Source organism: Callithrix jacchus, chromosome 5 (genome assembly GCF_049354715.1).
Source record: "Callithrix jacchus isolate 240 chromosome 5, calJac240_pri, whole genome shotgun sequence".
NCBI classification, from domain to species: Eukaryota; Metazoa; Chordata; class Mammalia; order Primates; family Cebidae; genus Callithrix; species Callithrix jacchus.
The window spans coordinates 134,042,503-134,113,471 of record NC_133506.1 but is presented as its reverse complement, the minus strand read 5'-3'; the positions used below and the strand labels follow the sequence as shown (position 1 = coordinate 134,113,471).

The 70,969-nt window shown below is 53.4% G+C and overlaps 1 long non-coding RNA gene across 1 annotated transcript; it reads right to left on the bottom strand.

Annotated features, from left to right (window-relative positions):
• Positions 1-30,260: 30,260 nt before the first annotated feature.
• Positions 30,261-57,614, bottom strand: LOC103793402 (uncharacterized). The gene is made up of 6 exons (XR_013536048.1): positions 53,879-57,614; positions 46,596-46,717; positions 43,367-43,508; positions 40,097-41,479; positions 32,281-32,440; positions 30,261-32,133 (listed from the first exon to the last, which is right to left on the bottom strand). It is a non-coding gene; the product is annotated as an uncharacterized LOC103793402 (long non-coding RNA).
• Positions 57,615-70,969: the final 13,355 nt, after the last annotated feature.

The following is a 70,969-nucleotide window of genomic DNA, read 5'->3' as shown; positions in this document are numbered from 1 at the left end:
CCCCTCCCCATGGCCCTCAGAGGGTGGCAGGAGCATCACTAGGAGCCAAAGAGTGGGGATGAGCAGCATGGGGCAGTGCTGACTGCCCCAACTTTCCCGAAGTGACTCACTCTTATTCAATAGACACACCATTCCCCTAGAATGTTGCAACAGGGGGATTAGGGTTTTTCCAGAACTTTCCACTCTCAATTACCCAACCCTGAGCCCCTCGCGTGGAACTCGAGGTGATCCCCACTGGCGAGGGCTGGACGTTTGCCTCTGGCCTTGGTGTCCCCTTCACCTTGAACCTTCTCAAGGGGCACAGCCAGCCTCCCAAGATGGGCTCTGTGAGCCCCAGCTGTCCCTGCAGTAGGTTCTTGTCCGGTTTTTCTTTCTTAATACATATTCGTTTAATAAATGGGACGACTGAAAATTACTTCGCCCTGACGAAGAAACAGGAAGGCAAACAGTTTTGCATTTATTTTTACAAAAACTATCCAGAGTTTTACCCTGTTTGTCTTTCTTCACTTTAGGTTGTGAAGTCTCCAGCTTCTAACCCTAATAGTCTTAGTCAAGAGATTCTAAACTATTGGATTATTTTAAAAGTCGGCCCCTTACAGAGTCAAGCGGATTAGGTATCATCAATGAAGCCTGGCCTGAGTTCAGGAATCCCATACCTGTTTGGGTGAATTTGAGCTCACTACCTCGCCAAAAAGCTCAGTAATGGCTCCGGCAAACTATGGCTTTGCCAGAGCTGGTGGAGGGGATTATGATGGTCTTTATTCCAAGGGCAAGTCTACTACTTGAGCGGGACACGGTGGCTGGTGTCTGTAGTCCCCGGTACTCAGGGGACTGAGGCAGGAGGATCACTTGAGCCCAGAGGTTCAAGGCTGCAGTGAGCTATCCCCAAGCCAAGGCACCGTAAGCCAGACCCTCTCTCCCTCTCTATTTTTCTCTTGAGATGGGAATCTGGCTCTGTTGCCCAGGCTGGAGTGCAGTGGCAGGATCTTGGCTCACTGCAACCTCCGTCAAGCGGTTTACCTGCCTCAGCCTCCCTAGGAGCTGGGATTATAGGCGTGAGCCACCACGCCTGACCTAAGACCCTGTGTCTTAAATTTTTTTTTTAAGTCTATTGTTTGAACTTCAGGAAAAGAATTTCACTGTGGGGTCACTTTTCATACAGAGCAATTCCTTGGGAGTTTATAACAAATAGCTCAGGTAGAGATACTGGAAATTGTCAGCTGGGTACCCTACACTTTAGGGGAAATTTTTCCCAAAAGGAGCTCTGGCCAAAAAAAGAAAGCCATTGGTTCTAAGAAGGAAAATGGTAAGGTGATCAAAAGAAAAAACCTGCAATTCAGACAATTCAATCACAGAAGATTTCTAGGAGAAAGAAAGTTGGTAAAAGTACAAAATAAAGCACTGATACCTTCTAGGGAACTGAGCTCATATTTCAAAAGGATAGAGAAGAGGGAAGGAGGGAGGGAGGGAAGAAGGGAGGGAGGCCTCTCAACCACAAGGCGAAGGCAAAAGAGCCCCTTGAGCCTGATAGGAGGGGCTGGGTGCTATTAACCCTCAGCTCCTAATAAAACTTCTAAAAGTGAGGTGGCTTACACCTGTAATCCCAGCACTTTGAGAGGCTGAGGTGGGCACATCACCCGAGGTCAAGAGTTTGAGACCAGCCTGACCAACATGGAGAAACCTCATCTCTACTAAAAATACCAAAATTAGCCAGGTGTAGTGGCACATGCCTGTAATCCCACCTACTCAGGAGGCTGAGGCAGAAGAATTGCTTGAATCTGGGAGGGGGAGGTTGCAGTGAGCCGAGATCTCACCATTGCACTCCAGCCTGGGTAATAAGAGCAAAATTCTGTCTTAGAAAAAGAAAACTTCTAAGTAAACAAAAATGGTGGGCCGGGCACAGTGGCTCACGCCTGTAATCCCAACACTTTGGGAGGCCAAGGCAGGTGGGTCACCTGAGGTTGGGAGTTCAAGACCAGCTTGACCAACATGGAGAAACCCCATCTCTACTAAAACTACAAAATTAGCCAGGTTCATGCCTATAGTCACAGCTGCTTGGAAGGTTGAGGCAGGAAAATTACTTGAACTCCAGAGGTGGAGGTTGCAGTGAGCGGAGATCGAGCCACTGCCCTCCAGCCTGGGTAATAAGAGTAAAACTCTGTCTTAAAAAAAAAAATTTCTAAGAAAGCAAAAATGGCTTGGAAGGTTGTAGTGAGAGCTACAAGAACAAGCAAAGGACAGACCCAGTCCTTAGCTGAGAAGACTGAATTGTGTCAGATGACAGAAGACGAGAGAGAATAAAGACCACCATTATTGAGCACCTACTGTGTACTGGTGCACCCCCAACACCGGTCCATCTCCTAAAACTCTGTCTATTGCCCCACCCAGACTAGAAGCTGTTGCTTCCTTTCTACCAGGGAGCAGCTCAGAGGCCAAGACCCTGCCACTTCTTTTTTTTTTTTTTTGAGACTGAGTTTCACTCTGATTGCCCAGGCTGGAGTGTAATGGTGCGATCTTGGCTCACTGCAACCTCCGCCTCCCAGGTTTAAGCGATTCTCCTGCCTCTGCTTCCTGAGTAGCTGGGATTACAGGCATATACCACCATGCCCAGCTAATTTTGTATTTGTAGTAGAGATGGGGTTTCACCATGTTGACCAGGATGGTCTCAATCTCTTGACCTTGTGATCCACCGGCCTCGGCCTCCCAAAGTGCTGGGATTACAGGCGTGAGCCACCGCGCCCGGCCTAATTTTGTATTTTTAGTAGAGATGGAGTTTCTCCACGTTGATCAGGCTGGTCTCGAACTGCCAACCTCAGGTGATCTGCCCACCTCGGCTTCCCAAAGTGCTGGGATTACAGGCGTGAGCCAGTGTGCCTGGCCGATCCTGCCACTTCTTGAAGCGCCTCCCAGGGCAACGCAGATCTGCCGCAGGTCCTACCTGCACCACTGTCAAACTCAGAGACAAAGAAGGGTGAGGGTAGGAGGGAACCAAAATCCCGGATAGGGAGGGTGATCTGCGAAGATCCACACTGACTCAAGAGTGGGCCGGGCAGCAGAGTGAGACCCTGTCTGGGTGGATGCCAGCCCAGGACACTTGTCAGTTTGCACCCTTGGCCTGAGATTGGGAAAGGGACAGGACGATGGCAAACCAGGCCCCTGTGGAGCAGAAAGTAGACTGAGAAACTGGAAACTAACGACTGTGATGTTACTCAGCAACGAAGCACTGCAGTGAATCACTAAACAAATTCATAGATTCATGCCCTTGGTCAGCTCACACTTAGGGAGTGTCTCTAAGTTATTGTGTTGGGTATTAGGGGTGCAATCTTCAGTTAGGATGGGCTCTTTCCTAAGGGATCTTAGGGACTACAAGCAGGGAGATGACAGGATATTACTGTAGTGGAAAATATGCTTAGCAGAGAAGCACAGATTAAAAAATGCTGCAGGGATGCCAGGGAGAAATCAGTCTTGAATACTTAGAGAAAGGCTGACTATAACATCTGAACATATTTCAGGGGAGGAGCCAGTCATGTTCATAATAGGTATATATAACAATGTTTCTAAAGACAAAAAATGGAATCCAATAATATGAGATCTGTGAAATCAGGTATGCCCACATAATGCAATACCACCCAGCCAACAGAAATAGTTTATGTAGCTGTGCATATATTCAACCACATGTGAAGACATTCATGAAATATGAGTGAATGAAAAAAGCAGATAAAAGAACAGAGAGACTGGTTGCATTTTTATGAGTTTTTGGCATATGTAGTTCTATATGCTTTTAGAAATTTCCAGAAATGGGCTGGGTGCAGTGGCTCATGCTTGTAATCCCAGCACTTTGGGAGGCCAAGGCAGGTGGATCACAAAGTCAAGAGATCAAGACCATCCTGGCCAACATGGTGAAACCCCTCCACTAAAAATATAAAAAATTTTAACTGGATGTGGTGGCCATGCCTGTAATCCCAGCTACTCAGGAGGCTGAGGCAGAACGATCGCTTGCACTTGGGAGGTGGAGGTTGCAGTGAGCTGAGATTGTACCACTGCCCTCCAGCCTGGGCAACAGAGCAAGACTCCATCTCAGAAAGAAAGAAAAAAAGAAACTTCCAGAAATGGCAATGTGCAGTGGCTCACACCTATAATCCTAGCACTCTAGGAGGCCAAGGCAGATGGATCACCCCAGGTCAGGAGTTTGGACCAACCTGACCAACATGGTAAAACCCCGTCTCTACTAAAAATACAGAAATTGGCCTCGTGCAGTGGCTCACATCTGTAATCCCAGCCCTTTGGGAGTCAGAGGCAGGCAGATCACCTGAGGTCAGGAGTTGGAGACCAGGCTGGCTAACATAGTGAAACCTCATCTCTTCTAAAAATACAAACATTGGCCAGGTGTGGTGGCGCGCACCTGTAGTCCCAGCTACTCAGGAGGCTGAGGGAAGAGAGTTGCTTGAACCCAAGGGGCAGGGGTTGCAGTGAGCTGAGATCACGCCACTTCACTCCAGCCTGGTCTAAAGACTGAAACTCCATCTGAAAAAAAAAAGAAAAGAAACTTACAGAAATATATACCATAATGTTGGAAGTGCTTATCTCTGCATAGAGGGTTTTAGAACACTTTAACATTCTGTTTTTCCTTTATCTGTATTTTGGTATTTTCATAAAACAAATATAGGAATACAAACCATCCTTTTTTCAAAGGTAAAAAACAAAACCAAACCTTATTTGCAACTCTGGCCAAAGTAACTCCTTTTTTCTTTGACAAGATTTTCAGATCACAGAAATGCTGTGGGTATAGAATGCCTTGATTTCACAGAACATGTCACTTCCTGTGATAGCCTTATACAAGACATGACACAAAGTAGCCGAGAAAACAGTTAATGCGGCTGTAGCAGCTAGAAAGATTCACCAAAATGCAAAGGCCATTGATAAGTAAAGGACACTCATCTAGAGGGAAGCCTTCAGAGGTGTCCGCAGGGCTCTGACCTACACCATGTCCTAGCTAACATTTTTATCAATGACTTGAATGAAGACAATAATGTGATGGAATTTTCAGAGAAAACTGGCGAGTAACCCCCAAAAGGATGATAGGCTAGACCAACAGGTTGAACGACACAGATGAAATTGAACAGGATTGACTATTGAGTCCAGCAATCAGGTGACCCAGATGTCCCAGGAATGGGGGGCCTTGAGGAGGACAGAAAGACAGGGAAAGGGGCCTGAGGCTCACAGCCATGGGAACAGCTGATGGAACCCAGGATATTTATGAGAGAGACCATGATGAGGTTCACCAGCTGGTTGATGATCAAGTGACGGTCAGCTAGTCAGGGAGATGGCTTCCCTCCACCCAGATCAAAGAACAAGGGAGAATACTTTCCAGGAGGCAGATTTCAACTCAGTACAGTGACGGAAAGGAAAAACATTCACAAGAGCCCTCGGAGTACCTGATTCTCAGAGGGGCATCTTTCCAGCCTCCAAAGGGCCTCCCCCATGGGGTGTTCACTGCCTCATCACACAGACCAGGTGATGAAGAGTCACTCTGAACCCCTGGGGCTGTCCACTCAGGAACATGGGACTTCGGGAGGTACCACTGGGGACGCTGGAAAGGACAACCCCAGGATCCGCCCTGGCTCATTGGAAACGGAGGAAATGGGAAGTGACCGAGCAAAGGGGGCGCCTTGTCCTGCAGGTGCTATGAGCAGGGGTGGACCCAGACTGGCACCACAGGAAGCAGCAGCCTGATGACAACACAGAGGAGGAAGGAGATAGAGAAAAGGCCAAGGGGGGACAGAAAGGGAACTCAAGAGAGAAAGAGGGCTGGGTGCAGTAATCCCAGCACTTTGAGAGGCTGAGATGGGCAGATAGCTTGAGCCCCAGAAGTTTGAGACCAGCCTGGGCAACGTAGGGAGACCACAACTCTACAAAATAAGAATAATCAGCTGGGTGTGGTAACATGCACCTGGAGTCCCTCCTTGGGAGGCCGAAGCCAAGATGAATGATCCAAAATGCGGCTCACTTGAACCCAGCAGGCGGAGGTTGCAGTGAGCCAAGATCGCTCCACTGCACTCTAGCTTGGGTGACAGAGCAAATCCCTGTTTCAAACAACAAAAACGTTAGCCAGGCGTGGTGGCAGGTACCTATAATTTCAGGTACTCAGGAGGCTGAGGCAGGAGAATTGCTTGAACCTAGGAGGCAGAGGTTGCAGTGAGCCAAGATCGCGCCACTGCATTCCAGCCTTGGAGACAGAGCAAGACTCAGTCTCAAAAAAAAAAAAAAAAAAAAAAAAAAGCGGGGGGAAGAGAGAACACACAGGAGGGGAAAGTTATGAACGGATCAGGAAAAGAGAGGCCAGAGAGAGACAGTGAGGCCTGCAGCGGGGAGCCCGGGAGACGGGAGCGCATACCTGGAAGCAGAGGAAAACACCTGCCTAGTGTTTGCTGACAGGGAGCCGTGGGGGTAGGGAAGGGCAGGAGGCTCCACTGGGATGGGGCAGGGTTTGCTGCAGATGCTCGTGCTTTGCCCAGAGCCAGCTGCAGCGGGTTTAAACCCATCCGACACTCAGTCCACCTGAACACCTGTGATGTGTCAGGGGCTGCCAGGAAAGCTTTAGAAAGTGAGGAGGCTGCTCACACCTGTAATCCCAGCACTTCGGGAGGCCGAGGCAGGTGGATCATGAGGTCAGGAGATCGAGACCATCCTGACCATGGTGAAACCCCGTCTCTACTAAAATACAAAAACTTAGTTGGATGTGGTGGCGCGCACCTGTAGTCCCAGCTACTCAGGAGGCTGAGGCAGGAGAATTGCTTGAACCCGGGAGACTGAGGTTGCAGTGAGCCGAGATCACACCACTACACTCCCGTCTGGTGAAAGAGCAAGACTCCATCTCAAAAAAAAAGGGAAAGTGAGGAGGCTCTCCTCCTGGCCAGCCTGCCAGATTTGCCATCCAGCATGGTGAATGCCCAGAACTGTCAAAATGAATGGCATGGCCATCATGAGGTGGGATATGGGCAGGACAAACACAGAAGTTGGGACGGCCTGAGTTCAAATCCTGACGTCACCACTTCATGCTATGTGACCTCAGGCAAGTTCCTGAACCTCTCTGAGCCTTAGTTTTCTTCTCTGTTGTGAGGATGTGAAACAGCAGATGTACAAGCACCGGGTCATCCTCCTTCCAAAAGTGAGCACGGCCTTCATGTCAAAGGGAGCAACCCCAGCCCTAAGTGCTCCTGGAGTCTGCAGAAGAGAAGCTGCAGAGGTCAGGGCATCTTGGAGGAAGGACACAGTCCTGTCCCCTAAGCAGGGTTCAGTCACAAGGCTGCTCTCGAATTCCTGAGCTCAACTGATTCCCCCCCACCCCCCCGCTTCTGCCTCCCAACATGCTGAGATTACAGGTGTGAGCTGCTGCACCAGCCTCATTCACTAACTGTTCTACAGGTGTTGGTTTGGAACCTACTGATGAGGCAGTAGACAAGTCACTAGCACCAATCTTTAAGGCAGGCAGGGGAAACTGTGGAACTTGAGCCTAAAGAGACTGGAAGTGCCCAGGCCCCAGGGAATGGGGCCCAGGGAATGGGGCCTTTGGGCGGTCTGCATGCCTGCTGAGTGCTAACAAGGTCCCCGGTGAAGGTGCATGGCTAGGGGCAGCCAGCAGGGTCGGAGACCTTGGCAGCTCTTGCTGGCTTTGCAGACAGTGGGGAATTCTTCCAGAGCGTCCAGCTCTGTGCACATGCCCACAAGTGGCTGGAAAACTTTGCAGGCTGTGGGCAGAGCTGGCAGAGGGCAGGTTTTGCCAGCCCCAAGAAGGTGAGGTGGGGCCCCCACCCCAGCTGAGTGCCCCAGGTCCCTCACCATCTAGGGCATTCCTCTGTGGGGCTTGCCACTGTGGGGTGCAAATCCGCCTCTCTTAGGGGCCATCGCTGGCTGGCCTGGGACCTGAGCTGCTATCCCAGCCTCCACAAGAGAGGGGGCCAAGCCACCCCATGAGTCACTGTGCCCACTTCCTGCCACATGGAACCCGTGGCTGAGTCACCGGCCCCCCAAAGGGAAAGACTGGCCACAAGGCCGGAAAGCTGGAGCCTGATGGTGGCAGGAGTGGGGAGCTGGCACTGTGGTCCCGGTATCCCTTTTTCCTGGGCTACGTTCCTCCTGCGGAACCCAGAGGCCTCTGAGCAGCACCCACCTACCTACAGCCAGCAGGACTGGTTCTTTGCTGGTATTTTTCCCTCCAGCCATAATGGTTGTATCTCAACCTTAAAACAAAACAAAAACCCCCAACATTTTATTTTGAAATCATTTCAGGCTTACAGAAAAGTTGCAAAAATACTACAAAGAATGTTCATGTGCCCTTCACCCAGATTCCCCAAATGCAAACATTCTACCACATTTGGATTAATTTTCTCTCCCTCACTCCCCATTTTTTTTTTTTGAGACAGAGTCTCGCAGGCTGGAGTGCAGCGCATGATCAAGGCTTACTGCAGCCTCAACTTCCCAGGCTCAAGCGGTCCTCCCACCTCAGCCTCTTCATGGCTGGGACTACGGGTGTGAACCACCACAGCCAGCTAATTTGTGTGTGTGTGTATAGAGGCAGAGTCTTACTATGCTGCCCAGGCTGGTCTCAAACTCCTGGCCTCAAATAGTCCTCCTGCCTCAGCCTCCCAAAGTGCTGGAATTACAGGCGTGAACCACGGTGCCCTCTCCCCGTTTTTTTCTATGACATTTGAGCATAAGTCACAGGCATGATGCCTCTTTACCTTGAAATACTTCTGTATGTGTGTGTTTATTTACTTATATATTGAGACAGGGTCTGTCCCTGTTGCCCACGCTGCTTTGCAGTGGTGTGATCACAGCTCACTGCAGCTTCAACCTCCCAGGCTCAAGCAATCCTCTCACCTCAGCCTCCTGAGCAGCTGGGACTACAGGCTCGTGCCACCATGCCCAGCTAATTTTTTTTTCTTTTTTGAGACGGAGTCTCCCTCTGTCGCCCAGGCTGGAGTGCAGTGGCATGATCTCAGCTCACTGCAGCCTCCGCCTCCTGGGTTCAAATGATTCTCCTGCCTCAGCCTCCTGCATAGCTGAAATTACAGGCATCCAACACCACACCTGGCTAATTTTTGTATTTTTAGTAGAGATGGGGTTTCACCAGGTTGGCCAGGCTGGTTTTAAACTCCTGACCTCAAGTGATCATCCCACCTTGGCCTCCCAAAGTGCTGAAATTACAGGTGTGAGCCGCCGCGCCTGGCCTCAGTGTGCGTTTCTTAAATACAAGGCCATTTTCTTACAGAATCACAGTACAGTGATCGCCTCAGGAACGGCAAATGCACTGGGCACTTTTTATGCACCACCTGAGGGTCTCCTGGCTTTACCTGCTTCTGGGTCCAGCCCTGGGGGGTTCTAGGCTGTATCTGGCCACCTGTGGTGTCCCTGCTGCTGCTGAGCCTGAAGCGCTGAGGAGCCGCTAGGCACAGTGAGCCCTGGGGTGTGAAGGCGCTAACTGTAGGGGCACCTCTGACTAACGAGATGAGAGTGATGGGTACGTTCTCCCCTCCTCCTGGCATTTATCCTCAGATCCGGGTTGTTCTGTTTCTTGGAGGACATCCCAGGAGACAACAGCCAGTCACATTAGATACTCAGGGGCAGGGCTGTCACACTGAACCCCACACTCAGTGCTTGGGGTTTAATGCTCTGCAGTCCGCTTGAAATTCTTAATAATTTTATCTTGAAAAATTTTAAATTGGCTGGGTGCTGTGGCTCACAGCTATAATCCCAGCACTTTGGGAGGACAAGCCAGGTGGATCACTTGAGGTCGGAAGTTCACGACCAGCCTGGCCAACATGGTGAAACCCTGTCTCTACTAAAAATACAAAAATTAGCTGGGCATGGTGGCGGGCACCTGTAATCTCAGCTACTTGGAGGCTGAGGCAGGAGGATCGCTTGAACCCGGAAGGCGGAGGGTGGCAGTGAACTGAGATTGGGCCACTGCAGTCCAGCCTGGGTGACAGAGCAAGATTCCAACTCAAAAATTAAAAAAAAATAAAAATAAAAAATATGGCCAGGTGCGGTGGCTCACACCAGAGGTCAGGAGTTCGAGACCAGCCTGGTTAACATGGTGAAACCCTGTCTCTACTAAAAATACTAAAATTAGCCAGGTGTGGTAGAAGGTACTTATAATCCCAGCTACTTGGAAGACTGAGGCAGGAGAATTACTTGAACCTGGGAGGTGGAGGATGCAGTGAGCTGAAATCATGCCATTGCACTCCAGCCTGGGTGACAGTGCAAGACTCTATCTCAAAAGAATAAAAAAATAAAAATTGGGGCCTGGTGCAGTGGCTCAAGCCTGTAATCCCAGCACTTTGGGAGGCCGAGGCGGGTGAATCACGAGGTCAAGAGATCGAGACCATCCTAGTCAACATGGTGAAACCCCGTCTCTACTAAAAATACAAAAAATTAGCTGGGCATAGTGGCACGTGCCTGTAATCCCAGCTACTCCAGAGGCTGAGGCAGAATTGCCTGAACCCAGGAGGCGGAGGTTGCGGTGAGCCAAGATCGCGCCATTGCACTCCAGCCTGGGTAACAAGAGCGAAACTCCATCTAAAAAAATAATAACAATAAAATAAATAAATAAAAATAAAAATTGGAAATTGAATTTTATGTTGAAATTCATGATTTGCAAGTTGAGTCTGATGGACACTGGAGCCCACACAGGAGGCCTGGAACCTCAGCTCCCACATGGCCCGGCCTGCTGCCATCCAGGGACAGGTTCTCAGGTGCTGGCTTCCTATCCCCCACCCAGAAAACCTGCCACCCTCTCCCATTATGGGGGTCTGGGCAGAGATGGAGGGAGAGTCACACCCCATGCACCTCTGAGGGTCTGCACCCATTGTGGGTCCCTGCAAGCACCAGCTGAGGCTGTTGTTATACCCATTTTCCTGCCAAGGAGACTGAGCCAGTATTTCTGCTTTGGACAGAAGCTTGCCCCTTGCCCCAGCAGCCTGACTGCCCATGCTGTCCTCCCTCTGTCCTTGTACATTGCACCGAGACAGCAAATTCCTTTGTGTCCTGCTCTCTCAGGGCACAGGGTCCCGTTGGATATGGAAGCACAGCCTCCACCTGCCTGAGCCAACTGAATAATCACAGCAGTGAGGCGGGGTGCGGTGGCTCACGCCTATAATCCCAGCACTTTGGGAGGCCGAGGCGGGTGGATCACGAGGTCAAGAGATCGAGACCATCCTGGTCAACATGGTGAAACCCCGTCTCTACTAAAAATTTAAAAATTAGCTGGGCATGATGGTGCACACCTGTAGTCCCAGCTACTCGGGAGGCTGAGGCAGGAGAATTGCTTGAACCCAGGAGGTGGAGGTTGCGGTGAGCCGAGATCGTGCCATTGCACTCCAGCCTGGGTGACAACAGCGAAACTCCATCTCAAAAAAAAAAAAGAAAAATCACAGCAGTGGTACTTTGTTTCTGGAGCCACTCAACATGCAAAACTCCAAGCGCTTTGTAGGCATGACCTCCAGTGGGTCCTGTTACCCTGCCGCCCATTTCACAGATGATATAACCAAGTCTATGGAGATTAACCCACCCAAGGCCAGCCACTAAGTAGTAGAGCTGAATTCAAACCCAGTTCTTCCTGCTCCAAAGCCAAAGCTCTAACTTGGACATTAACTTGGTTGTTAAGTAGGTGGCATCTTTGATCATTTGGAAACAGTAATTGATCTACATCTTTGGGCCACATGAGGACTGTGGACACAGGAAAAGGCGCCAGACATGGACTTGGGAGTTAGGCGGGGTGAGGCCCCTGCGATGATGCTGACAGTTGGACCAGGTGGGCCCAGGGCAGGCTCTCTGCCATGGCAAAGCGGGGGTTGGGCCTGGGCCAGGCCCAGTCCGGTGTTCTTCCTAAGGCCCAGTTCCCCGAGCCAGGCAAAGCAGATCTGAGTCATTGGTGATCGGAGTCCCCGTCCCTGACTCCTCGCTCGTACATCATACATTCCAGTCCTTGGCTCTCGGCAAAACCCTTCTAACTTCTTAGCTCACCCCACCCTTTTCCCTGAAATAAATCAAAGAAGTTTCAAGCTGGGAAGGAGGTCACTGAATCCAAGCTTTTCAGTTTGCAAACTGAGAGCCCAGGGTTCTGACAGAGGCCCCAGTAGATTGGAAGATGGTTGGGCTTGCCTCCTGGGTGGAATCTCGTCCCTGCCACCAAGTCCCTGTAAGCCCGGGGCCAATTAACCTGTTGGTGTCTGAACATTCTCCCAAAGGGGAGATCCTGGTAGTATGATCATGGTGTCTTCACCATAGGATATGGGATCACTGGGAGCATGAGCTACAAGAGCTTTCTGATTCCAGAACCCAGGAATTGCTCCCGACACTCCGTAGATCATCTCATTACCCACTCAATGAATCCCTGCCGCACAGAGAGGTAGCAGAGATATTAAGTAACCTCTCTAAGGCAACCTAGTAAGCAAAGCAGAGCTGAGGTCTACCAGATGACTGAGCAGAACCTCACTGGTCCCGGAGGAGCCGTGAGCACTGGCCACATGCCTGGAGCTCCCAGAGTCCAGGGCTGCAGCCGTCCAGCTCTGGGGCCAGCCCCGAGAGAGGAGCAAGGAAACCGACCCCCTCCAGATCAACAAAGCATTTCCTCCCTGAAGCCTGGGCCCAGAAGGAGGAGGTGCCGCGCACACAACTGTTTATAGAGACAGATGTTTGGGACGGAAAAAGAGAGACAGCCCTCCTCCATCCCCATGGAGACAGAGGAAGTTTGCAACTTGGGCAGTGGCAACTGGAACTGAAAAAGGAGAAGGGGAAAAAAAGGGAGGGAAGCAGGTCTGACCCACTGGAAACAGTTTGACATTTTCAGATGCTGGTGCCTAACAAAAGGGTGTTGCCAAGGCAACCGGGCCTGCAGACAGGGCTGCCAATCCCAGCTGGATCTGGGGCCAGAGCCAGGGAGATGGCAAGGAGATAGATAAGTGCACGTGGGAGGGCGACAGAGAAATTCCACAGGAGAGCAAATAAATAAGCAAACACGCACACAGTGCCTCTCAGCCAGCGTCCCCTCACAAAGCGGGCCGTCCCTCCTCGCCCCTTCCATCCCTCTTCCTCCCCTCACCCCTTCCATCCCTCTTCCTCCCCTCACCCCTTCCATCCCTCTTCCTCCCCTCACCCCTTCCATCCCTCTTCCTCCCCTCACCCCTTCCATCCCTCTTCCTTCCCTCACAAAGTGGGCCGTCCCTCCTCACCCCTTCCATCCCTCTTCCTCCCCTCACAAAGTGGGCCGTCCCTCCTCACCCCTTCCATCCCTCTTCCTCCCCTCACCCCTTCCATCCCTCTTCCTCCCCTCACCCCTTCCATCCCTCTTCCTTCCCTCACAAAGTGGGCCGTCCCTCCTCGCCCCTTTCATCCCTCTTCCTTCCCTCACAAAGCGGGCCGTCCCTCCTCACCCCTTCCATCCCTCTTCCTCCCCTCACAAAGTGGGCCGTCCCTCCTCACCCCTTCCATCCCTCTTCCTCCCCTCACAAAGCGGGCCATCCCTCCTCACCCCTTCCATCCTTCTTCCTCCTTCTTTCCTCTCCTTTCTCCCTTCTTTATTTTCTTCCTCCTCACTTTCTACACTTCTATCCATCTTTCCTCCCTCCCTCCCTCCTCCTTCCTTCCTCTTTCCTTTCTACTTGCTCTGCAAGTGTTAGCACTGCCCCTGCACCCAGCCTAGGAAACATGTCCCCATCTTTCTGGTGACGGCTGGTAGGTGGCTCTGCACATGACTGATACCAGAGTGCTGCTGCTGCCCCTGGAAGTGAGGCCTTCAGGAGGGGCCCAGCATGGCCACATTGGCTCTCCTGGCTGGAGACCCTGGGCAGTTCAGCTGCAGTCACAGGAAAGAGAGAGAAGAACGAGAGGAGGCTTTGGGGCCTCTTCTAAAGAACCACACCTGGCTCCTTGGAGTTCCTTTGCCTGTACCCCCAGCAGAACCCACCTGGCTCCCCATGGCTGGGCCCTGCTTCCTCGGCCTCTGGCTGGGAGGTAATGATCGCTGACGTTGGTGACATTGTCACCTCACCCCAAAGCTGTGAGGTCCATTCTGGAAATCTACAGTTGTAGCTACCCCCATGCCAACTGTCCTGAGACCCCGCCATGCCCAGGCTCCCCTCCCCAGAACCCTAGGCTTCTCCTCCAGCTTGGCCAGATGACCCTGGTCTCTCTCCTCGCCTCCCTCCAGGGGATGAGGGAGGGGGACTTCCGATGAACTCTGGCCGAGGTGATGGGAATCCCTGAAGCCAGGATGTTCTGTGGGAAAGGGCTGGAAGGGAGTGCTGAGCCGGGTGACCCCGCTGGTCCTGGGGCCACTGCCTGAAGTCGAAGGAGGGGGCCACCCCCATCCCCAACCTCAGAAACCTCCTGAGCTGCCCCGTGATTGGGAGGCAGCCCACAGCTGCACACCATGTACCATGGAGCCGGGCCGGGAGCACAACCCAATTCCCAGGCTGACACTGGGTTGGGGAGGGGGCCAGGCAGTCATCCTCCTCTGATGCATGGGGAGACGAAGGCCTAGCAGAGACAGTCCAGCTGGAGGCTGAGAGGGGCAGGACTGAGTGGAGGCTGAGGCCGTGGAGACATGTCCACAGCTGGGGGTGGGGCAGGGGAGACAGCAGGCACTGCCCCCAGCTGGGTTAAGTGGTGGCTCTGAAGGAAAGCTTAGGAAGGCTGGGCCAGGAACTATAGATTCAGAGTCACTAACTCTAGCTGTGACCTGGAGGACTGAGAAGGCAGGAGGCATGAGTCCAGTCCCAGAAATGACTCACAAAGCACACCGCTGCACAGAGGGGCAGGGGCCTTGGGAGGGTGGAGGTCAGTGGGTGCCTCCATCAATTCCCAAGCAAGCCTGAGAGCAGGGATGGAGACAGGCTGGGCTCCCTGGACCCCTGGAACAGCCCGGTCTCATCCCCTAAAGCCCCAGCCCCGTGGGCAGTCCAGCTGCCTGGAAAACAGTGCACGGGCTCCCTCTGTGCCTCTGTCACACCAGCTGAGTGACCCTGGACAAGTTCCTTAACCTCTCTAGACTTCAACTACCTCATCTATAAAATGAGGATAATAGGCCGGGAGTGGGGGCTCATGCCTGTAATCCCAGCACTTTGGGAGGCCAAGGTGGGTGGATCACCTGAGGTCAGGAGTTGGAGACCAGCCTGGCCAACATAAGGAAACCCTATCTCTACTAAAAATAGAAAAATTAGCTGGGTGTGGTGGCACACACCGTAGTCCCAGTTACTTGGGAGGCTGAGGCAGAAGAATCACTTGAACCTGGGAGGCAGAGGTTGCAGTGAGCCAAGATGGTGCCACTGCACTCCAGCCAGAGTGACAGAGTGAGACTGTTTCAAAAAAAAAGGTGGGGAGGATAATTGCTATGCTTTGCTCAGACGAGAAGATCGAAGAAGACAATTGTAGGAAGCACCTTTCATCAACAAACTAGTAGGCCAGGTGCAGCGGCTCACAGCTGCCATCCCAGGACCTTGGGAGGCTGAGGCGGGAGGATTGCTTGAGCCCAGGAGTTCAAGACCACACTGGGCAACAAGTGAGACCTCATCTCTATAAAAAATAGAAAAAATAAGGGCCAGGGCGGTGGCTCACACCTGTAATCCCAGCATTTTAGGAGGCTAAGGCAGGTGGATCACCTAAGGTCAGGAGTTTGAGACCAGCCAGACCAACATAGTGAAACCCCATCTCTACTAAAAATACAAAAATTAGCTGGGTGTGGTGGTGGGTGCCTGTAATTCCAGCTACTTGAGAGGCTGAGGCAAGAGAAGCACTAGAACCTAGGAGGCAGAGGTTGCAGTGAGCCAAGATTGCACCACTGCACTTAAGCCTGGGTGACAGAGCAGGACACCATTTCAGAAAAAAAAAAAGCAAGAAAAAGAAAGAAAAAATTTGCCAGGTGTGGTGGTGCCTGCCACCAGCTACCAGATGTGGTGGCACACACCTATAGTCCCAGCTACTCGGGAGGCTGGGGAGGGAGGACTGCTTGGGCCTGGGAGGTCAAGGCTGCAGTAGGACATGGTTGCACCATGGCACTCCAGCCTGGGCGACAGAACGAGACCCTGCCTCAAAACAAAACAAACTGTGGTTGAGCAGCTAGTGTGTGAGGCGGCCTGCCAGGAGACAGGCAGTACAGGTCTCGTGGGGCATCTCACCTGGTCCGGGAAGGGAGGCTGCCGCTGAGGCTTGAGAGAGAGTTCCCCAACGGGCCAGCCTAGCACAGGGGCCAGCAAACCTCCACCACTGCCCCAGGCTAAATCCAATGTGCTGCCTGCTTTTCTTCAGCCCACAAAGAATGCTTTTTACATGTTTTATCTTTTTTTCGTTTTTGAGACAGGGTTTCTCTCTGTTGCCCAGGCTGGAGTGCAGTGGTGCGATCTCAGCTCACTGCAACCTCTGCCTCTAGGTTCAAGTGATTCTCCTGCCTCAGCCTCCCAAGTAGCTGGGACTATAGGTATGTGCCACCACATCTGGCCAATTTTTTAATATTTTTAGTAGAGACGGGGTTTTGTCATGTTGACCAGGCTGGTCTCAAACTCCTGGCCTCAAGTGGTCTGCCTACCTCAGCCTCCCAAAGTGCTGGGATTACAGATGTGAGCTATGGCGTCCAGCCTACATGTTTTAATTTTAGTGTTTATTATTTTTTTGAGACAGGTTCTTGCTCTGTTGCCCAGGCTGGAACACAGTGGTGTGATCATGGCTCACTGCAGCCTCGACCTCCTGGGTTCAAGGGGTCCTCTTGCCTCAGCCTCCTTGAGTTCCTGGGACCACAGGTGTGTACCACTATGCCTGACTCATTATTTTTGGTAAAGACAGAGTCCCACTGTGTTACCCAGGTTGGTCTTGAACTCCTGGCTCAAGTGATTCTCCCGCCTTGGCCTTCCAAAGTGCTGGGATTACAGATGTGAACCACTGTGCCTGTGTGGTTTTTACTTTTCTTTTTTTTTGAGACAGCAATCTTGGCTCACTACAACCTCTGCTTCCTGGGTTCAAGTGATTCTCCTGCTTCAGCCTCCTGAATAGCTGGGATTACAGGTATGCACCACCCTGCCGGCCTAATTGTTTTATTTTTAGTAGAGACAGTGTTTCACCCTGTTGGTCAGACTGGTCTCGAACTCCTGACGTCATGATCTTTCCGCCTCAGCCTCCCAAAGTGCTGGGATTACAGTCATGAGCCACCAAAGCCTGGTGGTATTTACATTTTTAAGTGGCTGAAAAAGCAAAAGCAAAAGAATATTTCATGATGAGACAATTCCACAGAATGAAAGTTTCAGCATGCACACGTAGCTGTGTTGGAACGCAGCCCCACTCACCCATTTGTGAGTGGTCCATGGCTGCTTTCTCACTAAGCAGAGACTGAAATATTTACTACCCGGCCCTTTCAGAGAAAGTTTGCTGCCCGCCCCCAACCCGCCTACGGGAAGCACATTCAAAACCCAGCAGGCAAAAGACTACAACTTTCGGGCCTGGCAGAGGCTCCACTACAGCTGGAGCAGAGATGGGAAGGCAGGTGTCAGGAGCGGGTGGGACAGAGGCCACAGAGGCTACCAACTCTTGACACCAAAGAGGGCCCTGCCATTCCTACCCGGGAGAGGACAGAGGTCAAAGTGTTGGGGGTGGGCTCTGTCCAGTGGCTACCAGCCAGGTGCCCTTCTGCCCAAGTCTCTCAGGCCAGCAGGGAGGAGAGGAGAAACCGGGAGGGACAGAGAGGGTCCCATCTGTGTATCTACTGGGAGCAGCAGATGTGCCAAAGGCTTCAAATTAGGACACCCCCCATCCTTCTCCATGGAAACTGGGGAATGCCTCTCTTCTGTGGGGCTTGACTACCCCTCCCTTGCCCCACAGAGCCAAGACAGACTTGGGGCTAGGGGCTCAGGGTTTGGGGAGGGGCCGCTGCCCTAACTCTAACCAGCCCCCACACTTCCCTACTACATCCCCACCCCCTGCCACCAGTGAGGCCCATGGGGTCTTCCACCTCTCTTCTGTGAAGAGAGCAGAGAAAGAGATGCTGACACAGAAGATTGAGGGCAGCCCCCCCGAGGGAGCCTGGGTGGGCCCACATCTGGCTGAGGGGTGCTGAGGTTACAGCTGGGCCCCACATGGCCTTCTGGTGGGGAGAGGAGCAGCCGCCAAGGAGGACGAGGAGCCAGAGAGCATGGATATGGCTCCTGTGGAGACTGGGACCATAGAAGGCTCTCAGGGGACCCCTGGGCACTCACAGGGCTGCCCAGGCCCTCTATCTGGGGGAAGGTGGGGCCCACAGCCATCCCAGCACACTTTGGTGGATGACATGCACACACCCACATCAGAGGGAGCTGACAGGCTTCTCCCACAGGTGAGGCTGGGGGCCAGCTTGGGTCCCTCTCTACCTGGACGGATTCTTCTCTGAGATGGATTCCAAGGGTCAGTTTTTCCTTCCTAGCCCTTTCCTCACTCCACCCAGATCTGCAAACCTGGATCTGCAAACCCCAGGCTGGGGCTGGTCTGCCCCCTATTTGTCTCTGAGTTTCCTTCCAGAGTCAGGGGCCCTCGGCAGCTGGCTAAGAACTGGCCTCCCAGGCTCCCCCGCCCCTCCCCCTGCATCTGGGACCAGCTGGAGTGGCTCTGGAGACACCTCCCCTCGTCATCTCCAGACTCCCCAAAACTGGAGTGGAGTTTCAGAGGTGGGCTGGAGGTGCTGGTGGGAGCGTGGAGGAGAAAGGAGGCTGGGGGCAGCTTCCACTGCCCTCCTCTCCTGTCCTCCACTCACGCTGCTTGCACCTGTGCTGGGCATCCCTGTCCAGAGCACAGACATGTGGAGGGCACCTGAGTGGATGTGGGAGGCCAGCTGGGCCTGCTCAGATGGGAAGTCAGGGAACCAGGGGGAGGCTGCTGGCTAAGTGGCTCTGGGTGGGTGGCGTCATGGGAAATGCACATCCATCCCTCTGCCAGGCACAGAGAACAGACTCCTCCAGTTAGTCCAGCAGGGCGGGGTGTGCCTGCCAGAGCACAGGTTAAGCCTCCTGCCAGCCTGGACTGCATCGGGTCCCCTTCTTTTCTCTCTCCTCCTCACCACAGCTGCAAGGTGTGGCACCTGCTAGCTCACCCCCTATTCCTTCCCTCCTTTTTCTCTCCCTACCTGTCCACCTTCCCCTGGCCCTCTTCAGCCAGGCAGAGGCTTGTGGCCTGGTCTCCAGACCCCTCCTCCAGCAGCCACAGCTAACTCTTGGCTCACACAGCCACCTGCTCTGTCACCCAGGGGAGCCCCACCTCCAGCCATCCCTGGGTCTAGCATCCAGAGTGCTCAAGTCCTGGATGTCCCTCACTCTGCACTGAATCTTCTAGCCAAGGTCCCCACCCTTGCCCTTCCCTGTTCCTCCCTCCTCCTCTCTGAACTTCCTAAAGCCCCTCCCCTCCCTGCCTGCAAGTCACCTGACTGGGAGGCCAGCCCTGCCCAGATTCCCCACCCCAACTCTCCCAGCTCTGAAAACAAGAAGTGCTGTCCCTGCACTACAAACTCCAACCTGGTCCCAGCCCACACATTCCAGCCATGCCACTCAGGCAGACATGCTCCTAGAAACACGTACACATTCACACGCACGCACGCATACACACACATGCACATATGTTCATGCACAACACACACAATCACACATGTACGCACGTGCCTCGGTACACGTGTGTGCCCTCATGCCTACACATACACGTGCATGTTCACATTCTCACATATGCACACTCACACACGCATATGAACCACTTGGACAGCTTTACACCCCATGCATCTTCCACCCAGGCTCCCAAAGTGCTATTTCCTGTATCTTTTTTTTTTTTTTTTTTGAGAGGGAGTCTTGCTCTGTTGCCCAGGCTGGACTGCAGTGGTGAGCTCGGCTCACTGCAACCTCCGCCTCCGGGGTTCAAGAGATTACTCTTGCCTCAGCCTCCTAAGTAGCTGAAATTACAGGCATGCACCATCACGCCCAGCTAATTTTTGTATTTTTAGTGGAGACGGAGTTTCACCATGTTGGTCGGGCTGGTCTCGAACTCCTGACCTCGTGATCCACCCACCTCAGCCTCCCAAAGTGCTGGGATTACAGGTGGGAGCCACCTTGCCCAACTAATTCCTGTATCTTAAATCCCCTCCAGAGACCTGCAATTATGACTTGGGGTCCCCATTAGCTCCCCCAAGGCTCTTTCCAGAGCAGCACAGCCCCACCCTTCAGGTCAGTTATAGTGTCCTGCTCCCAAGAACTGACATATACTCTAAAATATATATTGCTGAGCTTTAAAAAAAAAAACCCTATTACTGTCGGATATTGGTTAATGGTTGGTGGGGGAGTTGGAGGGGGAGAAATCCCCGCCCACAAGGCTCAGTTTCACAGGGAAAGGGACTTTCCTTAGAAGGAACCAAGACGTCTTGTATCAGCTCTTAACGATTTGGGAAGGGAAGCTAAATAGCTCTTTCCTGTAATTCGAACAACTAAATTATTCATCAAGAGCTGCAGACAGAGATTGGACAGTGACCCGAGAGGCAGGAGACCCCAGCCCAGCCCCATGACCTGGGCACGTGTCCGTCTCCCCAGCCCCTGAGGGGCCAATGCCCAAATTAGAGGGGTCTGGAAAGTGAGTGGCCCCAGGGGGTCCTAAAGAGGGTGGGAGAGCCTGGATTCTAGCTGGGAGATGGGGGAGGAGGGAGACAGGAGAGAATCACTGGGCCCTGGCACCCAGGGACTTGTCCAGATGTGAAGGGGCCTCAGTGGCTTCCCCTTGCTGTCTCCCCTGCAACCTAGAGCCCCCCCCAACCCTTGCTGACCCCGGGCGTTTGGGATGAAGTGGGCATGGCCAGAATCCTCTCCAAAGATACGGCCTGGCCTCCTTCTGCCACAGGAGGCTTGGAATGGGGAGGCAGAGAACAAGGGACAACCAAACTTGTCCCTTAAATTTAAAACAGCCTGCAGCTCCACTAAATGCTTCCCCAAGCTCTGACTCCACCATGCACTTGCCCTTGGCCTTGTGCTCTGAGCCGGGAGGGAGGCAGAGACGGCATGGGCTTGGAATGAGGTCCTCAAGCATTGTTCTCTGTCAGGGACCCAGCTCTGTCTATCCCTGGGACCCATCAGAGTAGCAAGGGCTGGGGAAGGGGGCCCAGGGCGTGGCTGTGGCTAGCCACATCCCAGCACGAGTCTCCTTTTCCAACAAGAAGGAGGTCTGGGAGGAGAGGAGACCTAGGCCTTCTTTGCCGCCTCCTCCTCCCTCCCGTGGTGCACAGTGCCTGGACTTGGTGCGTGCTCTGTACACGCGAAAGGAGCCAGTGGGTGCAGAGAGGGAGGTTGGACAGATGGACAGATGCAGGGATGGAAAGGATAAGGGGCAGGAAGTGAGTGGGTGAGTGTGCAGGACCCAGACTCAGTGAGTCCGAGAGGCATCAGGACAGGAGGGAAAAAGGAAGGGACCAGAGGAAAAGTTAAAGAGAAAGAGAGAGACCCAGGAGGAGGAGGAGGAGGAGCAGTGCAGGAGGCTGGAAACCGGAGCCCCGGGGGCAGCACGTGCTGACTCACCGCCGGCCTTCCATCTTCCCCATTTCCTGGGGCTTCTCACTTTATTTTCGGGAAAGCTGCCTGCTCCGTGACTAATCTGTTCTTAAACAAACCAAACCCAGGCAGTGGGGAGTCTGGGCGGGGCCTGAGTCACTCTCCAACTGAAGGGGGCCACACCTCAGGGGGTGGCCTCCCTCACACTCCTCAGGGTCCCCACCTTGGCCTGCAGGTGACTCCACTGCTCCTTAGAGACACAATGCGCACCCCGAGCGGGGACACCCTGGGCTGCTGAGCAAGCTCCTTGGTGGTCCACAGCCTAAAACCGTGCCTGGCACAGATGTGATACTTAGCTTGTGCTTGTTGACTGACTGTCTGATTGACCGCCTCTGATTCCTCACTCTCCTCTCCCACTAACTCTTCCTTGAACTCTACGTGTCCCACAGGCCCTCAGCTGCGTGACATGGACTTTACTAATGACCACCCTTTACGGGAACCATAATCTCTGCCAGACGCCAGGATAAATGGGTTCTTCCTCTGAATCTGCAGGACACTACAGGACCCTGCCTGGCCCCTGGGGTGTGTTCCTAACCACTTAGCCTTCTCAGCTCACTCAGGACTGTCCATCCCTTAGCCTGTCTGTGCCCATCTGGCAGCAGAGCAGGGTCAGGGGGACAGCCTGCAGCCCCCAGGCCCTCCTCCAGGCAAGAGGGAGATGCCACTCCCTTTATTTGACAGAAGAACCTGACCTCCGAGAGGTCACTGGGCCAGTGAGCAGCAGACACAAGACTGCAGTCCAGATCTCAAAGCACCCTCACAACCCTGCTACCGTCCACTGCTGACCAGGGACCTGAAGGCAGCTCAGCCCTGGACCTCATGGGGCAGGAGGATGTGGCCCAGGGAGCGGGTTGGATGTTTTCTCCAGCCTGGGGGTGGGGGGCCGGCAGGATGCAGCCATTAAACCCAGGTCTCCAAAGTGGGACATGCACAAGACAAGTCACTGGTATATGGAAAGAACACAGCCCCTCTGTTTCCACTTTTTATTTAATCCTCTTTAAATCTCAACTTTTATGGATACATAATATATAAACCCAGTAATAAAGTGCCCATGGTTTATAAATAAATAAATATACACGCTCTGAAGTCTTTCCCTGAAAGGGAGAAAAATGCCCTCACCCTACTGCAGCGGCGGCACCTCGCCTAGTAGGTGTTCTATAAAAATTCTGTGACTGGGGCAGCCAGGCGGGGGCTCTTCCTGTGCAGGGAGACACACCCACCGCCAGCACCTCCTCCAGCTGAGCCCACCTGCGCCCTGGGCAGGGCGTGGCTGCGGGCTTCGCTCCCCCGCTCAGCTGGGCCCTGGCGCGGCGCCACCTTCCACCGGGTGGCCGCGAGAATACCGGGAAGGGAGGCGGGTTTGCCTCACAGCTGCTGAAAACCCGCCCAACGGCTTCCCAGGGCTTCCCCCAGCTCCCTCCCTCCTTCTGCCCGCCCTGGGGAGCGCGGAGCCGGGAGGCCCTGGGCGCCCCCACGACTGGACTGGTCCCCGGGGGTGGCACGCGCCCAGGGCGGCCCAGCAGGGCGCGGCAGCCTGGGGCGCCCGGGTACCCAGCTCGGCCCTGCCCTCCGCCAAGGGCGGCCCCGGGCTGCAGCCGCCGCGCCTCGCGCCGCTCAGGAGCACGTTTCCAGTAAGCGCGAGCTAGCGGAGTCGGGCCGAGTTCCCGACAGTCCGGGCCGGGCGCGGGCTAGCAGAGAGACTGGGCCGCGCCGCAGCGGCTGCGTCTGCACCAGCGATCAATGTGCGCCCGCGCCGCCCAGGGCTCCCCTCCTGCCCGGGGAACAGCGGGAGACGCAGGTCTTCTGAGCCCGCTGGGCTGCAGGGCGCCGTGCCTCCACCCCATCAGGCCCGGGCCCTGGGTCCCCTGGCTCTGGTCCCTGCTGGACAAGCCACCCACAGGCCATCCTGCCCTATAGCTTCGAGGAGCATTCACGTGGCGCGGCACTCTGGACCCTGCCTGGAGACCCCCGCATCGGTCACCGCTTTTACTATCAGATACCAAATCCTAGACTTTGGAAGCTGAACCAGCCAACCCCCGTTTCTTTATAACTATTTTCTAGCTCACCCTTCCCCCAGCTTTTTTTTTTTTTTTTTTTTTTGAGACGGAGTTTCGCTCTTGTTACCCAGGCTGGAGTGCACTGGTGCAATCTCGGCTCACCGCAATCTCCGCCTCCTGGGTTCAGGCAATTCTCCTGCCTCAGCCTCCCGAGCAGATGGGATTACAGGCATGTACACCATGCCTGGCTAATTTTTGTATTTTTAGTAGAGATGGGGTTTCACCATGTTGGTCAGGTGGTCTCGAACTCCTGACCTCAGATGATCCCCCCACCTCTGCCTCCCAAAGTGCTGGGATTACAGGCGTGAGCCACTGTGCCCAGCATTTTTTTAAAAATGGGATTCAAGTGATCGGAGGTATTCACTCAGAATAAACTCCTGAAAGAAGACAGAGTGGGTATTGGTCTAGTCAGGGGTGGGCTGATTTGCTGCACTCTGGCAAAGGCCCCGGTCCTGGGTGCAGCCACTGGGAGGGTAGGTGGGTGGAAAGAGGAGGCCGGCCGCAGGAGGTGCCACACAGGAGCTCCATCCCAGCCCCTGCTACAAGCCTGGGCTGCCCAGAGCACTGAGGAGAAGCCCCAGAGTCAACTTCGGCACTAGAAATGAATTTTTCCAGCGAAACTTTTATGAGAGAATCGTAGATGGACCTGCGATTGTAAGAAAGAGTAAAGGCCTGGCTGGGCGTGGTGGCTCACGCCTATAATCCCAGCACTTTGGGAGGTCAAGGTGGGTGGATCATGAGGTCAAGAGATTGAGACCATCCTGGTCAACAAGGTGAAACCCCGTCTCTACTAAAAATACAAAAATTAGGAAAAAAAAGAAAGAATAAAAACCCTGCACACACTTTGCCCAGTTTCCTCCAATGGCAAAAAAAAAAAAAAAAAAAAGACTGTAGCATTTTCCAAAGCTATAGTCCAAAGTCACGGCCAGAACTGGCCCTGATACCACCCACTCCCCTTATTCAGGCTTCCCCTCGGTGCTCGGACTCACCTGGACCTGTGTTTGGTGTATATCGTCCTATCCCGTGTCCAGGCCAGTGTCTACCACCAGAGCCGAGAGGCTGAGCTGCTCCACCACCACAAGCCCCCTTCTGCGGCCTTTTCACAGTCACATGCCTCCGTGTGGCATCCCCCTTCTTCACTAAGAAGTGAATTTGTGCAGCCCCGGTCCCCTGGGCTCCTGGGCGATGATTGAGCCACTGTACACCAGCCTGGGTGACAAAGTGAGACCTCACCTCTCTTTTCCTTTATGTTTTATTTTAGGGATAATCACTTTTCTTTTTGGAGATAAAGTCTTGTTCTGTTGCCAGGCTGGAGTGCAATGGCGCAATCTCAGCTCACTGCAACCTCTGCCTCCTGGGTTCAAGCAATGAACCCAGCCTCAGCCTCCTGAGTAGCTGAGATTACAGGCACATGCCACCACATTGGTCTCAAGCTCCTGACCTTGTGATCCACCCGCCTCAGCCTCCCAAAGTGCTGGGATTACAGGAGTGAGCCACCGCGCCTGGCTTTTTCTTTTTTTTTTTTAAAGACAGGGTCTTACTCTGTCGCCCTGGAGTCCTGTGTTTTTTCTCCGTCCCCCCGCCCCGAGACAGAGTCTCACTCTGTCACCAGGGCTGGAGTACAGTGGTGTGATCTCAGCTCACTGCAACCTCTGCCTCCCAGGTTCAAGCAATTCTCCCACCTCAGCCTCCCAGGTGGTAGCTGGGACTACAGGCACACACCAACATACCTGGCTAATTTTTGTACTTTTGTAGAGATGAGGTTTCACTATGTTGGCCAGGCTGGTCTCAAACTCCTGACCTCAAATGATCCTCCCGCCTCAGCCTCTCAAAGTGCTGGGATTATAGGTGTGAGCCACCAAGCCCAGCCAGGGGCCTGTGTTTGTTAATGCCTGAGCCTCCCCTCAAGGGCAGGGGCAGCGTCACGGGTGTCTCCCATTGCAAGCTTGGCTCACTACCTGGCCTGTAGCATGATGGTTGGAAAAGGGTATTATATAGAGATGGGGTTACCCTGGGAGGGGGTAGAACCACAACCAAATGAGGTGCTGGCTGATGGGGAGGGACCATGGATAGATGGTGGAGGGAGGAAATTATGAATACCAACTATTCATAATTGGTGAAGGTTTTTCCTCCTTTATTCTGTTCATTTTTGTTTATGTTAACTATTTTCCTTCTTTCTTTTCCTTACTATACTACATAAAATATAGGACACGGGGTCACCATGTAGTGTTGTCCAGGCTGCACACTGTACAACTCCAAGAGGGCACTGTTGGAAAAGTCTATAATGCACATGATACCTATGCCTCTGGGGGTCCTGGGTGCACTGGGGATAGGTGACCCGCATGGGATTTCTGCCCAGAAGAGGAGTGAACACCACTCACAGCTGGAGAGTGACTGATCAGAACATCAGGTTTTCCCTTCTGGGGAGAGTGTGGGGTGGGGGGGCAGGCACAGTTGCACAGTGTTAGGTGAAAGCTTTTGCTGCTTTTGAGGCCATGGTATGGAAGACCAGCAAGGTAGTGGCTAGTGGAATCAGCTCCTTCGAGCTTTTGTTTAGATGACTGGTGTCTTGGTCATTCATGCTGCTCTAGCAAAATACCTAGTCTGGGTAATTTACAAAGAACAGAAGTGTGTTGCTCACAGTTCCAGAGTCTGAGAAGTCCAAGACCACAGTGCTGGCAGGTTTGGTGTCGGTCAGGGCTGCTCTCTGCTTCCAGGATGGTGCCTTGGTGCTGTATCCTCGGGAGGGAATGAACACTGTGTCCTCACATGGAGGAAGGGATGGAAGGGCAAAAAAGGGGCTGAATTGAACACTGTACAAAGCCTCTTTCTTTTTATTTTTTTGAGACAGACTCTTGCTCTGTCACCCAGGCTAGAGTGTAGTGGCACAATCTCAGCTCACTGCAACCTCTGCCTCCCAGGTTCAAGCGAATCTCCTGCCTCAGCCTCCCAAGTAGCTGACATTACAGACATGTGTCACCATGTGTGGCTAATTTTTTGTATTTTTTAGTAGAGATGTGGTTTCAACATGTTGGCCAGGCTGATCTTGAACTCCTGACTTCACCAGCCTCAGCCTCCCAAAATGCTGGGATTACAGGCGTGAGCCACCGTGTCCGGCCTTCAAAGCCTCTTTATAAAGGTCTTAATTCCATTCACAAGGGAGAAGCCCTCCTGACCTAATCACCACCCAAAGGACCCACCTCTTAACACTATTGCATTGAAGTTCAGATTCAACACGTGAATGTTGGGGGTTCATTCAGACCATAGCAGTTGGAAAGCTAGAAAGTATTTCCCAGGTTCCCTCTGGATGTGACTTTCTCTCTGCGAATCAGCGCATTCTTGTGGAACTGGAAAGTTGAAGAAAGATAGGCTCTTGTCTTTCTGCAGCTTCATGGGTATGAAAGTGGGTTCCAGCAGAAACCCTGGTTGGCGGTGGCTGCATTTCCCATTCTGCCATCTCAGTGCCTGATTTGTGGGTGTGGGAGTGCGGAGGATCCGGACTGTGGTGGAGGCGTGGCCTTGCCCCAGAAAGCTTTGACCTTCCCTCTCTCCCAGTGATTGTTTCTCTCAAGCCCATGAATCTTTACCAATGATTTTATGAATTCCTAATTCCTTATGTTAAAATCCTTTCAGTTTGAAACACCTGAGGTGGATTCTCCCTGCACAGAGCCCTGCAGGCACACAGTGCAAAAGGCAGTAAGGAACACACAGGTGCTTTTGCGTCTGCCCAAAGCAACACGGGAAGGGAGAGAGCGAGAGCCCTTTGAAGGCTGATATAGGAGAGTCTGACGCTCTCAGACATGTTAAAGAATAAAGAGCAAGGTGCAGAAGAGTGTGTATGGCATGCTGTGATTTGTGGGGAATAGAAAAAATAAAGTGTGGTAGGGTACGGTGGGAGGCTGAAGCGGGCAGATCACCTGAGGTCAGGAGTTCGAGACCAGCCTGGCCAACATGGTGAAACCCCATCTCTACTAAAAAAATACCAAAATTAGCCGGACACGGTGGTGTGTGCCTGATGGCAGTCTGTATTCTCTTGATGGTAGTCTGTATTTCTGTGGGATCAGTGGTGATATCCCCTTTATCATTTTTTATTGAGTCTATTTGATTCTGGCTAGTGGTCTATTTTATTGATCTTTTATTTTTATTTTGGCGTCTCACTCTGTCGCCCAGGCTGGAGTGCAGTGGTGCGATTTTGGCTCACCGCAACCTCCACCTCCTGGGCGCAAGCAATTCTCTACCTCAGTCTCCCGAGCATCTGGGATTACAGGCGCCCGCCACAGTGCCCACCTAATTTTTGTATTTTTCGTAGAGACAGGGTTTCACCATCTTGGCTACGCTGGTCTTAAACTCCTGACCTGATTCACCTGCATCAGCCTCCCAAGGTGCTGGGATTACAGGAGTGAGCCACTGCACCCGGCTTTGTTGATCCTTTCAAAAAACCAGTCCTGGATTCATTGAAGGAGGCCTCCCTAACTCATTTTATGGGGCCAGACACTGATACCAAAACCTGGCAGAGACACAACAAAAAAAGAAAATTTCAGGCCAATATTCCTGATGAACATCGATTAGAAAATCCTCAATAAGGCCGGGTGTGGTGGCTCACGCCTGTAATCCCAACACTTTGGGAGGCCGAGGCGGGTGGATCATGAGGTCAAGAGATTGAGACCATCCTTGTCAACATGGTGAAACCCCGTCTCTACTAAAAATACAAAAAATTAGCTGGGCACGGTGGTGCGTGCCTGTAATCCCAGCTACTCAGGAGGCTGAGGCAGGAGAATTGCCTGAGCCCAGGAGGTGGAGGTTGCGGTGAGCCGAGATCGCGCCATTGCACTCCAGCCTGGGTAACAAGAGCAAAACTCGGCCTCAAAAAAAAAAAAAAAAAAAAAAAAAGAAAATCCTCAATAAAATACTGGCAAACTGAATCCAGCAGCACGTCAAAAAGCTTATCCTCCACGATCAAGTCAGCTTCATCCCTGGGATGCAAGGCTGGTTCAACATACACAAATGAATAAACGTAACCCATCACATAAACAGAACCAAAGACAAAACCACGTGATTATCTTAATAGATGCAGAAAAGGCCTTTGATAAAATTCGACACCCCTTATGCTAAAAACTCTCAATAAACTAGGTATTGATGGAACATATCTCAAAATAGCAAGAGCTATTTATGACAAACCCACAGCCAATATAATACTGAATGGGCAAAAACTGGAAGCACTCCCTTTGAAAACTGGCACAAGACAAGGATGCCCTCTCTCACCACTCCTATTCCACATAGTATTGGAAGTTCTGGCCAGGGTAATCGGGCAAGAGAAAGAAATAAGGGGTATTCAGACAGGAAGAGAGGAAGTCAAATTGTCTGTTTGCAGACGACATAATTGTATATTTAGAAAACCCCATTGTCTCAGCCCCAAATCTCCTTAAACTGATAAGCAACTTCAGCAAAGTCTCAGGATACAAAATCAATGTGCAAAAATCACAAGCATTCCTATACAGCAATAACAGACAAACAGACAAATCATGAGTGACTCCCATTCACAATTGCTACAAAGAATAAAATCCCTAGGAGGCCGGGCGCGGTGGCTCAAGCCTGTAATCCCAGCACTTTGGGAGGCCGAGGCGGGTGGATCACGAGGTCAAGAGATCGAGCCCATCCTGGTCAACATGGTGAAACCCCGTCTCTACTAAAAATACAAAAAATTAGCTGGGCATGGTGGTGCGTGCCTGTAATCCCAGCTACTCGGGAGGCTGAGGCAGGAGAATTGCCTGAACCCAGGAGGCGGAGGTTGCGGTGAGCCGAGATCGCGCCATTGCACTCCAGCCTGGGTAACAAGAGCGAAACTCCGTCTCAAAAAAAACCCATCGGTAACTGCAGACACACCTGAAAGTGACTGCAAGCAATCACCCTTGGGTGAGCTCCTCTGGGCATGTGAGCAAAGCCTGGCAGTTCCTTCTAGCCAATTTTTGAGACAGAGTCTCGCTCTGTTGCCAGGCTGGAGTGCAATGGCATGATCTTGGCTCACTGCAACTTCCACCTCCCAGATTCAAGTGATTCTCCTGCTCCAGCCTCCTGAGTAGCTGAGATTACAGGCACATGCTACCACACCCGGCTAATTTTTATATTTGTAGTAGAGACAGGGTTTTATCATGTTGATCAGGCTGGTCTTGAACTCCTGGCCTTGTGATTTACCCATCTCAGCCTCCCAAAGTGCTGGGATAACAGGCATGAGCCACTGTGCCCAGCTCTTTTTTTACTTTTTTAATTTTTTTAAGAGAGCCTCACTCTGTCATTCAGGCTGGAGTGCAACGACACAATCACTGCTCACTGCAGCCTTGAACTCTTAGCCTCAAGTGATCCCCTGGCCTCAGCCTCCTAACTGGGACTCTAGTCACACACCACCATGCCCAGCTAATTTTTTCTTTTCTGTTTTTTTTTTTTTTTTTGAGGTGGAGTCTCACCATGTTGCCCAGGCTGGTCTTGAACTCCTGGTCTCAAGCAATCCTCCTCCCTTGGCCTCCCAAAGTGCTGGCATTACAGGCATAAGCCACCATGCCCAGCCAGTTTCCAGACTTCTGAGCTGAAGAAACTGTGATATAGTAAAGTACATGCTGTCTTCGTTCCAAAGTTTGTGATAATGTGTTACACAGCATAGAAAACAAACACAGCAGCCTGCAGAGGGCTGGGGATCCAGGGAGGAGACACTCCAGGACGTCTTTCTCAATGAGTTGAGGTACAATTTCCCAAGGTATTCTGGTGACTTTGGCTACATTACAATTCACCCCAAAACTTGCAACAATCATTTATTATCTCTCACCATTTCTGTGGGCCAGGAACTCCAGAGTGGTTTGGCTGGGTGGTTCTGGCTTGGAGTCTCTCATGAGGCTGCAGGGAGGCGGTGGTTGAGGCTGCAGTCATCTGATGGCTTGACTGGGGCTGAAGGATCTGCTTTCAAGTGGCTCATTCATGCAGCTGTTGGCTGGAGGCCTCAGTTCCTCTTTACACAAGCTTCTCTGTGGGGTCGTTGAACTTCCTCGTGAAATGGTGACTGGCTTCCCCCAGAGTACATGAGCTCACAGACTAGATGGATGAGGCGATGCTTTATGGCCAGCGCAGAAGTCATGTGAATCTGCCTGATTCCATGCGGCAGGGGCTCCCAAAGGGCATGAATACCAGAGACAAGATCTCTGGGGCCATTTTGGAGACTGGCCACCATACAAGGGCTGGCAGTGAGGATAGAGGTGGCAGGAGCTTGAAGAGGGCTCTGGAAGGAAGCCTGGGGGCGTTGACAAGGTGGGAGAAGCTCCAAGTATGAGGCCATCCCCAGCTTCCTTCTCGTGGTATTCAGGGCGTGAGCTGGCTGGAGAAAGTCTCGGCTCCCAGTCTGGTTTCTCCACCCAGCTTTGGAGTGTGTCTCATCTCACAGTGACCTCCTCACCCACCACCAGGCAGTGAAGCAGGGCCAGTGGCCTCTGGGACAGGGAGTGGGCCATAGGAAGGAGGAGGAGCAGCTTCCTCCACCACGGAGCCCTCCAAATGGGGCCCTGGACCCTGTGGGCACTGGGCCCTGCAGAAGTGGCACAGGAAGGGAGGGAGACCCACCTGGGCCATGCATCATTGCTGCACAGTCCTTGCTCTTTGCTGCCTCTCAAAGCTTCTGTCTCACCACCTGCTACTGCAGGAGAGCCTAACTGGCTCCCTCAGTTTAGAGCTGGGGAGCTGGGGAATGGGAAGGGATTAAGGTGCGTTGGGGGCTGTGATCAGCCAAGCTTCTATATTGCCGTCTCATGTAAGCCCGGGCTGACCCTGCACTGGGTGCTGTCCACCCGCAGCATCCAGATGAGGAAACCGAGGCTCAGCGGTGGAGCCGCCTGCCCCACGTCCTATGTTGAGTCACATAGGCCTGGAGAAGCTGCTCTGACATCCTTCAGAGGTTCAGATCAAGGTTTCTATACACCGGGCCTCCTTCCATGGGCTGAGCTCAGGCCAGGGGAGGAAAGAGGGAGGGAAATGGACTAGGGACGTCACTGCCCAGCAGGAAGCAGCTTGGACACAGGGCTGAGAGCTGCAAGAGAGCTAGAAACCTCTTGACCCCAGCTCTGATGCTGTGGCCCAAACTGCTGGCGACCGGCCGGCCCTGCATTGATCTGGGGAGAGTCCCAGGCTTCCTGGAACCATCCTGCTGTCTCCCTCGGGCCAACCTGACCTGGCTACAGCAAGGAGGCCCCCACACTTGCAGGATGGGGAAGCCCCCAAGCTGGCTGGACATCCGATCTCTCACTGCCACCTGGAAGGCCCTGGGCTCAGGATTCTGAACAAAACATCCTGCGCTTCCAGGGGAGGGCCCGGCAGGAATGCCGAGGCCAGACGTGAGTAGGAAGACGGCTGTGGACTGAAATTCTGGAGGGAAGGACAGGATGCTCTCCTGGTCAGGCAGCTCGAGCAGACCTGATGTGCCCCATGAGAGGGTTCTGGAAGGCCTGGGGGCCCTATAGAAGGAGATAGGAGGGGACCACAGAAGTCAGAAAAAGCTGAGAACCCTACAGAGCCCGGAGGGTCCCTCTCCTCCCACCAGTGCCCAGCCTGGTCCTCGCTGCCCCTCCCCTGAGCCGGCTGCGTTCCACACGTGTCCTCACCACAGCCCCACGAGGTGGGGGATGTTCCCGCTCCGCAGTTCCAGGCTTGTGAGAGTTGGAGTCGCTGGCCCTGTTCTCCCCTCCTATGAGTAGTCACAGGCCTGGGACCCAATACGACGCCGGACCTCGCTTAAGCACAGGGACAGTTACGAATCCCGCCCTGTAGATGAAGAACATGAGACTCAGGGAGTCCCATCATGTGCCCAGGCGCCCGCCACTGTCCAGTGCCAGGGTTAACATCTCATTGCCGCCAGAAGCGGCAGCCCACGTGTCCACCAGCAGATCAATGGAGAAACGACACCCCTGGGGACCCTGTGCTGAGTGCTGTAAGCCCGGCAGAAAAGAACAAACAGCGTGTGATTCCACTGACCGGAGGTCCCTAGCCGAGTCAGATTCATGGTGACAGAAAGTAGAATGGTAGGGGCAGGGGCTGGGGACAGGGGGAACGGGGCGTCGGTGTTTACTGAGGACAGACATTCGCTCAGGAAGATGAAAGCACTCTGGAGATGGGTCACAGCCATGGGTACACAACATTGTGAAGGTGCTTAATGTCACAGAGCTGTACATTTAAAAGTGGCAAAAATGGGGCTGGGCGCAGTGGCTCTTGCCTGTAATCCCAGCACTTCGGGAGGCTGAGGCAGGTGGATTACAAGGTCAAGAGATGAAGACCATCCTGGCCAATATGGTGAAACCCCATCTCTAATAAAAATACGAAAGTTAGCTGGGTGTGGTGGCATGTGCCTGTGGTCCCAGCTACTCGGGAGGCTGAGGTAGAAGAATCGCTTGAACCCAGGAGGTGGAGGTTGCAGTGAACTGAGATTGCACCACTGCACTCCAGCCTGGTGACAGAACAAAACTCTGTCTCAAAAAACAAACAAACAAAAAAACAACAAAATTAGCCACGTGTGCTGACGAGTGCCTGTAATCCCAGCTACTCGGGAGGCTGAGGCAGGAGAATCTCTTGAACCCCGGAGGCGGAGGTTGCAGTGAGCTGAGATCAGGCCACTGTACTCCAGCCTGGGCAACAACAGCGAAACTTTGTCTCAAAAAAAAAAAAATTAATTAATTAAATAAAAGTGGTAAAAATGGTAGATTTTATGTTACGTATATCTGAGCACAGTAAAAAGAATTAAATAAAAAACCAAGGGAACCCCAGGCATCAACCAGTGTCCACGTGCAGCCACCACAGTGCATGAAGGTGGGTTTTGGGTCCACGCCTTTGCTTCTCGCTGCCCTACAGTCCCTGGGCAGAGGTGTGGGTGTGGGGGGGGGGGATGGCCAATGCAGTAGCACAGGGGATCCCACAGTCTGGGAACCCTGGAGGTGTCCTGACAGAAGCACTATGAGCAGCTGCCCTGGGCCAGGTTGGGGTTAGGGAGCCAGACCCAAACTGCCCATGCCACCCCTCTGGCCCCCCCACCAGACAGGGCCACCCACAGGTTTCCACTCACCCACACATTCTAGGAGACTCGGGCACACTCGGGCCTGTAACCCCTCGTCTCAAGGCAGCCACACACACACGTGCCCACGCCCCACAATGCACACTTGCACACACACAGGCACTCACACGCACACGTCCCTTCCCGCCCAGGTCACCTGAGCTCCCAGGATGGCACAAGAGAGAGGCGGCCCTTGTCCCAGGTACCCAACTCCCCATAACATCACGTCCAAGCCGCACCCACCGCCTCAGCTGCCGCCCTAAGCAGTAGCGCTGTTGATCCCAAACATGGACTCCCTGACACAGGGCAGGCTAGGCCTGGGACCCACCCCAGACGCTGCCTGGAAGTAGCAGACCAAAGAATGCAGTGGGCAGCTTAACAGAGAGACAGACAGAGCCAGCGGGCTGCCAGTAATTCACCCACCCTGCCCTGCCCTCGCCCACTGGCCTGGTCTTGGCCAATAGATGCCCAGTCCCAAACTCCAGCCTCCAGCAGTGCCGGGGACACACAGCTGCTGTAGGTCCCTCAGGTCACCACCCTGCCCCCAGAGACAGCAGGACAGGGAACTGGATCCCAGTCCTCTCTGGGCCTTGCCAGGAAGGGGTATCTTTAGCTTCCCTTCCTGGAAGCCCACTGGCTCCTGTCCATGGTGGCCCAGTGGCACTGCTTGCAGACCCTGGTGCCCTCTTGCATGGATGACCTGGGAAAGGAGCAGCTGCCCTGAAGGGTTTTCTTGGTCAGCTTGTTCCCAACTCTGGCTTGGGACCCCATGCCTAGCCTGGACATGGGACACACCTAGCCTGGACGTGTGCCCCCCTCCCCCTCCTTTTTTTTTTTGAGACGGAGTCTCACTCTTGCTCAGGCTGGAGTGCCGGCAATGACGATGTTTATGGTTGAACTCTGTTTCGTTTCTTGCAGCTGAAATCACAGGGGTGAACTCGCTGGCCTCCCATGCCTCTCACCTCCTGCGGGTGTGCTGCTCCAGGCCTGGAGCTCATGGCCTTCAGGTCTACTGTGAACACTGTGTCCATCCAGCCAGGTGCCTCCCTAACGCCACCTCATCCTCAGCGGCTTCCCAAGCATCCCGGCAGCCAGGGGCAGGCATGCCCTGGGGTTACCCCTTCTTTCTGACGTGTTTCGTGGGTTGCTGGGCGCTCACCGCTTCTCTTCTCGCCTGTCCCCTCCTCCTTCCTGTTCCCCAACACACTGTGAGCCCCTGGGGAGCAGCGAGCACGGTTTCCTCAATCCTTCCCTCATCCCAGTCTCGGGCATCACATGCAGAGCAGGCTACAAGACTCGGCTTAACCCTCTGCCACATGTCTTCTCTGGGCCAGGAAACGAGGCAAGGCCTCCTGCTTCCTTCCTGGCTGGCGGGCTCCCTTCACCTCTTCCGTTCCCGGGTTATTCACTTCTGACTTGAGGCCCCAGGGCCACCGCAGCTCCACAGGAGCCTGTCCTCCCCGCGCCCTGTGGCTGACTCACTCCCGAATCACCTGTTCCACCCCAGGTCCTCTTCCCAGGAGAAGCCCCACCATGGGTGCCGTTTCTCCCAGTCCCGGGCTTTTCTTGCCTCTAGGGGCTCCAAGCCCTTCTCCGGGGGATCTCGCCAGGCCGCTGTTTATGACTCTCTCTGTCCCCACTCTGGGCCTTGGTCTCCACCTCTGGCAAAAAGGGATTCGCCTTCACGCTATCTAAATCCCTTGAATAAGACTGGGGACAGGACATCTTTCAGCCAATGTCATCATGCTGCGGTCTTAACAAGGACCACCCAATGGGCAGGGTTTGGAAAAAGGAGGGGGCGACTGGGGGCGATGGCTCATGCCTGTAATCCCAACACTTTGGGAGGCCAAGGTGGGTGGATCACAAGGTCAAGAGATTGAGATCATCCTGGCCAACACAGTAAAACCCTGTCTCAAATAAAAATACAAAACTTAGCTGGGCGTGGTGGTGAGCGCCTATAATCCCAGCTACTTGGGAGGCTGAGGCAAGAGAATTGTTTGAACCTGGGAGGCGGAGGTTGCAGTGAGCCGAGATCAGGCTACTGAACTCCAGCCTGGGTGACAGAGAGAGACTCTGTCTCACAGTAGAAAAAAAAAAGAAAGAAAAAGACAGTCATTGTTCACATAACAAAACATCCAGGCTGGGCATGGTGGCTCATGCCTGTAATCCCAGCACTTTGGGAGGCCATGGCAGGCAGATCACCTCTGAGGTTGGGAATTCGAGACTAGCCTGGCCAACATGGTGAAACCCAGTCTCTACTAAAAATACAAAAGTTAACCAGGTGTGGTGGCGCATGGCTGTAGTCCCAGCTACTCAGGAGGCTGAGGCAGAAGAATCCCATGAACCCAGGAGGTGGCGGTTGCAGTGAGCTAAGATCGCGCCATTGCACCCTAGCCTGGATGACAAGAGCGAAACTCCATCTCAAAAAATAAAAGAAGTCCAGAGGTTAACATCTTGACAAGGACCCAGGTGTCTTGTCTTCCTGTGTCATCAGTTTAAGGTGAGCAATCATCCTGATTTGCTTAGTATTTTGCCAGTTTTGGTGCTGAAAGTCCTGTATGGAAGGAAATCACACCTGGATTTTTGCTCACCCTAGTATTAAGGCTATTGCTCCTCATGGGCACAAGGTAGCTGCCATAGCTCCGAGCATCACCCCTCACATAACAGTGCAGTGAGCAAATGCAAATGCCCTCCAGAGATCCCCCAGACTACATTTCACTGGCAGACCTGGGTGAGGGTGACACAGCACCCTATACCAATCACTGGCCAAAGAGCAGGGGGTTAGTAGGACTGGCTCTGGCCCGTCTCTATTCATCTGGGGGCTGGGGCTCTGTTAATGAGGATGCAGGGGGAAGGGCTGTTAGGCATGAAGCCCCGCTGGATGAGCCACACTGCAACAGCTCAGCCTTGAGGGCAAGAACATGGAGCAGGACGCAGGCAGGCCCCACTTTGAGTCCCAGCTCTGCGCCCACTGAGCTGTGTGCAAGTATCCTGTGAGCAGGTCCTCCATGAACAGGTTCTTGAAATGGGGGATAAGAGTGGCTGCCAGGCACAGTGGCTCACACCTGTAATCCCAGCGCTTTGGGAGGCCAAGGAGGGCAATAACCTGAGGTAAGGAGTTTGAGACCAGCCCGACCAACATAGAGAAGCCCCGTCTCTACTAAAAATACAAAAATTAGCCGGGCGTAGTGGTGCGTGCCTGTGATCCCAGCTACTCGGGAGGCTGAGGCAAGAGAATCACTTGAACCTGGGAGGTGAGGGGACAGTGAGATGAGTTTGTACCATTGCACTCCAGCCTGGGCAGCAAGAGGGAAATTCTGTCTCAAAAAAAAAGAAGAAGAGTGGCTGCCCATGCAGAGTTTTTGAGAAAGTAAAATGAAATAATGAAGAAAAAGATCTGAGCACAGTGTATGGCAAACACAAAACAAGAGGATGGCTGGTGCTCGTGCAGACTGGCCACGCGTCACGATTTTTATTCAACTCCCAGGACAGTGATGGTCGCACGCAGACCCCTGCTATTGTGCCTCAGTCTCAAGACCAGTCTGGGCAACATGGTGAAACCCTGCCTTTACTAAAAATACAAAAATTAGCTAGGCGTGGTGGTGTGAGCCTGTAATCCCAGCACTTTGGGAGGCTGAGGCAGGTGGATCACGAGGTCAGAAGATTGACCATTCTGGCCAACATGGTGAAACCCTGTCTCTACTGAAATACAAAAAAAAAATTAGCCAGGCACCTGTAGTCCCAGCTACTTGGGAGGCTGAGGCAGGGGAATAGCCTGAACCCAGGAGACAGAGGTTGCAGTGAGCCAAGATCATGCCACTGCACTTCAGCCTAGTGACAGAGCAAGACTTTGTCTCAAAAAAAAAAAAAAAAAGTGACAGATAGCTATAACCTGTACAGCTCTGCTCAGTGGCCCTGGCAGGCTGAGCACCCAGGAAGGAAGAAGAAAGGGACAGAGGCTTGGCGGGGGAAAGGACAGTTTCACTTTCCACAGTACCTATTCTGTAATGCTGCTATTTTTAAAATAATGAGAAAGCGTTTCTTTTTTTTTTTTGAGACGGAGTTTCGCTCTTGTAGCCCAGGCTGGAGTGGTGCAATCTTGGCTCACCACAACCTCTGCCTCCCAGGTTCAAGCGATTCTCCTGCCTCAGCCTCCCAAGTAGCTGTGGTTACAACCATTCACCACCACACCCAACTAATTTTGTATTTTTAGTAGAGACAGGGTTTCACCGTGTTAGCCAGGCTGGTCTCGAACTCCCGACCGCAGGTGATCTGCCCACCTTAAACTCCCAAAATGCTGGGATTACAGGTGTGAACCACCGCACCCAGCCCTGACAAAATACTTTAGGTAATTTACAAACAACAGGAACCGGGCGCGGTGGCTCACACCTGTAATCCCAGCACTTTGGGAAGCCAAGGAGGGTGGATCATGAGGTCAAGATATCGAGACCATCCTGGCCAACATGGTGAAACCCCGTCTCTACTAAAAATACAAAAAATTAGCTGGGCATGGTGGTGCATGTCTGTAATCCCAGCTACTCAGGAGGCTGAGGCAGGAGAATTGCCTGAACCCAGGAGATCGCGCCATTGCACTCCAGCCTGGGTTACAAGAATGAAACTCTGCCTCAAAAAAACAAAAACAAAAACAAAACAAAACAAAACAGAAATGCATCACTCACAGTGCTGGAGGCTGCAGAGTCCACCATGAAGGCACCGGCCGATCTGGTGTCTGGCAAGGACCCCTTCCTTACAAACAGCACCTTCTCGCTCTGTCCTCCCATGGCGGAAGGGAAAACACATTCCCCCAGTCCTCTTTCATAAGGGCACTAATCCCACTTGTGAGGGTGAAGCCCCCATGACTTAACCAGCTCCCAAAAGCCCAGCCTCTTAACACCACCCTATTGGGCATTAGGATCCAGCATGTGAATCTGCAGGACACCAGCATTCAGACCACAGCAGTCACAGGCCATGAAGGCAGCAAGACACAGCCCCAGGGCTGGGGCCTGTGCTCTTCTGTGAACTCCCAGCTCCTGGCATGGAACCTGGAGTGTCCAGGTGCTTGATTGTTTGTTGAATGAATAAACAAGTGAATGAATTTCAGGCTGTCTGATTGAGACCTCAGGATTCAACTCAAGCCAGGCGCAGTGGCTCACACCTGCAATCCCAGCACTTTGGGAGGCCAAGGCGGGTGAATCGCTTGAGGTCAGGATTTCGAGACCAGCATAGACAACATGGTGAAATTCTGTCTCTACTAAAATACAAACATTAGCCAGGTGTGGTGGCAGGTGCCTGTAACCCCAGCTACTTGAGAGGCTGAGGCAGGAGAATTTGCTTGAACCCAGGAGACAGAGGTTGTAGTGAGCTGAGACTGTGCCACTGCACTCCAGCCTGGGTGACAGAGACTCCATCTTAAAAAAAAGACTCCACCCAAGAAGCCAGAGGGAGCCCAAGAGGGAGGTTTCCAGGCTGGCAGAGGTGGGTGTGGGAGGGCAGTGCTTGGGTGGTGCAGCTTGCCGGGTGCTAAGATGACTCTGCTGCCCGGCTCCAGGCCCAGCTCAGAGCCTACCTTCTCCCCAGGTGATAGCACCTCTTGGCCCAGCTCAGAGCCTACCTTCTCCCCAGGTGATAGCGCCTCTTGGCCTCTCCTTTTTCTGTCACTTGATTATTTTAAGGCCTGGGGGAGGTTTTGTGCTTTCCAAGGAAGACTTAGTGACTTGAATTTGAATTGAGCCAAGGCTGGCCACAGTGGCTCATGCGTGTAATCCCAGCACTTTAGGAGGCCGAGGTGGGAGGACTGCTGGAGCCCAGGAGTTTGAGACCAGCATGGACAACACAATAAGACCCTGTCCATAAAAAAAAAAAAAAAAAAAAAATGAGAATTAGCTGGGTGTGGTGGTGTGTGCGTGTAGTCTCAGGTACTTGGGAGGCTGAGGTGGGAGGATTGCTTGAGCCCAGGAGTTTGAGATTAGCCTGGGCAACTTAGTGAGACCTTGGCTCAATAAAATTTTTTTAAAAACAATTAGTCTGGCATGGTGGCATGTACCTGTAATCTAAGGACTTTGAGAGGCTGAGATGGGAGAATTGCTTGAGCCTGGGAGGTTGAGGATGCAGTGAGCCGTGACCGCACCACTGCAATCCAGCCTGGGCGACAGAGTCTTGTCTCAAAAAAAAGAGTCAATATATAAAGTTGTAAAAGTTGTCAGTATTGAAACCTAGCTTTTCTTAGACCTTGCATTCCAAACGCTGACAAATTTTAGCCTTCTCTTTATAAATGTAATTTTAATATGAAAACGTGGACAATCACGTCCACTTGGGGCCTGCTCAATAACTCACACATTTAACACAATGATTACCTTTATGCATCTAACCACACTGACCTTAAATAACACAAGTGCCTCCAGAGCACGGATCTAAAATCACGGCTTTGATGCCGTCGGAGCCTCCGAAGCACCTGGCCAGGCCGCCTACAAATCAGCATGTGGCTTCTTCCAGAACGTAGGCTGCTACTGTAAAGAAACAATCAGATTCATAAAGGCCATGACTCAGGTTCCCCTCATCATCAAAACAACAACAGAGACACAAAGCAGCATTCACTTTGCAGATGTCGCAACACAGGGAGAAGCAACCTCTCCACACATCTTTCTTGGATTTCTTGCAAATGACCGACCGTGCTCTCTCCACCCAGGGGTCACCATCCAGGGCTGCTCAGCACCTAAGATCGGGGGAGGGTGTTCTGGGATTCCCGGCCGGGGTGCAGGGCTGGCCTTAGCTCTGGGATATTCTCCCTGCTTTAAGGCAGGAGACCCCTTCCTGCGGTCAGCGGCTGTGGCCAGGGTAGGAGCAGCACACCGCCATGCCGCACGCCCCCAGGCAGTGCAGCCGCCAGGGTCTGGGGTCCTCACTCTTGGTTTCCCAGCTGCATCCCACCAGCAACCACAATTGGCCTTGGCGTGTACCCTTCGTCCAGACCACAGCTTGCCCCCTCCGGTATTCTGGGGAGTCTGCCCACTCTTCATGGTCACACTCGCCACCTGACTCACTCACCACCATTCACGGCCATTTATTGGCCCTCCAGGTCTTGGGGTGTCCTGGGGACCTCTCACGCCCTTCCCTTGAAACGCAATTACCTGTGTGTGTCTCAGCCCCCTGGAGCGATGGGTTAGGGCCAAGCAGGAGGAGCTTGTGTGGATCTGAAGACCCTCTGCACGAGGGATTCCAGAGATGAGCAAAAAGGAGCAGGCCTGAAGGTCAGGGTTTGGAGCGCGTTTTCCTGGGCAGTGATAGCCCAGAATACCAGGACTTGGGGCATATTGAATTTGAGAATGACTGACCCTCAGGGACACTGCTCTGTCAGAGGAGCACTCACCCAGCCAGGCTCTTCCGCATAGGGAAGGACTCTGTCCTCTGCAGGCTCTCCCTCAGGGTCACAAGACACCCTTGGGCAGGCCCAGGCCATGTGCCTCTAGGTCCCAGTGCAACAGAAAGGGAACTACTTGGCCAGATGCCGTGGCTCACACCTGAATTCCCAGCACTTTGAGAGGCCTAGGTGTGGATCACCTGAGGTCAGGAGTTTGATACCAGCCTGGCCAACACGGTGAAACCCCATCTCTACTAAAAATAAAAAAATTACCTGGGCGTGAAGGATCGTGCCTTCCCTATAATTGCAGCTACTCGGGAAGCTGAGGCAGGAGAATCACCTGAACCCAGGAGGTGGAGGTTGCAGTGAGCTGAGGTTGTGGCTCTGCACTCCAGACTGCAGCCTGCGTGACAGAGCAAGACTCCATGAGAAAGAGAGAGGGGGGGGTGGGGGGGAGAGAGAGAGAAGAGAGAGGAGAGAGAGAGAAGAGAGAGGAGAGAGAGAGAGAAGAGAGAGGAGAGAGAGGAAGAAAGAAAGAGAAAGAAAGGAAGGAAGGGAAGAGAGAGAGAAAAGGAAGGAAGGAAGGAAAGAAAGAAAGGCAAACAATTTAAATCTATTAAAAGGGCCATCTGACCCAAGTTGGGACATGCGTCCTATATCATTAGAACCAAGGAAGTGAGGTAGTCAGATTGGCTTAGACCAATTAAGGCTCATCCCTGAAGTAAAGCAGATGGTGGGGAAGAGGTGACAGAAGTTTCCTGTAAGAGGTGACCTAAATGAGTCCCAGAGTCTAGATTAGAAACCTACAGGATAGGGCCAGGCCTGGTGGCTCACATCTGAAATCCCAGCACTCTGGGAGGCCAAGGTGGGTGGATCACTTGAGCCCCAGAGTTCAAGACCAGCCTGGGCAACATGGCGAAACTTCCTCTCTACAAAAAATACAAGCCGGGCATGGTGGGGCACAGCTGTGGTCCCAGTTAGTTGGGAGGCTGGGGTAGGAGGATCACCTGAGTCCAGGAGGTTGAAGCTGTTGTGAACCGTGATCATGCCACTGCACTCCAGCCTAAGTGACAGTGAGACTCTGTCTCAAAAAAAAAAAAAAAAAAAGCCTGGGGGACAGCTGCAGTGGCCTCAAGCATTGTTTTATGGATGTTTAATAACTGATTGCTGATGAAAGAAGGAAGGAGGCTGGACACAGAGAGGCAGGTACCCAGCCCTCGCTTCTGGGAGCTTGGTAGAGGTGAGCACAGTGCCCAGGGCACCCAGCTAAATCAGGGGCAGGTTCCAGCTTAGGGGGACCCTTCTGAGAGCAGTGGTCCAAGCTCGCTTCTCCCTGGGAGCAAGAACCTGGTCAGAGACAGACTGAAGCAGGAGGTTAGACCACGAGAGGCTGCGGTTTGGACACCAATCTGAGAAGGCGGAGGACATGGAGAGGGGCCCCATGGAGAGGGCAGATGAGGAGGCTGGATTCGGGCTGATCTTGGGAGCTGTTGCCCCCATGTCCCTTTGACATTCACCTTGGCAGACTTTGCAGGCCTGGAGGAGCATTCTCAAAACACAGTGCTCGTGGCCTGAGGGATGCAGCCAGGCTGGGCTGCAGGCCGGTAGATCTGGGGTGAATGAGACCAGCCCCTGTGCACCCTATGCTTAGACCTTGGGGCACTCTTGGGTAGTCTGTAACTGGCAATGGTGTCACCGCACCCAGGGAGAGCCGAGTCGGATCCAGGGTGGACCTTGGGGAGGCATCCACCTAGGCTCCAACTGTGGTCTGTCCACTGGCCAGGACTTTACCTGTTCCCAGAACACCATCTGCCGCAAAGGCCATTCACCCTGGCGGCAGGCAGGGCCAGAGAGCAGGTGCCCAGCCCCAGAGCCAAGAGTGAAGGATGAATGATGCCACCAGGATGTCACACGTCCTCAACTCGGCTGCCTGAAGCACAGATACTGTGGCTCCCCTGAGATGGCCCTTTGACCACAGAGTTCACCATCCCCAAGGAGGTGCTGGGGACCGAGGCATTTGTTCGGTGTCGTGAGAGTTTCTGTTTGCAGATGGGACAGTGCAAGGCCCAGCTGAGGCTCACACAAGTTTGCGTTGGAGCCCCCGCCAGAACTGGGGGTGTGAAGAAGCCCAGAACGCTTCATAGAAGTGAACCCTGGGGGAGAACCCTGGCTCAGGGATCCCCACTAGCAATCCAGAGTGAACAGGGTGTGGGCTGAGAGGGGCCATGGCTATGACTGGGAAGCTTGGAGGGTTTCAACTGTCAGCCTCATTTTAGGAGGAGCAACTGACCTAGAGGCTAGCTGAGCGTGTGCCAGGAGAGGAGCGGCCGCTGTCCAATTTGAGGAAGGTGCCTGGTGATGGGCGTCAGTGGTATGCTGAGCCCGCTCTATCTCCAGGGGCCGTCTCTGCTGCTCTTTAGGTTCCTTCCTTGCTGGGGGCAGATGATGCAGGGGACAAGGCAGGAGTAGAAACTGCAGGACAGGCCGGGCGCGGTGGCTCACACCTGTAATCCCAGAACTTTGGGAGGTCGAGGCGGGTGGATCACCTGAGGTCAGGAGTTTGAGACCAGCCTGACCAACAGAGTGAAAACGTCTCTTAAAAAAATAAATTAATTAAATAAATAAAAAGAAACTGCAGGGCAGCCAGGCACAGTAGCTCATGCCTGTAATTCCTGAACTTTGGGAGGCTGAAGTGGGTGGACCACCTGAGGTCGGGAGTTCAAGACAAGCCTGGCCAACATGGTGAAATCCTGTCTCTACTAAAAAAACAAAAATTAGCCGGGTGTGGTGGTGCACGCCTGTAGTCCCAGCTACTCAGGAGGCTGAGGCAGGGAACTCACTTGAGCCCAGGAGGTGGAGGTTGCAGTGAGCTGAGATTGGGCCACGGCGCTCCAGCTGCAGGGCAGGTCCAGCTGTGATGGTGGCAGGCCCATTGCAAAATGAAGATTCAGGCTCCTTGTTATAAACTGCTTGGAATTTTGAAATGGTGACAGAGACCATTCAACCTAGCACAGGGTGCTCTGAGCATGGGCCCGGTGCGCCTCCATAGTTCACATGCTGGCCCTGCCGCAGGGGAGGAAGGGAAGCACAGGGAGGGGGCATCTTATCTTTCTAATTCACATCTTAGGCGCACACCCAGGACATACAAAGGCCCTGTGGCCGCACGCCAAGGCTCCTGATGAGGCCCTGGAATTGGCCTCCCTCTGCATGTGGTGTCAGTTAAACCTCTAAATAACCAGAGAAATAGGTAGGTGTTGTGAGTCTCATCTTACAGAAGAGAAAATGGGGCTCAGGGAGGTGGAGGGACTTGCCAGAGGTCACTCAGCAGGCAGGCGACAGAGCTGGAACCCAGAGCCAGCCCACCAGGCCCCACAGGCTGGCTTGGGCACACAGGCCACGCCACAAGGCGGCTGCTTGTCCCAGGAGGCAGGGCTCCTTAGTGCTGTGGAGCCCAGGTCCCAGCTCCGGAAGTGACTCCACCTCCCTGAGCCTCAGGTTTCTTCCTCTGTAAAGTGGGTGTTGGATTCACAGGCCCTCCTTTGATACAACTGTTTCTCATAATATACACGGGATGCAAAGAACAGTGGCAGGAACAGAAAAGGCCCAATAACGTCTCCATGGATGCCACCACAGCCTCGTAGCTATATTCCTGCCCATGCGGCCCCCCGCTTCACCTCCCAGCCTTCAGGTCTTCCCCACCTTGGCAAGCCAGGCCACCTGGCAGGATGGGCAGGGCTCAGGCCACTGCCCACGCCCACACGGACATGCCCAGAAAGGACATACACACACACACACACACACACACACACTCACTCATACTCACACACAATACACAAAACACTCATACAACATATACAAAACACATACAACACACACACTCACACACTACACACACTCACATGCATTCACACTGAAACACACACAACACACACACTTGCACTCACAACACACACAACACAGCCACTCACAATACACAGTATCACACGTGCACACACACATTTTTACACTTACATTCACACAACACACTCACACTAGCACTCACACACACAACACATATTCATGCCCCTTAGCCAGGTGTCTTCAACCAAGTGCGAGGCTGCGAAGGTCTCCCTCTAGCGGCCCAGAAGCAGAAGTTGCTCACTAAGGCCTGACTTAACTCACAGGAGAAAGCCGCGGGGACGCTTCTGCCCTGGGCTGCAGCTGGATCCTAAGCGGTCCCTGATCCTGGCCAGGCACAGCAGCTCACAGCTGTAATCCCAGGACTTTGAGAGGCCGAGGCTGGTGGATCACCTGAGGTCAGGAGTTCAAGACCAGCCTGGCCAACATGGTGAAACCCCGCCTCTACTAAAAAATACAAAAATTAGCCAGGTGTGGTGACAGGCACCTGTAATCCCAGCTACTCTGGAGGCTGAGGCAGGAGAATCACTTGAACCCAGGAGGCAGAGATTGCAGTGAGCTGAGATCTCCCCATTGCACTCCAACAAGAGTGAAACTGTCTCAAAAAAAAAGTCCCTGGTCCCGGCTGCGCCTAGACACCTGCCTCCTGTCCCTTCGCTCATCTGAGCAGCAGAACTGAATACTTGCCAGCAGCAGCCCAGCCCAAAGGCTGGAATCAGAGCAGCACCCCATGTCCGGGACCCCGAGGAAGCCCCAAGGCTTTCAGGGAGCCAAACAGGCCACCGTCCGGCCTGGCACTGCCCAGGGCTCCCCCCACGAACAGAGCTGGCTGAAGGCTGATGAGTAGGAGAAGCCTTGCAGCCATCAATCTCAGGCACGAGGGGAGAAGCAGGTGGCCCGGGAAGAAGGAAGTAGTGCGCAGGCAGGGGCTCTGTGCCTTCACACAGGGCGGGGGCAGGATCTGGCTGGAGAGGTGAGGCACACACAGGCAGGACTGCAGTAATGAGTGAGGGAATGAGTGCACAAACAAACAGCTGTGCCTGTTTTTTTTTTTTTTTTTTTGAGACAGAGTCTCATTCTATCTCTCAGTCTGGAGTGCAGTGCGTGATCTCAGCTCACTGCAACCTCCACCTCCCTCATTCAAATGATTCTCCTGCCTCAGCCTCCAGAGTAGCTGGGACTACAGGCATGCACAACTATGCCTGGTTAATTTTTGTATTTTTAGTAGCAATGGGGTTTCACCATGTCGGCCAGGCTGGCCTCGAACTCCTGACCTCAAGTGATCTGCCACCCCAACCTCCCAAAGTGCTGGGATTACCAGCGTGAGCCACTGTGCCTGGCCAGATTTGCCATTTTTGTATCACAAGAGTGCCCCTTGTACCTCTTTATCATAGATGTGGAGGTGGCTTGGTCTCTACTGGAGAGAAGCCAGAGAACCTATACTTTTAAAAGTGGCTCAGACAGACCAGGCACAGTGGCTCACGCCTGCAATACCAGCTCTTCGGGAGGCTGAGACAGGGGGATTGCTTGAGCCCAGAAATTCAAGACCAGCCTGGGCAGCACAGAAAAACCTGTCTCTACGAAATATTTTTGAAACTTAGCTGGGGCATGGTGATACATACCTGTAGTCCTAGCTAGTTGGGAGGCTGAGCGGGGAGGATCACTTGAGCCCTGGAGGTTGAGACTGCAGTAAGCCAAAATCCTGCCACTGCACTCCAGCTTAGGCAACAGAGTGAGACCCTGTCTAAAAAAAAAAAAAGGAGTTAGATAGTTCTGAGATCAGGCAAGTCTGGAAGCTTCCTGGCTCCTTGTGGCATCCCGGGTACCTGGAAGCTGCCTATGCAAGCAGTGTTCCACATTCCAAGGCATGGGGGGCCCAGTCACCCTCTGGGGTACAGCAAACTAAGGGGCAGGAGAGGGGACTCAAGGGGACCCCAGGACTATGGTGTTGGAGGAAACTGCCCCAAGCACTGGTGACCTCAACCAATCCCGTGCTCTCCTGGTCTCTGGTCCCACTCAGAAGATATGCCCTGTCCAGGGGCAACGGCAGCGTGAAGACCAGGGCGGGTCCCTGCAGCCCCAGCAGCCATGTATCCTGGACAGCCCGTGTCACCCCTGACGCTTGGTTGCACAATGCGAATGTACTGCCACTGAATTGAAACACGTAAAAATGGCTCAAGTGGCAAATTTTATGTTACGTGTATCTTACCACAGCTTTTTTTTTTTTTTTTGAGACAGTGTCAGTCTGCCACCCAGGCTAGAGTGCAGTGGTGCGATTTCAGCTCACCGCAACCTCTGCCTCCTGGGTTCTAGCTATTCTCCTGCCTCAGCCTTCTGAGCAGCTGGGACTACAGGCATGCACTATCACGCCTGGCTAATTTTGGTATTTTTAGTAGAGACGGGGTTGCACCATGTCAGCCAGGCTGGCCTCAAACTCCTGACCTCAGGTGCCACCTGCCTCAGCCTCCCAAAGTGCTGGGATTACAGGCGTGAGCCACTGCGCCTGGCCTATTTTATCACAGTTTTTTCGAGACAGAGTCTCACTCTGTCACCCAGGCTGGAGGGCAGTGGCACCATCTTGGCTCACTGCAACCTCTGCTTCCTGGGCTTAAACGATTATCCTACCTCAGCCCCCCGAGTAGCTGGACTATGGGCGTGCGCCACTACACCAGGCTAATTTTTGTATTTTTAGTAGAAATGGGGTTTTGAAATGTTGCTCAGGCAGGTCTCAAACTCCCAAGCTCAAGTGATCCACCCTCCTTTGCCTCACAAAGTACTGGGATTGCAGGTGTGAGCCACCACGCCTAGCCCCACAATTTTTTTAAGAGAAAAAAGCTGACAAGGAGCCCACACACTTTGGGCCCTTTGGGTGACGCAGACACCAAGTGGAATAACTCACTGTCCACGTATGGTTCCTAGGACTGTTATTTCTGGCTGTATCATGGCTTCTGCCTCAGTTTCCCCATTCATAAATTGGGGATGATACACGCAGAGGCACCTCCACAGCAGCCTGGTGAATGGCGGGGCAGAGGCTCCACCCTGGCAGCCTCCCTGCTCTCTGCCTGGCCTCCTCTCCAGGGCTGCTGGCTGCTCTCTGCCTGGCCTCCTCCTCTCCAGGGCTGCTGCCACACCTCTGTCTCTTGCAGGTGGCTCTCTTGAGATTGCCTAATAGGCCCTATGGCCCATCTGGATTTTAGGGTTATGTCACTTTTCATTTCATGATGAAGAAAGGGGGCAGTACAAATAACCCAAGGAAAGGAGAAGCCAGTGGGATTTTGTTAGATTTTCCCAGCTGCCTGTTCCAAACAGTCTCTAGAGACAGCAGCTGAAAGCCCAGGGGAGGCTGGGGTAGGGGCAGAGGGAGCAGAAGCGTGTTTTCTTCCTTTTTTCATTTTAGCAGCTTTGAGAGCATTCACACACCATACAATTCACCCATTAAAAGTGTACACTTGGCCGGGCACAGTGGCTCACGCCTGTAATCCCAACACTTTGGGAGGCCGAGGTGGGCAAATCACCTGAGGTCAGGAGTTTGAGATCAGCCTGCCCAACATGCAGAAACCCCGTCTCTACTAAAAATACAAAATTAGCTGGGCGTGGTGGCGCATACCTGTAATCCCAGCTACTCAGGAGGCTGAGGCGGGAGAACCGCTTGAACCCAGGAGGTGGAGGTTGCGGTGAGCAAAGATCGTGCCATTGCACTCCAGCCTGGGCAGCAAAAGCAAAACTCCATCTCAAAAAACAAAACAAAATAAAACTGTACACTCAGCAGCTTCTGGTACATTCACAGAATTGTGCAACCATCACTGTAGCCAATTGCAGAACATTTTCATCATCTCCAAAGTGCCCATGAGGCCAGGCATGGTGGCTCACACCTCTAATCCCAGCACTTTGGGAGGCTGACTCAAGAGAATCACCTGAGGTCAGGAGTTTGAGACCAACCTCACCAACATGGTGAAGCCCCATTTCTGCTAAAAAAAAAAAAATACAAAATTAGCCAGGTATGGTGGAGCATACCTGTAATCCCAGCTACTTGGGAGGCTGAGGCGGAGAATCGCTTGATCCCAGGAGATGGAGGTTGCAGTGAGCCAAGATTGCAATACTGCACTCTAGCCTGGGTGACAGAGCGAGATTCTGTCTCAAAAAAAAGAATCCATGAGCAGTCACTCTATTCCCCTATCCCTCCCCCAGCCACTGGCAACTACTCATCTACCTTCTGTCTATGGAAATTGACCTTTTCTGGATATTTTTAATGCTGTTTTTGTTTTTTGAGACAGGGTCTCACTCTGTTGCCTAGGCTGGAGTGTAACAGCATCATCACAGCTCACTGCAGCCTCAACCGCCTGGGCTCAAGGGATCCTCCTGCCTCAGCCTCCCAAGTAGCCAGGACTACAAGTTCACACCACCATGTCTGCCTAATTTTAAAATTATTTGTAGAGATGGGGATCTTGCTGTGTTGCCCAGGCTGGTCTCAAACTCCTGGGCTCAAGTGACCCTCCCACCTCGGCCTCCCAAAGTGCTGGGATAACAGGCGTGAGCCACTGTGCCCTGCCTTTTTCTGGCTATTTAACTTCAATGGGATCATACAGTATATGGATCAAAAGTATACATCTTTTGTGTCTGGCTTCTTTATTTTTTCTTGTGATAGTCTCGCTCTGTTGCCCAGGCTGGAGTGCAATGGCACGATCTTGTCTCACCTGCAACCTCAGCCTCCTCAGTAAGTAGCTGGGATTATAGGTGTGCACCACCACACCCGGCTAATTTTTGTATTTTTAGTAGAGACAGGGTTTCGCTTGGTCTCAACTCCTGACCTCCTGATCTGCCCACCTTGGCCTCCCAAAGTGCTGGGATTACAGGCGTGAGCCACCATGCCTGGCTGTATCTGGCTTCTTTCACGGAGCAGGATGTTTCCAAGGCTCATTGAGTTGCAGTGTGTATGAGGACTGCATTTCTCTTGACGGCTGAGCAGTGTTCTGCAGTGTGGACACCACACATTGTGTCCCGCGTCTGTCCACTCATCAGGTGACGGACAAGCCTGTGATCTCTGAGCTGGGCTGACTTGGGCTCTGGAATGTGAAATAACTACTCTCTGGGAGGCCTGCGAAGAAGTTGCTTCATCCTTTTGAAGTCTGCCCAGCAGCCCTAATTGCTGGACGGGGCTCCCCAGCTGTTGGTCTCATCAGAAGAGCGATGGAGATTTCACTTATTCCGAGAAGCACGTTTTGTGTGTTTACAGGCATTCTGTTATTGTGTTTATTATTTACGGTCAGTTTTAGCGGCATAAAATTGCCACCGTATTGTCGGGACTAAATTGTATTTCCGTGGTTTTAACACACAAACAAAAATCATAATCATATTAGGAGCTGAATATTGTCATAATTCTGTAGGATATAAATTTTGCTGCAACAACTATAAAATACCAAGAACACACTGCAGCAGGATTATTAGGAATAAACGTTACTGCTGCTTCCAAAACACAATCACTCAGTCCATTGGCAGCTGCAAAGAGACCTCACACTGATGAGTGTCAATGTGCTGTGTGAGCAACTCTGAAACACCCGCAATTCTCAGCAACTGAAGTGGGATGACTGCGAATCCATTTCATGTCTCCAATGAAGACACAGATGAAATGAATGATTCCCTTTGTAGTTACATTTTCCATCGTCTTGCCAGCAAGAATTTTTCACTGCTGCAATTGTAAAACTATAAAGTGCAAAAAGCAGCAGCCATTTCAGCCCCAGCAAAGACGAAATTATAAAAATGCAGCTTTATCTCGGAGAAATGCATGGTTAGGGCAGGAAAATCTTCCTGTAGATGTGAATTTGGAGGGCCGGGCATGGTGGCTCATGCCCATAATCCCAGCACTTTGGGAGGCCAAGGCACATGGATCACCTGAGTCAGGAGTTCAAGACCAGCCCGACCAACATGGTGAAACCCCATCTCTACTGAAAATACAAAAATTAGGCAGGTGTGATGGCACATAGGAGCTACTCAGGAGGCTGAGGCAGGAGAATCACTTGAACCCAAGAGGCAGAGGTTGCAGTGAGCCAGGATAGCACCAATGCTCTCCAGCCTGGGCAATGAGAACGAAACTCTGTCTCAATAAAAAAAAAAAAGGCCGGGTGCGGTGGCTCAAGCCTGCAATCACAGCACTTTGGGAGGCCAAGGCGGGTGGATCACGAGGTCAAGAGATCAAGACCATCCTGGTCAACATGGTGAAATCCCATCTCTACTAAAAATACAAAAAATTAGCTGGGCATGGTGGTAAGTGCCTGTAATCCCAGCTACTCAGGAGGTTGAGGCAGGAGAATTGCCTGAACCCAGAAAATGGAGGCTGCAGTGAGCCAAGATTGCACCATTGCACACCAGCCTGGGTAACAAGAGTGAAACTCCGTCTCAAAAAAATAATAAAAAAAGAAGTGAATTTGGAAGAGAGTGGGACTAGGCTTGCCAGATAAAATACAGGATGCTCAGTGAAATTTGAATTTCAGAGAAACAACAAATACATTTATTTATTTATTTAAAGAGACGGGGTTTCACTACGTTGCCCAGGCTGGAGTGCAGTGGCTATTTATAGGCGCGATCCCCACTACTGATCAGCACAGTTTTGACCTGCTCCATTTCTGACCTGGGCTGGTTCACCCCTCCTTAGGTAACCTGGTGGTCCCCCGCTCCCAGGAGGTCACCATATTGATGCCGAACTTAGTGTGGACACCTGATCGGCATAGTGCACTACACAGAACTCCTGGGCTCAAGCAATCCTCCCACCTCAGCTTCCTGAGTAGCTGGGACTACAGGCACATGCCACCATGCCTGGCACATTTAAAAAAAATTTTGAGGCACAGTCTCACCCTGTCACCCAGGCCCCAGTGCAACCTTGGCTCACTGCAACCTTCACCTCCTGGGTTCAAGTGATTCTCCTGCCTCAGCCCTCCAGTAACTGGGATTACAGGTGCACACCACCACACCTGGCTAAGTTTTGTATTAGTAGAGATGGATTTTTGCCATGTTGGCAAGGCTAGTCTCGAACTCCTGACCTCAAGTGATCCATCCACCTCAGCCTCCCAAAGTGCTGGGATTACAGGCACAGAATGAGGCTGTTCTCCGACTTCCCTTAGCCACCTAAAACTAGACCTGCCAGGAGGAACACAACTGCCTTCCCTGAAATGCTATTTAAAAGTCACATAGCCGGGCGTGGTGGCTCAAGCCTGTAATCACAGCACTTTGGGAGGCCGAGACGGGTGGATCATGAGGTCAAGAGATCGAGACCATCTTGGTCAACATGGTGAAACCCGGTCTCTACTAAAAATACAAAAAATTAGCTGGGCATGGTGGCACGTGCCTGTAATCCCAGTTACTCAGGAGGCTGAGGCAGGAGAATTGCCTGAATCCAGGAGGCGGAGGTTGCGGTGAGCCAAGATCGCGCCATTGCACTCCAGCCTGGGTTACAAGAGCGAAACTCCGTCTCAAAAAAATAAATAAATAAGAGTCACATCACAAAGCAAGAGGCCGAAATGAAACCCCACACCTAGAGCCCAGACAAACGTCCTCCCAAACCACTGTGTGTTCTTCCACCCCATTCAATTCCCAAAGAGAAGTATTCACCAACCATCATCTGGGCAAGGGCCATTCATTTCATTTTCCCCCCCAAAATCACTGACTATGCCTCAAATTGCCACGTTCCCCACCAGCTCTTCCCCCACAGAGAAGGGCGTGGAGTTTCTGGACCCCTCTGGATTGCTGGGTAATCACTGTCTGGGACTCCTGTGCGATGAAATTGCAGTCCATTTTGTGAGCCTTTTCTCCTAGGAATCTGCCTTTTGTCCACTGGTTTTCATAGAAGCTTCAGAGGCAAAGGGAAGCTCTTCCTAACCCAGAATCAAACCACCTCTCAGCCCTTCCACTGCCACCCCTGGCCACAGCCCCTGGCATGTCCTGCCCAAGGGACTTGGTTCTGCTCCGTGCTCTGCCTGCTCCCACCGCAACCTCCCTAGGGCAATTGGGTGACGCTGCAGGGCCCCCTCCCACAACATGGCCCCTGCACAGCCCATACTCTTCCCAAGGCCCAGAGCTCCCTGGGTTTCTGGAACACACACCACCGGTGCATCCTTTGGGTTTCACTCCAGCGGCTCCGTGTCCCCTCTAACGCCTCTGCTTCCTTGCTTTCCCTGACTTGTCAGGGTTAGGGACAGAGCTGTGCTGCCTCAGAAACTCCCTCCACGCAGGCTGACCCCACCCCCTCTGATTGCTCTGCAGCTGCATTCCTGAACCCCTACCTAGACGCCACATCAAGGCTGCCAGACAAGCTACAATTAAGCAAAGCCTGATTACAGCTATGGGGCAGCTGGAAGGAGGACAGGGAAAACATGTTGGTTATCCTACTTGTGAATTCCTTTTTGACACATATCTGTAAAACATCCTGACTTGTGTCTTTTTTTTAAAAGACTGCCACCACAAACGTCACAGGGCAATGTATTGTTGGTCTGTTACCTGAAACTCCCTTATGCTCCTCTCACCCCATTAAAAACCCATGTCTTGTAAGCTCGGAGCAGCCCGGCAGGTTAATGAAACTTGCTTGCCTGACTTTGGGTCTATTCTCCTTTCTCTGGCTACCCTTACGGTCACCTGTATTTTTTCTCTCTCCCCGCTGGAGCTGGAGCCTTCCAAGTCAGGCATTTCATCTGCTGGGATATCCCGAGACCCCGGAACATGCCTGGCTCATAACAGACACTGAACAAGTATTTGCCAAATAAGTGAACAAATGAGAGACTGAAGGTGCAAGCTTGCTTCCACAGCCATTTTAGACGGCGCGTGTGTCTGTCCTCGCCCTTCTGGGGTGGAGAGAAGTGCCACTGATTTGCTTCAGTCATTCCTCGGGTGGTGCGCCCTCTCTTTGACTATGGCTTACCTGACTTGCACCTTCTTCTTCACGCCCCGAGGCCCGGCCTGGAGTCCAGCCTGCCGTAGGCGCCACTGCTGTTGCTGCTGATGACCAGAGGGCTTGAGTGGTCTCACCTGGAGAGAGTGACTGGTTGGAGTGGGGCCTCGTTTGCATGTGCTTTGCATAGTACTGTGTGTAACCTCTTACAAGCCACACTGAACAGGGAAGGTGGGGTGCAGAGAGGACTGGCCCTGGGCCCCTGAGAGCTGACCCTGCAACAGATGTCCTGGGGGTTGGGTCTCCTTGGGGACCGGCTCCACCTGGTGCCAGTCTCCCCAGGCCAGGTTGAGGGTACATGTCTGAGCACAGTGGGGGTGGGGGTAGAGGCTTCGCTCCCCTGGGAAAGGGAGGCCCTCTGCCAAGTCCCAGGAGCCTGCCCAAAGACCCTCCGCAGTTCAGTCCCTGGCTCCCTGCACTGAAGAGGCTGGGGTTGGGGGCAAGTGTCACCCACACCTCAGAGTGAGCCCTAGATCTGGGGAGAGAGAAGATGGGGAGGAGGGAAAGGGGGACCAGCTCAGAGGACAGTCCTGCCCACTCTGCCATGTCCCAGGTTTCAGACACGGGCTGAGAAATGAGAACCATGCTCCCTGAGTATGTCATAGAACTCGGGGTCAGTTTCCAGTTCGGTGACCCTGCTGGGCCACCTGGTGTTGCAGGTCAGCTGAGGTCTTTAGGCCTGGTGAGGAAAGTGACTGCGCCGGTGGCCAGGCTGGGTGGGAGGGGTAGGAGCAGGCTGAGCGAGGCAGGCGACTGGGCAACCCTGGCTGGAGCCACCACTGGCCTCTGCTTCTCCTCCCAGCAACTGTGACCGGTCAGGTGAGTGAGCCTGGCTCTCCTTTCCCTTCCAGGGGAGGAGTCAGCCTGGGAGTGACTGGGAGAGGATGGGGGAGAGGGGGGTTCTGGGGGAGAGGAGAGGGGAAGGGAGGGGACTAAGGAGCTGACCTGAGAACAGAAGACAATGGAGGGGACCTGCAGTCTTCAGGCACAGCTGGCACCTGGGGGAAGCCTCCTCCTCCCACCCCCCAACTCCCCCACCTCCCCACCCCCACTTGTTACTGGAAACAAGGAGAACCTCCCAGGTCCCAGCAGAGCTGCTGCTGGTAAGTCCCTTCCCCAGTGGCCCCTCCACCCCTCCACAGGCCCAGCTGTGCCAGCCCCAGGCTGGGCCCCACCCCCAGCTCCTGCTCTAGGTGGTCTCCTGTGGCCTGAGGCCTCGGGCTGGGCAAGAATAGGCACCCAGAGGCTCTGCACCTGTCTCCAGGCCTCCCAGCTGCCTGTGGTGGGACAGGGGTGCCAGTGAAAGGAGTTCGCCACAATCAACCCCGGTTTATAGGAATCAGGGCCCCAGGACCCAGGCTCATGGGCCTCCAGGGGAGCAGGTGGGAGGCCCTGCCCAGCTTGCCTCCATCTGATCCCGGACCTGAGGTCACATACACCTGGCTGGAAGTGACTTACCTGTGACCCTCAGTGTCCTTACCTGTAAGAGGCAACAATAATCCCTCTTCTGCCAGTGGCTAAGAAAGGTGGAAAAGCAGTGTAAAAGCAGCTGGTCCCAGCCCTGTGAGCGCCGGCCTGGACCCCTCGGGCGGGCTCCCCTCAGACCGTCTCTGCCCATGATCCAAGGAGACCATTTCAGAAAGGTCAACCGGCATGCTGGCTCAGGTCGTCAAGCAGGCGTTAGCTCAGCCACAGCCAGCCGACTGGTGGGCAGGGGCGGGCGGCCCCTCTCAGAAGGAGAAAGCCACATTTTTAGGTGCCATGGCAGCCCTTTTGGGCAACAAGCTTCCCCCCCCCGCAGCTTTTTTTTTTTTTTTTTTGAAACAGAGTGTCAGTCTGTCACCCAGGCTGGAGTGCAATGGAATAATCTAGGCTCACTGCAACCTCCGACTCCCGGATTCAATCGATTCTCCTGCCTCAGCCTCCCGAGTAGATGGGATTATGCCCACCAACACGCCAGGCTGATTTTTGTGATTTTAGTAGAGATAGATGGGGTTTTGCCATGTTGGCCAGGCTGGTCTCGAACTCCTGACCTCAGATGATCTGCCCGACTTGGCCTCCCAAAGTGCTGAGATTACAGGCATGAGCCAGCGTGCCCAGCCCTCATTTAAAAAAAAAAAAGGAAAAGAAAAAAACTTTTTTTTCTTCCTCAGGTATGTCTTAGTAGTGTGAAAATGGAAAAAAAAACAAAAACAAACCTTTAAGTTTAGGGGCACAAGTGCAGGTTTGTTATGCAGGTAAACCCGTGACATTGGGGTTTGTTGTGCAGATTTCACCACCCAGGTCCTAGCCTGGTACCCACTATTCTTCCGGATCCTCTTCCTCTTCCCACCCTCCACCCTCTGACAGGCCCCAGTATCAGCTGGTCCCCTCTAAGCAGATTCTTAGAAATATCAACTGAGACTGAGTGCAGTAGCTCACACCTGTAATCCCAGCACTTTGGGAGGCCGAGGCGGGTGGATCGCCTGAAGTTAGGGGTTCAAGCTCAGCCTGGCCAACACGGTGAAACTCCGTCTCTACTAAAAATACAAAAATTAGCTAGGCATGGTGGCACCTGTAATCCCAACTACTCAGGAGGCTGAGGCAGGAGAATCGCTTGAACCTGGGAGGAGGAAGTTGCAGTGAGCCGAGATCTCGTCACTGCACTCCAGCCTGGGCGAAGAAACAAGACTCCATCTCAAAAAAGAAAAAAAAGAAATATCAACTGAAGGGAAAAAAACAAAAAGGAGGGAGGGAGGAAGAGAGGGAAGAAAGGAAGGAAGGGAGGCAGGAAGGAAGCAAGGGAGGAGGGGCAGAGGAAGGAAGGAAGGGGATGGGAGTGAGAGCAGGAAGGAGAGAAAGGAGGGAAGACTGGGAGGCATAGGAACTCCCTGTGGGGTTGCGGCCCTGTCACTCCCTCTGCTCCCTCCCAGTCCTTGCTGGTGTTCCAAGTGAGCGTAGCCCCTCCAGGCCTCACTGTTCTCCTGGGTTGCCCTCCCCCAACACCTGCTTAACTGCTTAACTCAGATGTCGCCTCCTCCAGGAAGTCTCCCTTCCCAGCTCACTCCTTTCCTACCTGGAGTTTCTCCATTTAACTGTGGTTGATAGAATAAAGGCCCCTGAAACTCACCTTCCATGGCCAAAGGGACCATGCAGTGGTGACAAAGGCTGAGGAGCTTGATGGGAGATGGTCCTGGACCGTCCCTTGGGCGCAGTGTGATCACAGGATGCTTAGGAGGATGGAGGAAGACAGGAGAGCTGGTGGCAGAGGGGAGGCAGGGGAAGCAGGGCTTGGGGGGGCAGCAGCTGGAAGAGGCCTGGAAGCCACAGGGAGAGGCCATCAGCCAAGGAGCTCAGCCACCTCGAGACCAGAAACAGCAACGAAGACACCCCCAGAGCTGCCAGAAGGAATCAGCCCGACTGACACCTGGACTTCGGAGCAGTGAGAGAGACCCTGTTGGACTTCTGACCTCCAGAGCCCTTCCATGATAAAAGTGTCCTCTCCAGGCCATTAGGTTGTGGTCATTTGTTTCAGTGGCTCTGGACATGAATCCTGTAATTCTCCCCAGGACACTGTGTCCCATCCATTTGTCTATTGCCAGACACTGCCTCCTCCCTAGAATCCAAACTCTGGAGGACCTGGCCTCTGGTTTGCTCACTCTGTGTCCCTGATCCTCAGAACCAGCCCGACACTAAACAGCACTTTGTGAATATTTGTGAAAATAAGGGGTGGCACCTGTGGCACCTGCTGTCTTGTCAGCGGCCGGTGGGTCCAGCCAGGGACCTGTTCCTTCTACCCAAGGAAGGCTCCAACTCAACTCCAGGCCGCCCACTGCAGGGCCCCTGGGGACATGATTTTCCCAGAGAAAGGAGATGTGTTCTGTCTCAGTCCGGGAGCCTGCAGAAGATAAAGGTCACAGGGCTGAGGAAATGGGTGGCCGGAGTGGGGTCAGGCACCCAGATACCAGGGGGCTAGCAAGACAGAAGAGCCAGGTCCCTCCAAGCTCCAAGGCAGGAACTGGGGTGAAATGGGTGGTGTCCCAAAGCAATCCAGTGCCTGAGGGCCTGCCAGCTTGCCAGGGCTGGGAGTTGTCACTCTGCCAGATGCTGACATGGTCTTGGCAGCCTTCTGAGCCAGAGGGCCACCTCCTTGATTGACAGGAGCCACCTGGAGCTCTATGATTGTCAGAGGCCTTCTTCCTCCCAACCGAGTGCTGTCTACCCCCGGGGAATGCTGTGTAGACATTGGGCAGGAGCTCTCCGCCAATGATAAAGATGTCAAAGAGAGATGAAAACACCCGCCCTCCTTATGGGTAGGGCAGGGGTCCTGGCACCACCCACACTCTGATGCAGCACCCAGGAATAATCCTGAGCATCCACAGTTTGCAACCTGTCTTTTTGTTTTGTTTTGAGATGGGGTCTCACTATGTTGCTCAGGCTGAAGTGCAGTGGCGCAATCTTGGCTCACTACAACCTCTGCCTTCTGGGTTCAAGTGATCCTCCTGCCTCATCCTCCCAACTAGCTGGGACTACAGGCATGCACGACCACACCCTGCTAATTTTTTGTATTTTTGGTGGAGATGGGATTTTACCCTGTTGTTCAGGCTGGTCTGGAGCAGCTCACGCGATTCCTCCACCTCAGCCTCCCAAAGTGCTACAATTACAGATGTAAGCCATCATACCCAGCAGCCCAACCTGTCTTCCTGGAGGCCCTTCATTTGCCAAGTTACTAGGGCAGTCAGACCATGGGTCTGACTCCAGGCACAGACAGCAGTGGTGAATTTCAGGTTGGGCCGCTGGGCCGGTCGGCGATCATCCAGGTGCCCTGGGGTCTGAGTTTCCTGGGGCTGCCAGAACAAACCATCAAACGGGGGCAGCGGAACTTAGAGCAACAGAAACTTCCTCCTTCCCAGAGGCCAGAAGTCCAAGATCAAGGTGTCAGCAGGGCCCTGCCCTGATACTTGCCTAACTCAGATGGCCATCAAAGGCCGGCCGGGGGAGCTATCCTAGCATCTTCCCGCTTCTGGGGGCTCCAGGTGTTCCTTGGCTTGTGGCCGCCTCACTTCCATTTTCACGGGGTCTTCTCACCTGTGTCTCTTCTTCTCCTTTTCTGTCTCTTCTAAGCACACTTGCCATTGGGTTTACGGCACTGATAATCCACGATGATCTCACATGGAGAGCCTTAAATTAATTCCATCTGCAAAGAGCCTTTTTCCAAATAAGGTCTCATCGACAGGCCCCAGGATTTAGGACTTAAAGACATCACTTTGGGGCCTACCACTCAACTTGGTGACCCTGGTGCTGGGGTGATGGCAGCCTGGGGGTCCCACGGTGGCCCCTCAAGGACCTTCCTCCAAGCATGAGACTGAAGGCTCCGCTCACCGAGGGTCCATCCCATCACATTAGCAGGCTGGGCACGAGTCCTCCCAGTAGCTCTTCCCTTCCCACGGGGGATTTCTGCGTCTGTGGCACAGGAAGGACTGGAAGAGTGTGATGGATGCAGCTGGTGGAGGAACTCACGCTGTGTGCTGGGGACTGCTGGCCGCCCAACCAAATTCATTCTCTCCTCTGAAAGCAGGGGAGAGTGTAGGTGCCCCTCCTGCAGTAGGTGTGACCCTGGGATTAAATTTCCCTGATGGGCCGGGTGCGGTGGAATTCCAACAATTTGGGAGGCCAAGGCGGGCAGATCACTTGAGGTCAGTAGTTCAGACCAGCATGACCAACAAGGCAAAACCCATCTCTACTAAAATTACAAAAATTAGTCAGGCGTGGTGGCACACACCTTTAATCCCAGCTACTCGGGAGGCTGAGGTAGGAGAATTGCTTGAATCAGGGAGGCAGAGGTTACAGTGAGCCGAGCTCGTACCACTGCATTCCAGCCTGGGCGACAGAGTAAGACTCAAAAAAAAAAAAAGATAAATAAATACCCCTGATGGAATTCAAGGGGAAAGCTCCGCCCTGGCCTGTCAATCCTGGTAGGTGGCAGGTGATCCATCCTCCCACCTTGGGGGTCAGGTGGCAGCGAGCAGAGCGAGCTCAGAAACTCCATGTTGAGGGCATTTGCCTGGGTTCCCTAAGGGAGTAGGGCTGCTCAGACCAGACCGGGTGCAACCGCCCTGGGCTGTTACAGAAGGAGAAATAAGCTTCTCCACAAGCCACAGCAGCAGCTGCTAAGCCTACCTTAACCAGCGCCAGTTACAAGAAACAGAAACTCATCTCAAACCAGCTTAAGTCAAATGGAGACCGAAATTCAAATTAAAACCACAAGAAGACACCACTTGACACCCAGTAGGACGCCTATTTTTTTAAAAAAACAACAGAAAATAACAAGTGTTGGTGAAGATGTGGAGGAACTGGAATCCTGTGCACTCCATTTCTGTTCTTTTTGAGACAGAGTCTCACTCTGTGGCCCAGGCTGGAGTGCAAGGGCAGGATCTCGGCTCACTGCAACCTCCATTTCCTGGGCTCAAGCGATTCTCGTGACTCAGCCTCCTGAGTAGCTGGGATTACAGGCATGTGCCACCATGGCCCGGCTAAGTTTTGTATTTTTAGTAGAGACAAATTTCAGTATGTTGGCCAAGCTGGTCTTGAACTCCTGACCTTCTGATCTGCCCGCCTCAGCATCCCAAAGTGCTGGGATCACAGGCGTGAGCCACCATGCCCGGCCCTGCACACTCAATTTTGGTGGGCGTGGAAAATGGTACAGTTGCTGTGGAAAACTGTGAGGGATCCTCAAAAAGCTAAAAATAGAGTTAGTGTATAACCCAGCACTTCCACTCCTGGGCCTATCCCCAAAAGAGTTAAAAGCAGGGACTCAAAGAGACCTATGTTCACCCGCATTCATAGCAGCATTATTCATTTGCAATGGCCAAAAGACAGATGCAACACTAGTGTCTGTGGATGCATGAATAAACAAAATGTGGTCCATCCACAGAGTGGAATATTATTCAGCCTGAAAAAAGGAAGGGAATTCTGACCCGTGCTATCACATAGATCAACCTTGAAGACGTCTTGCTAAGTGAAATCAGCCAGTCACACAGACACATACCGTGTGATTCCACTCGTGTGAGATCGCTAGTCAGGTTTATAGAGACAGAAGCTAGAATGTCAGTTGCCCGGGCTGGGGTCCAGGGGAATGGGGAGCTCATGTGAATTAACGGGGACAATTTCAATTTGGGAAGATTAGAACGTTCAGGAGCTGGAGAGTGATTGCACAGCAATGGTGAGTAATTAACGCCACTGAATTGTACACTTGAAAATGGTTAAAGTGGTAAATTTTGTTATAGTGTATATATTTAAATATCTATCTATATTGATATACATAAATTATTCATTTATTTTACAGATGGGCAAAAAACTTTAAAAAACACACTATCACGGAAAAAAACAGGTTTACAAATATGGGAAAATAATTGTGGCATCTGGGTGATGTTCTATGAGGATTCATTACACCTTTCTGCCAATTTTTTAAAAATATTTTTATGGGCCAGGCACAGTGGCTCACGCCTATAATCCCAGCACTTTAGGAGGCTGAGATGGGTGGATCACCTGAGGCCAGGAGTTCGAGACCAGCCTGGCCAACATGGCGAAACACCATCTCTACTAAAAACACAAAATTAGCTGGACATGGTGGTGAGAGCCTGTAGTCCCAGCTACTTGGTGGGGCCGGCGTTGGGGGGCGGGGTCCTGAAGCAAGAGAATTGCTTGAATCCTAGAGGTGGAGATTACAGTGAACTGAAATTGCACCACTGCACTTTAGCCAGCCTGGATGACAGAACAAGACTCTGCCTCAAAAAAAAAATTTTTTTTATTAATAAAAACAAATAAGGGGAGGATGGAATGGCCAGTCCTGCTTCTTCACTCCCTGTAGTAGGGTTATGCGTCCGTGTCCTTGACTTGGGGCACAGCCATGGGACTAGGTTTGATGAGTGGGTGCCGGGATACGGAGTGAGGAGACTTGAAGCATGCTTGCACCGTGAACTTGCTCTCCTGCACTGCTGCAGCTGCCCCAGAAGGAACACACCTCAGGGGTCTGCTGGGCCGAGGTTGATAAGAGACACTGAAGCACTGGACCCGGTGCACAGCCCAGATGCCAGCCAGCTGATCCAAGCCTGGACCTGGTGAACCTCAACAGACCCACAGAGATGTGAGCAAAAAAATAAATGCTTATCGTTAAATGCCACTAGGATCGTGGGGCTGCTTGTTATACAGCCTGATTATGGCAATCACTAACTGATACAGGGAGTTTCTCATGAAACCCAAGAGAAGCTGCTAATCAGTATCCTGATTGACAGTGGCACTCTGGTAACCTAGGCAGAAAAGGAATTGAGTGGGTATAACGCTTAACACAGAACGGCCTACATAGGGTGTCAAGGCTGGACACCCACGGTGTGCTGTGACACAGTGCTGTCTGGCTCTGCCACAACCTTTGGGAACAATCCTAAATTACTCTTCCTTTTTTGTGTGACAGAATTTGGCTCTTGTTGCCCAGGATGGAGTGCAGTGGTGTGATCTCAGCTCACTGCAACTTCTGCCTCCCAAGTTCAAGTGATTCTCCTGCCTCAGCCTCCTGAGTAGCTGGGATTACAGGCATGTGCCACCACTCCTGGCTTTTTTTTTTTTTTTTTTTTTTTTGTATTTTTAAGTAGAGACGAGGTTTCCCTATGTTGGTCAAGCTGGTCTCGAACTCCTGGCCTCACATGATGCACCTACCTTGGCCTCCCAAAATGCTGAGATTACAGGCGTGAGTCACTGTGGCTGGCCCTAAATTACTTTTGAACATGGCATCTCATCTTCGGACAAGAGCCAACTCCTGCTGTCTGAAGGGCACCAGTGCGGCTGCCCGCTGCTCCCAGGCCACGTGCCTCACTTCAGCCACCTGGAGGGAGACTGGCTTCTTTTCCTCACTCCAGGTCTGATTTCTGGAGCCAAGCAAACGCTGTTAGGAGAAATGACCCTCAGCTTCCACTGTCTCCAGCTAGAGGGTGGGAAGGAACGGTGCCCAGAGGCCAGGAAGGGGACTCAGATGAGGCCACAGGTGTCTGGCAGGCGTGGGCTGAGTCTTACCTCTGACATGGAGTTGTTGACGTCACAGCTAAGTCAGCTGAGAACAGAAAGCCAGTGAGGCAAATAACCCCAGCTCACAGGGCAGCTGGGGGATTGTCCCAGCCCGACGCGCAGGGCGGCTGGAGGGTTGTCCCAGCCCGACTCGCGGGGCGGCTGGAGAGTTGTCCCAGCCCGACTCGAGGGGCGGCTGGAGGGTTGTCCCAGCCCGACTCGAGGGGCGGCTGGAGGATTGTCCCAGCCCGACTCGCAGGGCGGCTGGAGGGTTGTCCTAGCTGACTTTAGGACAGCTGGCGTGCTGGGAAAGGCATGCGGAATACCCCCCACCCAGGACAGAGAAGAATCCCAGCCCAGGACAGAGAAGAATGGAGAGGGCTGGGAGGAAGGCATCCAGGGGAAGGAACACCCATGCCCCCAACTGCACTGTCCCCCACCCCATCTTCTGCAGGTGCCTCCCACTGGTGGGCTCCGCAGAGGCCGAGGACTGGGGAGCCCACTGATAGGCCCCTGTAAGGCAGCTTCCCTGAGCGAGCAGCAGCAGCAGGTAAGGAGTGGGGAAGGATGACAGCGCAGGGCATCGTGGGCCCCAGGGGAAGAGCCAGCTCCGTTTCCTGACCTCTCCTTCATCTGCAGATACACATACTCACCTTGGGTGACATCTGGGGTCATCTCAACTCCTGCCCCCCATTCCCCAGGTCCACAGGTCACCAGGTTCCATTGTCCTTTCCCTCCACATATCTCAGAGCTGTCATAGCCTCTCCCGGCCCCATTTCAGGGGTCTCGGCCCAGGTCTTGTCATGCCTGATCTGGACCAAGAGCAATGGTCTCCAACCAGCTCCACCCAGGTACTCCCTGCACAGCCCGTGTCCCCCACAGTTGCACCACACTTGCTGGCACCTGCTCTCTCTCTTCACTGGTGCTCCAGCAGCTGCAGAGGAAGGGCTGACCTCTGGGCCTGCTCTCAGGGAACCCACCTCCTGCTCATCCCCCAGGCGGCCCAAGCCCTCTATAGCTATTTGCCTCTTGCCCACATCTTCCATGTTGATGTTCCCTGGGACTGGAAGACACATCAGAGCATGGGTCCTTGAGCCAGGTTAAAAATGGTTGTGAGGATGGGCCCTGTGGCTCACGCCTGTAATCCCAGCACTTTAGGAGGCCAAGGTGGTGAGGAAGGAGACCCAGACAGCTTGGATTCCCTCCCCCTCTGTCATCCACTGTGCAGCTCAATAGAAGGGAGAGCAGGCCGGCTGGCGCCTCCTGAATGTCCTTCCTGAAAATAACATGTTTGGTCTTGGGGAAACTCTCTGGAAGACACTATTTTTACTTAAAACAAGATCAAACCAGAGACCTTTTCACATGTGAGTCCTAAACTGTAAACCGGAACCCTTTCATATGTGATTCCTGAAGCTATAAACCTGATTCTTCCACGTGTAACATCTAAAGTATAAGCCTATATAAATTACGGCAGAACTTTCCTTTGTTAAATGAGCTGGACTTTTGACAAATTACTGCCTGGTCTCCTGGCCGAATAAACTCTTCCCTCCGTTATTTGGTGTTCCAGAGATCCGTTTCCTGAGGCTGCTCCTGCTACAGTGGGTGAATCACCTGAGGTCAGGAGTTCAATCCCAGCCTGGCCAACATGGTAAAACCCCGTCTCTACTAAAAATGCAAAAATTAGCCAGGTGTGGTGGCACACACCTGTAATCCCAGCTACTCAGGAGGCTGAGGCAGGAGAATTACTTGAACCTGGGAGGCGGAGGTTGCAATGAACAGAGACTGAGCCACTGTACTCCAGCCTGGGTGAGAGAGATTTCGTCTCAAAAAAACAAACAAACCAAAACTGGCGTGTGAGTCTAGTTTTGCCACTCAGTTTCCTGACAGTGATTTCATTCATTCACTCATTCATTCAATCAACAATCCTTTATCTGTGCCAGGTTCTGCCCCGAGGCTCTGCAGACCCAGCCCACGCCCTGCCTTCCCAGGGTCTGCGGGAATCACTGCTCGAAGTGTGCTTAGCACAGGGCCTGATGGAGGAATATTTACTACCACTATTAATTACTGGTAACGGGGCTAGTAATCCAGCACTTCCTGCCAATCCTCCCAGCCCTGTTCATTCCATGAGAATGGGCCCTCCTCAGCCTCACCAGGGACGTTGACACGTCTGACCCCCTGCTGCCTGCAGGCAAGAACGCTTTGTCTTTTCCTGTCACTCCCTAGTTCCCGAAAAGAGGCTGGGGCTCAGGCGGTGGGGTGGGCTGGACAGAAGGAGCCCAGAGCCTGACCCAGGACCAGAGTCTCCTGCAGGGGAACGGCTCCCAAGAGTGAGCCACGCCCCACCCCCACTCCTGGAGGGGTCCCCATCTTGTCTCTTAGAAGACAGAGGGAACAGAGTTGAGGCTAAGGGGTTCTGCCGCCCCACACCAGAAGTCAGGACAGAACCAACAGCAGGGTGCCAAGGTGGGGCTCAGCCCCCCCACACTTCCACCTGAGCCGGAGATAGCAGGTCCCAGGCTGAGGCGGAGCCCCTGGTCATGCTGAGCAACCGTAGATGTGAAAGAAAAGTCCCGTGTGGCTCCAGCCGGCCAGCGGGCCCCACTCGGGCTTCCATCCTCCCTTTATCATCTGCAGCAAATCGCTTACAGTCAATAAGCCGGCTAATTAATTCTCTTCAAAGACCTCTCAATTATTCATCCTGGGCTACAGAGAGAACAATTAGAGCATCTCCTTGCTCTGCTCTCACTGCAGAAGTGAGGCTGGGCCTGGGCCTCAGAACAGAACAGAGCCCCCTGGGCCCCTGAAGCTTCGGGCATCCCCAAGGGCCCCTCTGCCTGGCAGAGGCAGCAGGATGGAACCTTCTAGGGGGATCCTCTTCCCCAAGCTCAGAAGCTGCCCAGATCATTATCCCCGATTCTCAGGGGGAGGACACGGAGACCATGAGCAGGCAGCGACTTCTGGGGTCTAACAGCCCCCCAGGGGAGACCTGTGGACACAAAGCCGGGCTCCAGGTGCACAGTGGCTTTGGGGCCACCACATGCTAGCAGCAGGGCCATGGGGACCTGGGGCTGAGCCCTCTCTGCCTCTAAGAAAAAGGTTTGTGCCGGGAGGGGAGCAGAGGAAGAGGGGAGCAGTTAGCAGGACAGCAGCTCTAGCCAGGCCAGGAAGGGTCCCGTGTACCCGTGACTGCGACAGCAGTGACTCTAGGGGATGAAGCCCCAGCAGCGCTCAGGTTCCAAGGGGAGCTGCGCTGTGGGCCCCAGCTAGACCTCCTCTCTGCCAAGGGGGCCCCTAGGTCAGAGCTAGCTTCACTGCTATGCTCCAACTTCCTGGACTTGCTCAAGTCACTTGCTGGGGCCTTCAGGGACAGGGCCACTGGCCTTGCCCCCGTCCACCCTCTCCTCTCCAGCCAGGGGCCCACACTGGCGGCTCTCACTCCGGTCTCCCCCAAACAACAGACACCGGCATGTGCAGGGTTAACTCCCCGAGGCTACAAGACCGCGCAGAGTGGGGGGTGGGGGGGCCGGGCGTGCCTGTCGGGAAGTATGGATTTCTGCAGTGGTTTTACTGGAAAAGCTGTAGCTGAAGGTGGGAGGGGGTCACCATGGCAACTTCTGGCTGTGGGAACAGGTTGGCTAGTGGGAACCCATTCTGCCAGGGGCCCAGGGGGGCCAGCAGGCCCTGGGGGGCCCCACAGCTGCCTCCCAGGGGTCCTCACCTGCTCCGAGAGCTATGGAGACCCTCCCCAGTCTGGAATTACCAACCTCCCCACCTCCCACCCCGGCCTCCCTCTGGTAATATCTCCCCAGGGCTGGGCCCCGACTCAGCCGCCCCGCCCCCCCACTCAAGTGCCCCCTGCACTCGAGCTGTTAATCGAAGCACCAGTTACCGGGCGGAGGCTCAGGAGCTCCAGGGAATCTCCCTCTTGGAAGAGCTTTTCATCTGGAGAGAGCCTGACTTCAAAGCCTGGGGTGAATTCGGGGGATGCCATAAATGAAGCTCCCCCACTCCAACACCATCCAATGGAGGGAGCCTGGGATTCTGGCGGTGGGGGTGGGCGGGGTGGGCAAGAGCTCACCCGGGCCAAGCCCCAGTAGGGAGGATTCCAATCAAAGCGACAAATTCTAGGAAGTCCTCCCCACACCACCACAAACCCACACACCCTCCCTGCAAGGGAAATCAGGGTAAGGGGAGGTGGCCCTGACGGGACAGGAGGCTCCAGGGGGCACCTCCAAATCCCAATGCCCCTGCCCGCTCTCTACCTGGGAAGACTTCTCAGTGGCTGGGATCAACCTTGCCCAGCGTCCCACGCCATTGAGACTGCCCCGGGCTAAACCTCCCATCGGGACCCTCTGCGATGCCCTGCTGAGGCCCCACAGCTGATTCAACCCCGGCCCCAGAGGGCCTACTGGGTGCAGGGTGCACGGGACGGGGGATTGGCCAAGGAACGAGGGGCACCTGAGAGCAGACACAGCCGGCTTCCAGGCCCTCCAGGCTAAGCTTCCTCCCGGGTCCAGGAGGGCTCCAGGCTGGCCTTAAAACCCTCCTGCAAACCGGGGAGGCACAGGGTGGGGGGCCAGGAGGGCCCCGGAGGGTGTGTGGTGGGGTGTGTGTGTGTGTGTGTGTGTGTGTGTCCCGAAGGCACTTCCAGGAATCTCCAGTGGCACTGCCCAAAAGACTCTGGCCCAGCAGGGACAGCGGGGCGGGGTGGGGGGAGGAGGGGACAAGGGGAGGGGGAAGTAAGGGGAGCCACGCCCCCTGCCTTTGTTCTTTTCTCTTGGGATGCTGCCCCAAAAGAAAGACTGCCTGCCCTCACCCGCCTGCCAACAAACCCACCTGGGCACCTCCCTGCTCTGCTGGAGTTCCTCAGATCTGTGACTCCTCCCACCCTGGTTTCCTCACCTAAAACTGGGCCAGAGTTGGGTGTGGTGGCTCATGCCTGTAATCCCAGCACTCTGGGAGGTCGAGGCGGGGAGATCACAAGGTCAGGAGTTCGAGACCAGCCTGGTCAATACGGTGAAACCCCGTCTCTACTAAAAATACACACACAAAAAAAACTAGCCAGGCATGGTGGTGCATGCCTGTAGTCCCAGCTACTTGGGAGGCTGAGGCAGGAGAATTGCTTGAACCAGGAGGTGGAGGTTTTTGTGAGCCGAGATTGCACCACTGCACTCCAGCCTGGGCAATAGAGGGATACTCCGTCTCAAAAGAAATAAAAATAAAATAAATAAAAAATTAAAATGGGCCGGTTAAGCCTACTTCCAGGGGTGGTGGACACCCACTGAGGTCAGGTGATGCGCGAGTAGGAGGTGACGGATTCCAGGGTCAGGTTGGTTGTGCCTCATCACCCCCACCAGAAAAGGGCATCGGCCCTCCGGAAGTCCTGGGTTGCTGCTGAGAGATGTGGCTCCCCACACTCCCTCCAGCCCACCAGGGCCCTGTAGGGCAGGGGGATTTTGGCACAGGCCAGATGCCGGAAAGGGGCAGTAGACCTGAAGACCCAGGTGCAATTTTGCAACTTGGGGCAGGGCCTGAAAGAGTCAACCTGATCATTGTTCACCAGGGTCTTTCCTTCCTCTGGGTCGTCCAGCTGATTCGGGGCACACCTCAACTCCTGGGACCTCCCCATGCTCCCGTAATGTCCCTGCCCTGCCCCCACACCCGCTGCCTGCACACTCGGATCTGCTGAATCCCTGTAAAACATTTAGGGGGATGAGTGGTGCGTATAAATAATTAAGGCCACATGCATATTCGCCAACAAAGGGAAACATTCAAACCCCCATTCCGGGAACAGCCGCCTGTGTGGGGCTGGGCAGGGCTGCGGAGGCTCACCCCACAGATACTCTCTTCTGGGAGGACCAGCCAGGGGTCCTCCCCAAGCCACTGCCTCCCACAGCACCAGGGGGCCTGGCTTCCAGAGTGGGCAGGGGTGGTGTGGCAGGGGCACTGAGCCCAGGGTAGGATGGGGATGCCAGCCCCCCCATGGAGTGGCCCTGACACACCACAGAGGCCAAGCCCCTCGGCAGGGTCCCCTGCCCCCTTGTGGGTTCCCATTAAGCCGTTTACTGGATAAAGATTAAACCCACAACTCCAGGTTCCAGGAGTGTGAGTCCTGAGCTCTGGCTGATGGCAGACATGCTAGAAGAACTCCCAGAGGGAGTAGCTGCCCTCATTTTTTTTGAACATCCAATTTGTAACAAAATATATTCTAGGCAACTTTTGAGACATCATTTTATAGCATCATCATAAACCCTACACCACTGCTGTCATTCCAAAAGCTGCCAGGATGGGCTGGCACAGGCTTGCCCTGGGCTAAAGGAAGGCTTGCCCTGCCATGCCCCTGCTCAAGGACCTGCCAGGGTTCCCTACGGATGTATCTGATGCCATCCCTCTGCCTGGCTTTCGAGGTCCTCTGTCCCATGGGGCCATCCCAGGAGGTCGGACAGGGCTGCTGGAACCACACTCCATGCCCTCCCTGGAGCTGTCCCCTAGAGGCCTCCCCACAACTCCCCACCCCCACCCAGCTCCAGTGTGTGTCACTCTTGCTCTCCTCTCTAGGTTCACTTCTCACCTTCAGAAGCAAGAGCCTCTCCACCCTCCACTACCCGTGTTCTCAGTTCTCACTACATGTTTCTTCAGTTATTTCCCGAATCCCATTATGTCCTAAGCCCCCTACTAGGGATCCTGAGAATGAGACGGGCCTTGCCCTCCTGGAGCCTGCAGCCCAGTGAGGGACACTGGCAAGCGACCCATGACAAAGGCAACTCTGTGATAAGCCAAGAGCCAAGGAAAAAGGGAGAAGAGGGCGTGTGTCTTGGCAGAGGGGTAGAGCTATCATGCAAGGCTTCCTGGAGGAAGAGAGAGGCTGAAAAACAGCTGGAATTCTTCCAAGCGCAGAAGAGAAGGAGGCTGGACAGTGCCTGGGGGCCCTGCCAGCTGACTCCACAAATACCTGGCATGCACACAGCCAGGGTGGGTCCTAGAGGGAGGCAGAGACCTGAGCAGCATGGGCTCCAATCCTGGCTTTACTACTTATCAGCAAGGTCCTCTCCCTGCCTGATCTGTCTCCTCCCCAGCGAAATGGGATCATGGTCCCAGCAGTCCATTCAAGGTCCTCTCCCTTAGCAGAAGACGAAGGACGCTGACCCCAGCACCCAGGGGCTGGCAAACCTAATCAGTACCCATGGGTTACATTTGCCATCCACTGACTGGTGGGTGGATAGAGAACCTTGGGGTTATCTTCCTGAACCTTCCTTCCTCAGTGGAAACTTACCTCTGCTCACCAAGGGCTCCGGGAAGGCACCTGTCTCTCAGGACTGCTGGCGTCTCATCCATGTCAATTACGCGCCAGACCAGGAATTTGTGGCAGCACATACCACCTCTGCTCCTGTCCTGGGAGGATGACAGATAATTGCTTGTGGAATTAGGCTCTCCAGAGATGATGCTCTGCCCAGGGATCCCAGGGCAGGTGGGCAAGTGGGCATGTCTCAGCAGGTGCCAGTTGTCCTCCTGTTCCCAGGAAAAGAGTCTTGGGTTTCTTTTTTTTTTTTTTTGAGATGGAGTTTTGCTCTTGTTACCCAGGCTGGAGTGCAATGGTGCGATCTTGGCTCACCGCAACCTCGGCTCACCGCAACCTCCGCCTTCTGGGTTCAGGCAAGTCTCCTGCCTCAGCCTCCTGAGTAGCTGGGATCACAGACACGTGCCACGATGCCCAGCTAATTTTTATTGTATTTTTAGTAGAGATGGGGTTTCACCATGTTGACCGTGATGGTCTCGATCTCTTGACCTTGTGATCCACCCGCTTCAGCCTCCCAAAGTGCTGGGATTGCAGGCGTGAGCCACCACACCGGGCGAGTCTTGGGTTTCTAATCAGAGGGCCTGCAGCTGGGCGGGGTGGCTCTTGCCTGTAATCCCAGCACTTTGGGAGGCCAAGGCGGGCGGATTACCTGAGGTCAGGAGTTTGAGACCAGCTGGGCCCACATGGCGAAACCTCGTGTCTACTAAAAATACAAAAATTAGCTGAAA